Source organism: Schistocerca cancellata, chromosome 3, assembly GCF_023864275.1.
Source record: "Schistocerca cancellata isolate TAMUIC-IGC-003103 chromosome 3, iqSchCanc2.1, whole genome shotgun sequence".
In the NCBI taxonomy this organism is placed as follows: domain Eukaryota; kingdom Metazoa; phylum Arthropoda; class Insecta; order Orthoptera; family Acrididae; genus Schistocerca; species Schistocerca cancellata.
The window spans coordinates 27,058,873-27,130,961 of NC_064628.1; positions in this window are offsets into that span (position 1 = coordinate 27,058,873).

Sequence of the window (72,089 nt, forward strand, 5' to 3'; positions counted from 1 at the left end):
TAACAGCTCGTACTGTTGGCGGATCATTAACAGAAGTTACTTCCTCGTCAATGCTTAGTATTTCATCCTCCAATTCCTTCCTATCTTTAATCATTGTCCTATCGGCAGCACGCGTACTCAGCGCGGCGCTGTTTACTCTCTCCTCTTCAACTTTGGGCCACGTCACCTTATCGACGTCCCTATTATCGCCATTTTCACTAATTAACCTCCTTGCCTGATACTCCTTCTTAAAATCTTCCCACTCACATTGCTTGAGGCCCTTGTACAGATCGTCGATCTGCATACACCAATTATTTACTTCTGCTAGTTCTTTCTCGCCGTTTACTTTATCGCTAATACTGCTAACCGCACCTCTCAGTGTATCCACTGTTTCATCTACTATTTCCTTTGCCACGGAATTACCACTCATAATGTATTCATCAGTTCTTACTGCAGTATTCGTATCTAATGCTGCCACATTGCTAGCGGCTTCTCTCTGAACAGCTGTTCTGCTAGGCTGGGCCATTGCCCTCTGATGCTCCACTCGCCTGTTAACATGTGTCGCTCTGCTCGGCAAAGATGACTCATCCTCGCTTGCACCTGACGCTTGTTTCGCTACAACACGTTGCGTCGTTCCACGCCTGTCTCTAACCTGTCTCATTACTTTACTGTCAGTCCAGTAATATTTCTTAAATCGGGGCCGGTGTGTACTGTCCGCTTCTGTTTGGCCCGCAACGTTCGCGGAAATCAGTTTCCCGCATCGTTATTATTTTGCGCGGTGTACCCTCTACCGTGACCTGGATAACTTCCTCTTCCTCTGCCTCTACCTCTTCCTCTTTGTATCATATTGACGCGAAATTCATCGCCGTCATTTCTTTCGTCATTATTACGACTATTTCTGTTACTAAAATTTTGATAATTGGCACGACTTTCGCGCCAGTGGTCTTCGTCTTCGACCCTCTCGAGAAATGCTTGGAAGCTACGATGATTGCTTCCCACATATCTCTTTGAATCTTCTGGAAGCTTTTTATATAGCTCCCATATAATTTCTGAATCGGATCTTCTCCCTCTTAAATGCGTCAATTTTCGGTACCAATATTCGCAGAAATCCTTCAAAGAATTCCTGCCCCTGTTATCATGGAGTTTGGCCATGATAAATTCGCGCCACAAATGATCCTGTTTTTGTTCGGACCAATATTCTTCCGTAAACTTTTGCTTAAATTCTTCGAACGTCATTCGTTCGGTATTCAAATTAATTCCCCAGCGCTTAGCGTCACCTGCTAAGGCGCTAATTACTACGTTTATCTTTTCCTGATCAGACAAGTGTTCAGGAAATATTCTCTCGCAATTTTTGATGAAATCTAACGGATGCCATCCATTATGTTTCTTGGCGGGATCGAATCGTTCCTCACCTTCCAATAGCTTCGTAAGTGGTGTGCCATTATAGACAACACCAGGCCTATCTTTGATTTTATTCTCAAGATGGAAAATTTTGCCTTGAATTTTCGATGTATTTTGTTCACACTTTTGTACATGTCCGGTAAATTTTTCGCCTAAATTTCTTTCAGTGTCTGAAACTGCCTTTTTCAACCGTGATATTCCGTGTTGACATTCGTTTACGATCTCAGTTTTAAGACCGAAAACTTTTTCGTCTACTTTCGTTTCAACCAGAGGCTCTACTTTCTCTTGGATGCTGAGAATTTCAACATCAAAGCTACTGTTAATGTTGTCAATTTTCCCCTGCATATTATCCATATTTTTGTTAATTGTGTCAATTTCAAATTTCATAGTATTTACCATAGAACTTAAATTACCCACTTTTTGTTCTACCTGTTCTAATTGTTTACTAATTTTAATTCCTTGTTCTTCGACGTGTACTTTAATCTGATTACTTTGTGTTTTAAGCTGCTCATCAACGTGTGTTTTAAGCTGATAATTCTGTGTTTTGAGCTGCTCTGCAACGTGTGTTTTAAGTTGATCATTCTGTGTTTTGAGCTGATTACTTTGTCCTGCGATTTGTTTGGTTAATTGTTCAAATAAGTCGTTCAAGCTTAAAATTTTCACACTGTCCTGTTCTACGGAATCTGTGCGTTCCGATCCTACCTCAAAATTTTCTATCGGTTCTTTCTTCATCCGTGGAGAATCAAACATGTCAGGGGATTCGTTCACGTACCCACTATCATCTACAAAGTCATCCCCTACTTCTTGTTTTATCTCTTGCTGTGTTCGAGGCAATCTCGACATTTCAATCTGTTCGTTAACATGTTCATGATATTGTATGTATGCCAATTGCCTTTCACTAACGCCATCTGTTATCTGGCCGCGTAAACTCCTGCTATTGACATGTGCCTCTTCCATTACGCTCGGCACATCTACTCTCTCTACTCTCCTGTCCATACTGAATGCAAATTGCACCACACTACCGTATTTCACGTTCACTGTTATTTATTTTACTAATTAATATTGCAATTCGTACCACTGAACATCCACTGTCTGGTATTCTCGTTAATTTGTGACCGACAACAACTGGATGTCCTGTCACCGGGAAGCCACTTGTAACGTCTACGCTCTCGCGTACGTTAACTCTTTAAAGCCTGTACTATGGTAAGTTGATGGGCTTCACCTTATAAGGAAGGATTTTAGTAAATATGTTGACCGTGTGTACCTGAATGGAGGCAAATCGGACGTACACCCATTCAGTAAAGACAATGATACGTCAAGCAAGTATGAAGTGCAACTACACGTCAGTATGGGCAAGAAACATACACAGCAGATGCTACCAGTTGTTAATAATACGGTCGCCAGCCTAATTAGGCATTAACTGAGTTTTTTCCTTGTACAAGTGGATGTACGTACAAGCATAACAACCCGTAGTAATACTGCATTATATGGTAAATTTTAGAACCAGAAAAATCCACTGAACTAATATTTTCACTTTCTGTACTAAATTAGGCAAGCTATAAATACACAACATTCCACTATAATGATTACTGCAAACTGCGTGTTGTCTATTGATCCGACTGAAATCGGGCATAGGTTACCCTAGAAACAGCACTTTTGAAACGCACATACAATGTCAATTTTAAGAAGGGTAAAACACTGATAAATTTAGGTTTTATATTGACTTTAACTTTGCTGGTCAAAGCAGTTCAGCACACTTCAGGATTCAAATGAATAGAAAAGAAAGAAAGAAGAAGAGGGGGCGGGACCTTGAAACTGTTATGATCACTGTAGTGAAAGTTTGATCATTGAGAGCCTTAAGCATTCTAGATTTCCAATATATGATTTACCACTCTTTTTGTCTTATTTCCTGCTCATTTAACTACCGTTATTTTTGTTTCAATTTAAATAAACTTCATTACTAAACCAATTTCAATATTATCTTCCAACTTGGTCAGACCTATATTATTCATCCAGTATTTCATTAACAACAAAGTTCTTTAAACATCATTCTAACATAGATAGGTCTGCAGGTAATTATTATTAACATAAACTTTAAATCTTCATCTTGGGATACTCGGATTGCACAACATGTATAAAGGACCCTGTCTAGGTTAGTTGTGAGGATAATTAATTGATAGAACAGTTGTGGTAAAATTTAAGTTATTATTGAACAGTATGTAGCAAAAGTGACACTGGTCCACACGAATACAGTACTGAAAGTTTCAACCTGTTCATATCAATGAGGCGGTCGGCAGGGGGCGAGATGGCGAGGCACGAAGCACACGTGCAATTACAGAAATGGCTCATGAAATATCGGCACTTTACTTCTTCATGGCGTCGCAATGCTTTTCATTTAGTGCCTATGGAATATTGCCATGCTGTATAGGGGTCGGAAACAGCGCATCCGAGGCTCAACGAAACCACTTTTTCCAGGAGAGCCTTCTCGATCCAGCACGTGTTTCTCAGATCGATGCCCAACTCCGACTAACTCTGCTGAGCCCGTTATGCTGTGCAGCGCCCGTGTGCATTTTCCTGCGCTCGCCTGCCTCCACCTTTTCCTACTCCCCTACAGACAGGGTATTCACCAAAGGTTTTACATTCCACATATTCTAATACATTGCCTACGTATGGACCAGGTGTACAATTACAACTTTCACATCTTACAATATTTCCAACGTTAGTTACACTTCACATTGATTACAACATTGCTTGAAATTTGACATAAATATTAAAATTTACATCGAAAATTGTTTATAGCTTCTTCAACATAATGGCATGAAACAAAAAAAGAAATGAAATCTGAACATCGATTATACTAATTTATTGAAATTCAGAAGAAAAAAATTTATTACATATATAGTAGGATAATGTTTGTGTTGTTACACACTGACTTTCAATTCTGAGTTGTCCACTGCTACCCCATGGGTAATTTACAGGACGACCATCATTCATTTTTGCAAACTGCTCTGTATTACAGCGTAATTGTATCAAATTGACCAAAATTATACCAAAAATTATAACAAATTGCACCACACTAAAGACTGTAACAAACTTCCCAATGGTACTGCAAAACTGGCAACAAATTGCCCAATCTTACAGTAAAAATTGTTGCCCCATTTTACAGCAAAAATTGTGTAAAACTGCCACACGTTACAGCTAAAATTGTTAAGAATTGCTCCGTGCTGCAGAAAAGTTGCCCCATACACTGCCATTTGTGTCATGTGTGTGTGTGACATGTATGTATAGCTGCAATTTTGATGTAGCGCGAGGCAGTTTGTTACTCTTTTGCTGCGACATGCTGCAATTTGTCACACTTTTGATGTAATTTGGGGCAGTTTATTACAATTAATGTTGGTCAACATGTAAATTGGGTACCATTGCCACAGAAGTATTCTTGAATATCTTGTAAACTGTCATTGCCCAAAGGAGCATTGACAGTCATCTTGTAAACTGACCATCATTGTCCTCCCCCAAATAATGGTGGTCACGATGTAAATTGACCGTCATTGCCTTCCTGGGGGTGAAATGGTGGCCACCCTAAAAACTGACCATCATTACCCCCCTCAGTAATGGTGGTCACCCTGTAAGTGACCATCATTACCCTTCTCACAGTGGTAATAGTGGTAGCCCTGTAAACTGAGCATCATTGCGCCCAGGGGTGATGGTGGTTACCCTGTAAACTGGCAATCATAGGCCTCTCCAGGCATATTGTTGCTCACCTTGTAAAATAACCATTGTTGTCTCTAGGGGTGATGGTGGCCTAGGTAATGGTGGTTGGCTTGTAAAGTGGCTATCATAATTCCACTCTGTAAACCATTCAATATCGATCGTCCTATTCTATACACTGACCATCACTGTCCCACCTTGTAAACTGCCATCATTCCCCAACAGTACTGACTAACTTGTTATAATCTTGCTGTAACATTTTTATACATTCGGCACACTGTTAGGTTTCTGCTGTCACATAAGGCAATTTGTTACTTTCGGCTTTAACATTGCGAAATTCATTACATTTTTGTAATAATGGGCTATTTGTCAGTCTTTTTTGTAGCATGGTGATGTATGGAGGCTATCGATGCATTTTTGTTTAAATTAAGGAAATTTATTTCATTTCTTCAGTAACATGGTGATGTATGAAGCAATTTGTTGCAGTTTCGGTTCAACATGGCAGTATGTGGAGGACAAAGTGCCATGTAATCTCCGCTGAATAACAAAAGAAGGTGACAAACATTAGAACTGCAAGTTGAAGGTAGTTCCGTGGAATGAGTTTGCTATAATGTTTGACTGACTTTGAAAGTGGGTAACTGAAAGCATAGTGAGCCATGTTTCTTATCACTATATCTAATACTAATGTTCAGTATGGTGTTTTATCAAAGTGTACCAGTTTCCACTGTGTGGCAGCAAGATACAGCAATACTAGCAGAACTTGGCAAATGTCTTGCACTGCAACGAGTACCCTTGCATTGGGGTTCGCTTTGCTGTCTGGCTACCTTTGATATTGTTTTTAGCTGGCCTAAAATGTGTTTAGAAAGATTTATAAATGGGAATAATATCGTTTTTAGGTACAAGATCAAATTATTCTATCGATACTGCACTTCAAAATCTAAATTAGATCAAGCAGTAGTGCTTGAGTATATTTTGTAATATTATAGAATCAATTTTTATTTTATTTTCATTTTTTTAATGTGCGGCACAAAGATCGAATTCAGGTCATTGGCTAACTTATAATTTAAGCCAGTAATAACAACAATAATTGACCCACATGTTTCTGATAAGCAACAAAGATGATTTAGATGTGGAAATATTTAATTTGAAGGACCACTGTGCTTGCAAAGTGCAGTATGCACATCAAAAATTGGTGATAAACAGGTGCTGCTTAACCTGTAAGTCTTATCAGTAGTGTATGTGCGTCGTAGCAGAAGTGTATGTACGTTTTTAAATCTTATAGAACATTTAGGTTACAAAGTAGTTCTTGAAGTCTTACATATTTTGAGAAGTAATATGATTTTATTTTGGTGAAAGTTCTAATTTTAATTCATGGTCAGAGATATTTACTTACAGTACACTTATATATTACGAAAGGTAGCCTTAGTATGTGTTTTGGTTCAAAACTGTCACACATTTTGATAAATAATTTCATTTTGGTACAAAAATTTTTCAACGTATTGACCTTCTATCTCTGTCTTCTTCCACCATTGTCTTTGGCATGTTTACATTCTTTGAAGATACTGCTAATTATGAGAGATAATGTTTTCTTCTTTCTTTTCTTCTGCTTCACTTGCTATGTACATATGTCTTTGACGGTCTAGAAATTTATTTTTTTTCTTGTAATATGAAATTTTACTATGTTTTTCTTCATTGGTAATGCTACAAGAGTCTCTTTTTACTGAGTATGTGAAAGTTTCAGAAAGCGTTTCATTTTCTTTGTAATGCCTATGTATAACACGTTCTCTAAAATCAAATGTAATATGCAGCTGTATTGTGTGAACCTGTGATGCGACAGCGATATCTGTATTAGCAGTCAGATAGTGAAGTCAGTCAGGAGGTGTGCGGTATCTTGGTATACGTGTGGTTTATGTTGTGTAATCATGGTAGACAGAATAACAGGAAAATTGATGGCCGTGTCCTTATGTTTTTCGGTTACAGCTTAAAGTAAATCTCAGCATGGACATTGCGGAACAAAATGTTAGACTGCGTGAGTGCTGTGAGTGTTTTGGAGTACTTTAAACAGCAGTGACAATACTTGCGCGAATGGACTGTGATTGTTGTTGTGGAGACTGAACAGTCTGCAGTTAACTGAACTGCGCAGACTAACATTAACTGACGACATGAAGACTTACACACTGATTGTGATGCGGGAGATTGAGTTCATCAGAACTGTAAATTCGCTATCGTGATTGTCAAAAGTGTACGGACTGTAATATATCGATCAGCTGTAGGCATTGAATACTGTACAGTTTTAATACTTTGTACGGAACGTTGGAAACAGAAACGTGTGTGTATGGAACTTGCAATGGCTCACACATGAAATTGGATGTCCAACCACAGATACGCAAAAGAGTTGTAATATTGTTGCATGGCGGAGCCTGCACTAATCAGGAGGATGTATCTATGGCATTTTTATGACCCTTTTGTTTTTGAGTCATTAGTAGTCCTCTGACTCGTTTGATAGTACCTGCCTTCAATTCCTCTCCTGCGCCAACCTCTTCATCTCAGAGTAGCATTTTCAACCTACGTCCTCAATTATTTGCCGCATATATTCCAGTCTCTGTCTTCCTCTACAGTTTTTTCGCTCCACAGCTATCTCGAGTACCATGGACGTCATTCCTTGATGTCTTAACAGATGTCTTATCATCCTGTCCCTTCTCCTTTTTTGAAATGTCCTTTGCTCTTCAACTGTACTGCTTACTGTTGCATCTACAGCCTTAGAGAACTTCAAGCGTGTCTCGTCATTCCTTAGTACTAGTACTACCGTATCCCACTTCTTTGCATATGATTCTTCCTGACTATTCTCTTAAGCTAATGGGGTTACAATAATTAAACAGCAAGTAATAATGAGCTGCCTCTGACGTCACAACGCATCGTCTGGAAACGGACAAGTTTCAACGCCAGCGCTCGCCCTTTAAAAAGACTCAAAGCATTTCACACCGATTCAGTTGCAATTTCTGTTTGTTATATAAGCAATTTTCCTCATTAGTGTGGATTGTGGGAAACAGAAGAGAGTCGAAGCATTTGAATGTGGTGCTACAGATAAATGTTGAAAATTAGGTGGAGTGATAAGCTAAGGAGTGAGGAGGTTCGGCGCAGAATCGGAGAGGAAAGGAATATGTGGAAAACACTGACAAGGAGATGGGGCAGGATAATAGGACATCTGTTAAGACATCAGGGAATGTGTTCCGTAGTACTAGACGTAGCTGTAAGGGCAAAAACAGAAGAGGAAGACAGAGATTGGAATACATTCAGAAAATAATTGAGGACGTAGGTTGCAAGTGCTTCTCTGAGATGAAGAGATTAGCACAGGAAAGGAATTCATTGCGGGCCACATCAGACCAGTCAGAAGACAGAAAAATCATATACACTCTGACATTGTTGCGCCCATGCTCAACAGTAGTTATCACTGTTTGTTTCCTCTGTCTTATTCATTTGTTATGTTGTTGTTGTTACTCCATGCGTTGCACGTATTCTCTTGAAAGGTGTATTTTTTATGTATGTGGAGATGTTTTTCAAACGCTCACTGTTGGTGCAAGGCACGCTACCGGCGGAAAGTTTGATTTTGAAAACTGACAACTACGTCAACTGTGCGTACATTCAATAAGACGTCGTATTACGGCATTTGTATTACCAAATAGGAGTTTATTTAGCTTTTTTAAAATTATAACTGAATAAAATTATAGTCATATACTTTATTATTAACGAGTTTATTCGTGAAAGTTTTCATGTTATATATTCTTTTGATGTTTGTTACGAAATTCTAATGTGGCTACTTTTGTTTGCTTTGGGAAGTAAAACGGGTTTCTTTTGAGTTTAAATAATTGAAATTGATGGTCAAAATTACCCAGAATTTATCTCTGAGATCTGTTTTCTTCACAATTCACATTCAGAAAATTATGAAGTAAATTTGGGTATTACAAAACTGTGAACTTTAAGTGTTACAATGCAATAAAGATCTTATCGAAACGCCTTCTTCCTTCCTTAAAATGGAGTTTAGTCAGTGAGTTTTCCCTTGGTAAAATTTTATATTTTCAATTCTTCGATTTTTGAATATTATGATTAATTTTTGGTGTTATTTCAGTTTGTCTTTGGTCAAATTTTATATTTTTAATTCTTGTATTTTTGAACATTATGATTAATTTTTGGTGGTATTCAGTAGATGATTGTGAAAATACGGTTTGGAGACCCACATTTTTCTACAGATCCTTGGAACTATAGTCTCAATTGGTAAATGTATCTACCTCTCTAGAAAGTTTGTTTTTATACATAAGTTCAAGAAGGCCTAGATCGAATGTGATAAAAAGAAATTAGGGAAGCAGTATCTTCGATTACATTTTTCCACGGTTGAACATGATGCAGTGTCTTTGTCTTCACTAAAATTATGCTTGGTGAAGTGACGCATTACAGAAAAACGCGTATAAATGTCAAGTTGAACCATGACTAAGATAGACTCAGATCGGAATGCCAATAGCTCTTACATGTCTTGGTTCATATTTTAAATGCGGACATTTCATTGCAACACTTGACGTAAACACAGTGTGTGGTGTTGACGTACTTTTTGGGTAAGAAGAGGAAATTACATTGACATAAACGTTGTGTTGCTGATGAAGTTAACGTGTTTTTGCAGGCAGTTTAGATTTTTCATTAATTCTGTGCCGCATGATAAGCAGCATAGAACAATTTAGGTGTGGAAATATGTAATCTGAGTGTCTGTTGTGCTTCACACCAAGTTAAAAATGAAATTACTTGCGTTGTTCCTGTAGCTGAAAGTAACAGACACTGCCTATTTCATTGTGTGCTTGCCTGCTCAGCATGTACTTCAGCTAACATTCGTTTGTGCAGTTGCAGCATTGGTCACATTCATATTGCTACATCATCTCATTTGTGTCTAAAATATAACTGAATGAATAAGATATTATTTATTTAGCCACATATGTATGGTAATAATTTAGATGCGGAAATAGATATGGAGGGCACTTAATTTTAGGCTTTTTATTTGATGGTTATGTGTGTATGTGTGTGTGTATATGGAATTAACGTTGAGACAGTTGATATAAACATTGCTTTCTCAAGATGTTAAAGTTTTTGCAGACATTTTAGATGCAAAAATAACACTGTAATACTTAATAAGTATAATGTGTTGTATAGAACGATGAGGAAATAATTGAGTGTCCATTGTGCCTTACACCATGTGTGGTACAAAGATCGAACTACGAATGTCCACATGTGCTACTTAACCAGTAAGTTCACGGCTTAAATATTGTGTGTGTGTGTGTGTGTGTGTGTGTGTGTGTGTGTGTGTGTTTGTGTGTAAGTTGCTGATGATGAAGTACACATATTTTGAATGTGGAAACACAACAAGCTACAACCTGTGCATAATTTATAGGATAAATGTGACACAGCACAAAAAATGAAGTTCCTTCAGATACTTTTTATCAGGGTCAAGATGGCTACTCTGGGGCTACATTGTGACTGGCCGTTTCATTTTAATACGAACTTGAATCCCAGCTGTGTTGGATAAAATACTGGGGGTCTCATTAGTGGACAGGGGTGGGGAGAGGGAGGAGTAGGAACAGAGAGAAAAAACCAATAGTTAAATCTGTCACAAAACTGAACTTCTAGCTATATTGTGTTACCTTCATGTGACAACTGAGGTGAAACTTGAGAAAAATTTGGATACTTTTGCGCCACTACTCCTAGAAAATTACGTATCTATGAGGGTTATTGTTATATAACCTATCTAACACATCTTTTCAGGCACTCTTGAAACACAACTGCCGAGTACATCCCAAAACAGACTGTGACGATGGACATTGACGCGACATTTAGCACAACTATCGGCTCTGATTGATACACATTTCGTAGAAAAGTAAGCTCTTTTTATTGCATCCTCTTTCGAAGTGCGTTTCAGTAAGGTCAGATGCTTAAATAACCATCCTTACTTCAGTATTTCTGTTGGTAAAAGCATTACTCGTAGAAGTATGGTCTGTACATCAAAACACTTACAGCAAACATTTTTTTAACTGTAGTTTTGTGCATCTACCATACAGCTCGCACCAAACTACAAAGCGGAACCTATGACGATTAAAAATGTGTAACACATCACTGTAACACATAACAAATATAATTCATTTTTAGATTACTAAGCAAAAATAGGTTTGATAACACAAATACTAATTTGTTCTGAGGCCATTTTGCCATGTAACAACACTAATACTAAATAATTACTAGCTATTGTAAATGAGTGTACGTGTTTATGGTAGCGGGTAAATAATGGTTTGAATAACAAACGACCTCCAGAGACGATCCACTTTCAAGGTTCAGAAAAATTTCTATCGAATGTTAGGTGAAACATTGATACTAATTTACTTTCACTATACTAATTTACACCTACGCAAAGCAAGCCACCTCGAGATGCCTGGTGGAGTGTGTGCCATGTAGCACTGTCAGTTCCCCCGTGTCCTATGCCAGTGAGGAGTAGGGAGCGGGGAAATCGACAACTGGTACGTTTAAGACTTCACATGAGCTGTGATTCCTCTGATTTTACTTTCATGGTCTTTTGCGAGGTATTTGGTGGATATATGTTGGTTGACACTTGCTGAAATACACGACCAGGGAATTTTGACAGTAAACATCTCTGTGATGCCCTACGACTCATTTAAAGTGGAGTGGAGCCGGATGAGAATCTCTGCGTCGCTTTCGCGCATGCTAAAAAACCTGTGACGAAACGCACTGCTCTTCTTCAGATATTCTCTATTTCCGTTATCGGTCCTAACTAACAAAGATATCACACTGAGGACCAATACTTAAATGTCGGTCCAACGAGGATTTTGTAAGTGATTTGTTTCGTAGGTGAAACACACTTGCTAAGGATTTTTGCAAAGAATCTGCATGGGACCTGACTTTCCCACTATTAGTTTTTCCTGGACATATCACATTAAACTGTCTATACACACTGTTCTAGTGGTGTGATTGCTTCCACTGATTTTTCGGAACACGTGTATTCAAACTATAACGAATCGTTCCCTCTACATGTATCCAACATGTAATTACTACATTTGTGCCCAAATAACAGATGCATCCAACTATTTCAGGCTAAATTCTGGTGTGTACAGGAATAGAATGTAGACCAATCATTGAAAAAATATATAAATAATGATAGCTAGTATGTAATTTGAAATTTGAATGTAGAACAGCTAATGAAAATTTTGCACATTTCTGCCACATCGGTTAGTCGTTTGAAATGTAGTAACCACCAAAGCTACAGAAAGAGGGGTGGATAAGAGTTGATTGGTGTTTCAAATAATGGATATAAAACGTAGATTAAATAACGCGTAAACCAGACATCCAGTTCCTTATATAAATGACTACACAGTAACCATATATTCAATGAGTGAATGCACTATTTTTCTTAATCGGATAACACATTCAGCATCAATAAAAATATTATGGATTTGAAAGTACAAAACATTCAAATTACTAACAAAGTATTCAACTGACTTGAAAATGGTTTGTTAAAGAAATACGGTAATTGTTACACAAGAAAAATATATTGTTTGCCTGTGGTTTATAACTTGTACTTTGCATCACCTAGCGCTTTAGGTTACAAGCAAATGCTTTAATTATATATTTCTCACATTGTCAGTATTGGGACGATCTGCTGTCTACGGAAACTGGAGGAAACTTCACAAGCCAAGGTCGCTAAGAAGCATTTTACTGGATGACCGAATTCGGCAGAGGAACCGAAACCTCGTGGAATTCCAGTACAGCCAGCCAGATGGAAACCTTAGATTTCGACAGCAGCAACTCTGAGTGAGATTACATTAACTAGAAAATTGGTATATAACAAGAAACTGTTGCCACGAATCGTAAAAAATAACGGAATCTGGCAACAAAGTGAGCTTTCTTGGTTAGTAATTTACTAATAATGTATAAATATTTAATATATGGTGTGCACTGTTGCTAACAGTTAGTTATTTTAGGCTTAATAGTCCAACATCTCCGCGGAAATTGCTCTTTCGTAAACAGACAAAATCTAAGTGCACATTCTTTGAATCTGCATGTTAGAATGGCTTTAAGAATACACTCCTTGATTTATGGTGGAGAACATTTCTTCTTCGTACATCCATATTTAAATTGGATGATGGTGGGACATCAGCTGGTATAATTTTTATTAAAATGAAATTCCATCTGTGCATTTCTGGTAGCCAGTTTGTGTTGGTGGTCAACTCTGTTCGCGGCGTCCTGTCCCCATTCAGAATCTGCCCCCTACTCTCCCCCGTACAACCATCTCTACCCGTCTCAGAGAGTGCTGACTGGTCCTCTGCTGAAGTTGGTAACCCTGCTGCAAGTACGTTGCCGCTCTGCCGCCCACATAAATAACTTCGCACCGCGGGCTGCGTGAAGCTGCCTGCACTGCCGCTAGGTGCGCTGCGCTCTGCCGCCAGAGATTTACTGCCTGACGGTGCACAAAGGTGCGAAACGCACTCGCGCCGCGCCGCTGCCAGCCACTCGCGCAAATTAGCGGCGCGCGGCGCAGCGGGCTGCGAGCTGAGGTGAGCCGAGCAGAGGTGAGATATGAGGCCATGGACCAACCCCAGCAGCCTGCAATGCAGTCGCCCCTTCCAAGCCTCGGGGCAATTGCGGCCGCAGTGCCTGTCGGTAAAATGGGTCAGATACCCTAGAGGCGCGGCATTCACCAGGCGATCCTCTGAGCACAAAGGCGCTCCCTCCAGGCCGTGTAGTGCCAGCCACTTTGCGTGTAGCTTTTCGGCTCATTCAGTAATCGCTCGCAGGCCTTAAAAGCCCGCTGCTGATACAAGGGAACCTCCCCATAAGTTGGCACAGTGGATAGACCTTGAAAAACTGAACACAGATCAATCGAGAAAACAGGAAGAAGTTGTGTGGAACTATGAAAAAAAATAAGCAAAATATACAAACTTAGTAGTCCATGTGCACGATAAGCAACATCAAGGAGAGTGCGAAATTAGGAGCGCACTGGTCCCGTGGTTAGCATGAGCAAACACGGTACGAGAGGTCCTTGGTTCAAGTCTTCCCTTTAGTGAAAAATTTTTCTTTCTTTATTTTCGCAAAGTTATGATCTGCCGTTCGTTCATTGACGTCTCTGTTCACTGTAATAAGTTTAGTGTATGTGTTTTGCGACCGCACCGCAAAACCGTGCGATTAGTAGACGAAAGGACGTGCCTCTCCAATGGGAGCCGGAAACATTTGATCGCAGGGTCATAGGTCAACCGATTCCTCCACAGGACAACACGTCTGATATATTCAATACGACACTGGTGACGGCATGTGCGTCACATGACAGGAATATGTTGTCGACCCACCTAACTTGTACACTTGGCGAATGGGTAAAAAGATTCTTCTACCTTGCCCGATATAGGTTTTCTTGTGGATGTGATTATCACTCCCAAAAAAGAGATGAAAACATAAGAGTTTCTCACATAAATTGCAACAAATGAATGCAACAGTTTCACAGTCGCACCGTTTTCCCTGTGTTCTGTCAAAACATATGTTTTTATCGTTTTCAAATTTTTCCGTGCGTAGACTGTCAAATCCTTCATATGTTCAAGCAAATCTGAACATGTCCTGGAGTTTTGGAGAGCGATGTTGATTATGTGTGAGTGCCTGAACTTTGATAATTGTCTGAAAATTTAAAATTAAACTTTTCGTTCGAGGGTAGAATTGAACCAAGGACCTATCGTTGTGCAGCCGTTCACGCTAACCACCGGACCACGGCGCTCCTGGGTTGCAAGTACCTGTGATGTTGCTTATGTTAATCTACTACTCAGTTTGTATATTTTGCTTATTTTTTTCATAGTTCCACACAACTTCTTCCTGTTTTCTCGATTGATCTGTGTTCAGTTTTTCATAGTCTATCCATAGTGCCAACTTATAACTAAATCTGAGGGGGGTGCGACGGGGAGGTTCCCTTGTCAGTAAGAATGCGAAAATGAGTATACATGGTGTATCAAAACGAATCACTCGATTTGGCACGCCTGTATTTTTAAAACTAATTAACATATACAATGGATTTTGTCTTTTGATGATGGAAACTCAAAAAGTTATTTTCCATACTTTTTTATAGGCGTTCAGTACGTCCCCCTTGAGGTGCATGGCATATGTCTATGCGGTATTCAAATTGTTCCCACGCTGCAGCGAGCATATCTTGAGTTGCAGCATCCACAGCTGTTGTTATGCGATGTCTCAGTTCATTCATTGTCGTTGGCAATGGAGGACATAAACAGAGTATTTTATAAACCCCCACAAGAAATAATCACATACAGTCAGGCCCGATGACCTTCGAGGACAGTAATATAAGGGTGAATCATTTAGTCCAGGGTGACCGATCCATCGTTCAGTGGTCCTTTGATTTAAACATTTTCGCTCTTCCAGATGCCAGTGTGGCGTTGCCCCATCTTGTTGGTAAATGAAGTGTTTGAATCAGTCTCCAACTGCGGGAAAAGTAAGTTCTTAAGCATATCGAGATATGCGCTTCCCGTAACAATGTTCTCGGCAAAGAAAAATGGACCATACACGTTTTTCCGTGCAACTGGTCAAAACACATTAAATTTTTGGAGAGTACGTCTCATGTTTTACAACTTCGTGTCGTTATTCCGTATCCCTTATTCCCACATCATGAAATTAAATGGAATGTTGCCTCATCACTAAGCACTAAGCGTGGAAGAAAACTGTTATCCTCCATCTTGCCAAGAACGAAATTACAGAAGTCGACACGCTGTTGTTTCTCACCTTAATGAAGGACTTGCAGTAGCTGAGTTTTGTGTATGGTTTCGTGTGTAAATGTCGTCGCAACACGTGCCAGATGGACATCGGGAGCATGTGAAGCTGTCGAGCTGCATGTTGAACGGATTTCTGCGGACTCCTTGTGAAACTATGGCGGATTCGTTCGACGTCTATGTCGGACACTCGGGGACGGCCCGGCGGTTTACCTTTACACAACCTGTTTCCAGGAACTGTTCACACCATCGTCTAACGCTCTTAGATGTAGGAGGATCCGCACCTTACCAAGCACGAAAGTTACTTTGAACGGTTATTACTGACACGCACTGCGCAAAACGTGGAACACAAAACGCTTTCTGTTGTCAATTGAAGACATTAGGTCTAGAACTGAAGTGGGAGCAGACTGCTGCTATCTAGCGGGAACCATGTGAAACTCGAGAGCTTTTTCTCTCCAGCAGTACGTTGTTCACGCACGTATATAAAATGACATAATAGTTATGAATTTTTCAAAAATAGGATGATTCTATATAATAATTACAATAGCACATATCCCTTTATCAAACCGCTAAAATTTATCAAACATCGATATTAATGGGTATCTACGCTTGTTTGAGTCATAAAACAGTAGTTAACAGTATAGACCGTTAATTAATTGTCCTATAGAGACTGGTTACAAAGTTAATAAAAAATATGTAGCACAAGGCATAGCCTCTACACGTATCATTGCTGATAATACACTCCTGGAAATTGAAATAAGAACACCGTGAATTCATTGTCCCAGAAAGGGGAAACTTTATTGACACATTCCTGGGGTCAGATAGAACACATGATCACACTGACAGAACCACAGGCACATAGACACAGGCAACAGAGCATGCACAATGTCGGCACTAGTACAGTGTTGAACGCACGGACGTTGTTATAATGAAAAATTTTCATGCTTTAGCCATAAATTTTAATGGCTGTAAATATTATATATACTAGGTTTTTTCACGCTATGCGTCCAGCTGACATTCACCTAATGGTGGTTAATGCTACTTTTACCATTGACAACAGCCTATAATGGGTTAACATTTTCTATTTACAACTGAACAATGGGACTTCTTTAGCTTCCTGATTGGTTCAAGATTAACACGTGATCTTTCTTTTTTCTAAAATTCAGTTAATGCACGTTTAGCAAATATTTTTAAGAACTTTTATAATTCTTATCCTTTTCCTTTCTTAATAACATCTTGTTCTAAAACACTGCATTTTAATTAACAGTAATTAGCTGAGGCTCCACATGTAAGGTGCGAAGCCGGTAGCGCTCCCAATGTAGAACTACAAAACAGCTAAACTAGCTTGTAAACTGGAACTTCCTGGCAGTTTAAAACTGTGTACCGGGCCGAGACTCAAACTCAGAACCTTTACCTTTCACACCTAGGTGTTCTACCGCAGAGCTATCTCAGCACTACTCACGAACTGTCCTCACAGCCTTACTTCAGCCAGTACCTCGTCGTGTTTGAGTAGCTCAGCAGCAGGTCACTTGAACATGAATGGTAAACATCCCGAGTTCAGGTCTCTGTCCATCACACAGTTTTATTCTGCCAGGAAGTTTCATATCAGCACTCACTGCGTGATAGAGTGAAAATTTCATTCCAGCTAGAGTCTTCATTCGCTGTGAATCCTATTAATTCACAAGACCTTTTCTTTTAATGAAAACACCATATTGAGGAGTCTTAAATACACTCCTGGAAACGGAAAAAAGAACACATTGACACCGGTGTGTCAGACCCACCATACTTGCTCCGGACACTGCGAGAGGGCCGTACAAGCAATGATCACACGCACGGCACAGCGGACACACCAGGGACCGCGGTGTTGGCCGTCGAATGGCGCTAGCTGCGCAGCATTTGTGCACCGCCGCCGTCAGTGTCAGCCAGTTTGCCGTGGCATACGGAGCTCCATCGCAGTCTTTAACACTGGTAGCATGCCGCGACAGCGTGGACGTGAACCGTATGTGCAGTTGACGGACTTTGAGCGAGGGCGTATAGTGGGCATGCGGGAGGCCGGGTGGACGTACCGCCGAATTGCTCAACACGTGGGGCGTGAGGTCTCCACAGTACATCGATGTTGTCGCCAGTGGTCGGCGGAAGGTGCACGTGCCCGTCGACCTGGGACCGGACCGCAGCGACGCACGGATGCACGCCAAGACCGTAGGATCCTACGCAGTGCCGTAGGGGCCCGGACCGCCACTTCCCAGCAAATTAGGGACACTGTTGCTCCTGGGGTATCGGCGAGGACCATTCGCAACCGTCTCCATGAAGCTGGGCTACGGTCCCCCACACCGTTAGGCCGTCTTCCGCTCACGCCCCAACATCGTGCAGCCCGCCTCCAGTGGTGTCGCGACAGGCGTGAATGGAGGGACGAATGGAGACGTGTCGTCTTCAGCGATGAGAGTCGCTTCTGCCTTGGTGCCAATGATGGTCGTATGCGAGTGTACTTGCATCTGTACTTTGCAAGCCATGTTATGGTTCCGTTCGTGAACGATATATGTGGACAATGACTGTTGCTATCATTGCATACCAGCTTCGATATCTCGATATCTCTTAATTTCCCATCATTATCATATCACTAGATAAATTTGGGGGATACCGTTTTGCTTCCTTGCGCAGAGCAAATTTTTGTGACGCTTTTGTGGCGCTCAGACAAATATTATGTATGCAAGTGATCGCGTGTGTTACTATGATTTTAGATCAACCTATGTCATCCGTATATTCAAACTTAACTTCCCCTGTTACACCTACTGTTGCAATTCCATTAGTTCATTAGGCGTTTGCGATGATACTCAGGACTGGCAAACAAACAAAACCTATGCTTAATCATTGTTATTACCATTCAGCACATAAGAGAGGCATATTGCCCCCACCTCAGTCGTCAGTGTGGCCAGCATACTTCTTACCAGAAGCGAAGATGCCCAGTGTGAGCCAAAGCTGTTGTTTCCAAGAGTCGCAGTTCACTGGAAAACTATGCGAGACCGTCAAACTTCATTTAAGCAGGTTCTTTTATGTTGTTAGATCGTGACGTCATGCTTATTGCGTCCACGATGTCAGAATTATGAAATATCCTACCGAGCGAGGTGGCGCAGTGGTTAGCACACTGGATTCGCATTCGGGAGGACGACGATTCAAACACGCGTCCGCCCATCCACGTTTATATTTTCCGTGATCTCCCTGAATCGCTTTAGGCAAATGCAGGGAGATTCCTTTGAAAGGCACGGCCGATTTCCTTCGCCATCCTTCCCTAATCCGAGCTTGTGCTCCGTCTCTAATAACCTCTTTGTCGACGGGACGTTTAACATTAATCCATATCAGTGGTGTGTCGAATGAATCAAATTGGCATTTTTACAGTTTAAAATGATGCTGACGGCTAGTTTTCTGTACGATAAAAATAGAATTCTGAGAACATCACAGATAATTGCAAAGCATGTTTGTAACATACTTACTGAACTGCTCTGACATGGTGATATAAGGGCTGAAACGTTTATAAACCAAAATCACTACTAAAGCGTCCAAACAAGAACTAAATAGAGTGTGTTTGCTGCCTCAAAAATAACGTGAAGTACCCAGAAGATATGATTGTGGGGTCAAAGTAACAAGGCTCACGTACACAACATCCGCAGATAAGCAAATAATTAGAGCTGCAAATTCCCAGTAAGTGATAGGACGGTCATCTGACTGCACCACTGTTGTTGTAGTGTTGTCACCAGGACAGTAGGTACACAAGGGTTGTGAAATGGCATCCAAGCAGGGATATCGCCCCAGAAAATTTAGGAAAGAAGTTAAGGAAAATTCGAGCAAACACACTTGGTTCGGTCTCTGTGCAGTTAATACACAAGACGTGCGACGCCACGCTGACCTAAGAGAGAGCATGAGGCAACAGTACATCAGTGACAGTGTAACCATGCCATTCTCACAAGAAGGAGTCGCGACGGCAATCAGCAGTCTTAAAAATCGGAAAGACAAAATACTTTCAGAATCATTAAAACAAACAGTAACACAAGTCACATCATCTCTTACTAACATGTTGAAAGAGGCACTACTGACACGCAGGATTCCAAACCTCTGGAAAACTGCTAATGTAGTAATAATCGGGAAATCACAAGACAAAGAACCAAGCACTGACAGCTACATATAGCTCAGTGACAAATACGTCGCCGCCATAATAATTGACATGTTGTTGTTGTTGTTGTGGTCTTCAGTCCTGAGACTGGTTTGATGCAGCTCTCCATGCTACTCTATCCTGTGCAAGCTTCTTCATCTCCCAGTACCTACTGCAACCTACATCCTTCTGAATCTGCTTAGTGTATTCATCTCTTGGTCTCCCCCTACGATTTTTACCCTCCACGCTGCCCTCCAATACTAAATTGGTGATCCCTTGATGCCTCAGAACATGTCCTACCAACCGATCCCTTCTTCTGGTCAAGTTGTGCCACAAACTTCTCTTCTCCCCAATCCTATCCAATACTTCGTCATTAGTTATGTGATCTACCCATCGAATCTTCAGCATTCTTCTGTAGCACCACATTTCGAAAGCTTCTATTCTCTTCTTGTCCAAACTATTTACCGTCCATGCTTCACTTCCATACATGGCTACACTCCATACAAATACTTTCAGAAATGACTTCCTGACACTTAAATCTATACTCGATGTTAACAAATTTCTCTCCTTCAGAAACGCTTTCCTTGCCATTGCCAGTCTACATTTTATATCCTCTCTACTTCGACCATCATCAGTTATTTTGCTCCCCAAATAGCAAAACTCCTTTACTACTTTAAGTGTCTCATTTCCTAATTTAATTCCCTCAGCATCACCCGACTTAATTCGACTACATTCCATTATCCTCGTTTTGCTTTTGTTGATGTTCATCTTATATCCTCCTTTCAAGTCACTGTCCATTCCGTTCAACTGCTCTTCCAGGTCCTTTGCTGTCTCTGACAGAATTACAATGTCATCGGCAAACCACAAGGTTTTTATTTCTTCTCCATGGATGTTAATACCTACATAGCCGGGGTTTTTGACACTCTGTGGTGGCCGTCCCTCTTCGCCAGGTTAAGGGAAATGAGGCTATCAGCTTCCCTCTACAATAGCCTCCTAGACTACTGCAGAGACAGAGTGGCGGAGTAGATTGCTGGTACACGCAAGATTGTCAAGAGAACAGCGAAGGGATGTCCACAGGGCTCGATCTGCGGACAAATAATCAGGGATATCGCAATCGATGATGATGATGATGATGTGGGACGCTCAACTGCGCCGTTATCAGCGCCCGTACAATTTCCCAAACTTTGCTCAGTGCAATTTCGCCACTTTCATGAATGATGATGAAATGATGAGGACAACACGAACATCGAGTCATCTCGAGGCAGGTGAAAAATCCCTGACCCCGCCGGGAAACGAAACCGGGACCCCGCACTCGGGAAACGAGGACGCGACTGCGAGACCACGAGCTGTATCGTAATCGAGCTCTTGCTGAACACTCGGACAGTGGCGATAGGGTGAGAGGTGTGGTGGCGCACGCAGATGACCTGCTGGTAGTGGTGCCAGCCAACTCCAGAGCAGCACTTAGAGACAAAAGGCGCGCAACTGCTTCAGAAAATTAACAATTTGTGCAAAGAAAATAAATTAAAAATCACTCCCAACAAAACTGTACGAGGTACGGCTAGAAAAAAACCGGACTGATGCTGGAAAAAACATTTATTTACAATTATTTACAATTTCATGTTATCTCCTTCAATGTACTCTCCTCCTCGGTCTCCACACCGCTCCATACGAATTTTCCAGTGTTCATAGCAATGCTGCAGATCATTTTCGGTAAGTCCATACGTTACTTCCGTCGCTTTTTCTTTTACTGCTTCAACAGTCTCAAATCTAGTTCTTTTCAAAGGTGACTTGACTTTAGGGAAAAGAAAAAAGTCACAGCGGGCCAAATCAGGTGAGTAGGGTGGATGATCTAAGATGGGAATGTTGTGTTTTGCCAAAAACGTCTTAACTGACAACGCACTGTGAGCTGGGGCATTGTCTCGGTGAAGGATCCGTGACTTTTTTCTCCACAAATCGTTCCGTTTTCTCCGTACTCGCTCACGTAGGGTAGCCAGGACGCTAATGTAGTAATGCTGATTCACTGTTTGTCCCTCTGGTACCCAATCAATGTGCACAATCCCTTTGATGTCAAAAAAAAAATCATCATTGCCTTGAATTTCGACTTTGACATTCGTGCTTTTTTTTGTCGTGGAGAACCAGGAGTTTTCCAATGCATCGATTGGCGTTTAGTTTCGGGATCGTAAGTAAAAAACCACGATTCATCGCAAGTAATAACATTTTGTAAGAAGGTGGGATCACAAAATTTGATGTTAACACGCTGTTCTTTCTGTACACTCAACATTTTCCGACGCACAGACAAAACGTCAACTACTTAAAACAGACGCCACGGGCAGACTGAGTGCAGGAGGCAGATGAAACTCGAGCAGTAGGCGGAGCGAGAGTCACTTGACAGGCCACGCGACTTTCGGCCTTATTGCATTCGTTTTATTGTTTCACCAGTACTAGTCCGGTTTTTTTCTAGCCACACCTCCTATATTTACTGCTCAGAGGGACTCTAAAGAGGAATCCAGTTCTAAAATTAGACAATACAAGCGTACAGAGGAAGCAAGCCACACGTTATCTAGGACTGCATCTTGACGAAAAACAGTCTTTTAACTACCATATCAAACTGCTAATTGACAAAGCCTCCAAAATTATGCACAAACAAGCAAGACTCAACACAACTCATTACAAATTGTCTATTAAGACGACAAGGACCTACTACATTGCGATATTTGAATCCATCGCATGCTTCGCTGCAAGTACGTGGGCTCACAGACTGAACATTCAGACTAACAAGACAATTGCAAGACGAGGTCAACGTAGTGTGCTCTTAAGAATGAACGGAGCTTTCAACATCACATCGCTAGAGGCACTTTGCGTCTTGATGGGGACCTGTCCTATAGACATAACAATACGGCATAGAGAGGCACTTTACTGGCTTAAGGGGCTCCGGAAAGGCTCAAAATCATGAAAAGTTCAATTTTTACTTTTTTGCGTTTTCTGAATCTGCAGACTATTACCTTTTAATAGATATATAATTTATTCAATTCCGAAGACTACAACTATTTTTAAATTTTGTTTGAAATGTGTTCTACATGGGCGTGACCCACTGTGGCGCTGTTAAACTGCTGTCAAATGGAGTTATTATTAACGTCCGTGTTCATCAGGTACATTTTAGTGATGTGAGATAAAGTATGTGTTGTGGCTAATCTGTGATGGTTCAATATATATCGCTGGTGTGATTGTCGATTGTTTCATGTTTATTTACTCTGTCGTTATCTCGAAAATATTCGTAATTAATTCTGTTTCTTGAGTCTCTGTTTTGTTGAAGTATAATAATGAGTAAAAGTAAAGTTATTAGAAATCCTGTGAAGGCTTTTAAGAAAAGGAGAAAAGTTAAAAAGCCAAAGGTATGTGTTATTACTGTAAATAAAAACATTCTAACATGGTACGAGCGATGCTTGCTTTAGACAAGGAACGCCTTCGGGCTGCAGACAGGGCTGTAAAGAGTCTAGAAATACAAGCAAGAGTAAACAGGAGGAGGAACACGAGGAAGCTGGAGGAGGAGTTTGCAGAAGATGAAGATAATCCATCCTATGGACCTGGAATGCACTAAAAAGTTAATCCAATCTTTGTCGCTCGATTCCCAAAACTTTTATTTTCTCATACTAATTACATGTTTTCTAAGGATCTTCCAAACATATTTGTTTCAAACTTTCAGTAAATGTTACACAGTACCTTCTGCATAATTTAACACAGCCTTTTTCCAAAAAACTGTATATTTTTCAATATATAAATAAAAAATTGCAAAAAAATGTGAATTTTCATTACAATTGAAAAAAAATCATCTATAATAACTGAACTAAAATTTTGTAAAATCCCTGTGTTAAGTTGTAGCCCATATTCCAATAAATAATCTGTAAAAAGTTCAACTTCCTACCTCAAATACTTTGTGAGGAAAGATGTAATTTATAAGCGTTATTTTAACATTGCAAGTATAGGGCGTTCCGAAGCCCCTTAAGAGGGACAGGCTTGATAAGGTCACCGTAATTACAGGAACCAATATTATGAACAAGACACAAATGAAACAATGGCAGTTCCAAACATGGCAGAGAGGGTGAGATGCATCCGACAAGGGTAGCCGAGTACACTCTTTCTTTCCTGACGTACGCGAAAGAGTACAACTGAAACATGTCGACCCTAGCCGGGGGATGGTCCATTTCCTAACAGGCCACGGGCCATATCCGGTACATTTAAACCACATGGAACTAACTAACAAGGACATATGCGTTTGCGGAGAAACTGCGACACCAGAACACGTTAGACTGCTATGCAACACGCTTGCACAAGTGAGACCTACTGTATATAGAACAACAACGACATCACCAGAATAATACGTAATCCCGATGATTGGAACACAATAAACAGCGTAGACGATATTGTCTCCAACACACTGCATGAAGGATAAAAGCTCCAAAACCAATATGGAAGGAGGCATAGACAAGCACAAACAACACAACAAAACACATGGGAAGACACAAGCACGACCACAGATTCCGAAAGCGAGGGAGGAACCAACACACTAAGTGAACATGACTCAGAAGGGATCAACACCTAAGGGACCCAAACCAACAACGCATGACACTGCAAGCAACAACACAGATACGAACAGGCAGTAACAGTCATAAAACAAACAAACACTGACACCACATTCTATAGTAATAACGTGACGTCGCTTGGGAGGAGAAGGTTCTAAGAACTTTTATTCCGAGGCTCCTACTTCCTAACGACATACTCCATAGTGTTTAAAGTATGCTGGACACAAGCAGTAATGTATTTTTCATCTTATTATGTGTGGATAGAAGTATATTCTCATCTCTATTTAAAGCTACATTGAATTTATTTTCTACATCAAATGTATTTTCTGTATAAAGTATGTGTAAAACTAAAAATGAAATGTATTAAGTTATTTAAGGAATAATGCACTCCAATAGCAATGAACCACATTCTTTTTCTTCTAACAAATTAACAAACGTACGTGTATTTCTCATATAAAGCTAAAATTCATGTATTCGATGTATCAAATGCTCAGTCAGTATTTAATCTGTATAATACTAGGTGTATATATGGAAGGTATCACGTAGAATATGCCGCAACTACCTACAATGGGACAAAAAAAAAGCTGTTGAATATCATGTAGTGTAAGTAATATACCAAAACACACACACACAAACACACACACACACACACACACAAACACAGTAAACATACATAGGCACAAATCATTTCAGATGAGAATGGACTGAGGTTCTACAGAGACCTTCTCACCTAAAATACATAGATATAGGCCGTTACCAACCAACATGCTACATAGGCTATATTACACATCCAGATACAACATTTAATCACTTCCCTCTACATATTGCAAATTGTTTCCATCATACTCGTTGTATTACATTTTTCTTTTATTTTTTTTTATCTTTGCATGTATAAATTATATTCTCATTAGTTGCGCAGAAACAAATTGTATAGAACCATTTTAACAGCTTTTAAGCACTCAATTCGCTGTAACCTTAGAGAAAATTTTACATTATGTTCTTTGTATTATTAAAAAAAAGCATTAACAACTGTGTAGCAATAACATTGTAATACTGAGAAAATTTAGGCGTAGGATTCAGATGCATCCGATCAACCTTACATTTCAAGGCGGTGGGTTACTCTGTACTGTTAATCAAATAAATAAATGGCAATGAAATGAAATGAAGTTAACACACTGCTGTTCTGGAGCCGACGTAGTACTTGTTGTGTCTAGACAAGACAGTCTAGACACAAGGCGAGGAAGCCGAAAGGGCATGCGCTTAATTCACGCAGGCTTGTTTAGGTCTGAAACAGGATACGTAATGAATGCTATAAAGAAAAGTACGTAGCTGCTGGAATACTTAACTTTAATCCATCATTTGTATACAGCATTCTTTATGATACAAGTGAGACTCTCTCTAGAAATGGTTAATGGCGCCTTGCTATGTCGTAGCCATGGACTTAGCTGAAGGCTATTCTAACTGTCTCTCGGCAAATGAGAGAAAGGCTTCGTCAGTGTAGTCGCTAGCAAAGTCGTCCGTACAACTGGAGCGAGTGCTAGTACGTCTCTCTAGACCTGCCGTGTGGTGGCGCTCGGTCTGCAATTACTGACAGTGGCGACACGCGGGTCCGACATGTACTAATGGACCGCGGCCGATTTAAAGCTACCACCTAGCAAGTGTGGTGTCTGGCGGTGACACCACAGTACTTGCGCTGGGTTCGGAGTTGTGCGACTTGGCCAGATTTCGCTGACGAGTTGTGGAGGCATGATGTACGTCAGCCATGCTCCCACGAACGTGACGCGGATGCGTAACAAAACCTCCGACATTCTTCTTACACTCCGTAGTTTCTCAGGTGGCCATTCACGTTGTCAAGTAATCTAAATGTAGCTCGTGATCGCATAATCATGTCAGTTGATTTGGGTTCGTCTCTCATATTCTCCCTGTTTTCTTTACTTGCATTTACAGTGTTTTTCATTTTGTTTTATGCAGTTCCATTTGCCCACTTCTGTAAGTACAATTGGAATTTTATGTTACGCCAATCACCCTTAGTGAAATGACGGAATTCTCCAGCGATATCTCGCTGGTGGCGACCCGGGCGTTATTCTTCTTATCCTTTTTATTCTCTAGTCCTTTTGTCATTTAAGTTTAAAGTCAATCTAGTATCAATAGAGCTTTCAATAATCCTTTTTTTTATTAGGGTTGGTAAATTACAGTTTTGCCAGTTCAGTCTACAACATTTAATAACTAGAACTTTCACCGTCGCAAATGTTAGGAACATACAGGGTGTTTCAAAAATGATCGGTATATTTGAAACGGCAATAAAAACTAAACGAGCAGCGATAGAAATACACCGTTTATTGCAATATGCTTGGTACAACAGTACAATTTCAGGCAGACAAACTTTCGAAATTACAGTAGTTACAATTTTCAACAACAGATGGCGCTGCAAGTGATGTGAAAGAGATAGAAGACAACGCAGTCTGTGGGTGCGCCATTCTGTACATCGTTTTTCTGCTGTAAGCGTGTGCTGTTCACAACGTGCAAGTATGCTGTAGACAACATGGTTTATTCCTTAGAACAGAGGATTTTTCTGGTGTTGGAATTCCACCGCCTAGAACACAGTGTTGTTGCAACAAGACGAAGTTTTCAACGGAGGTTTAATGTAACCAAAGGACCGAAAAGCGATACAATAAAGGATCTGTTTGAAAAATTTCAACGGACTGGGAACGTGACGGATGAACGTGCTGGAAAGGTAGGGCGACCGCGTACGGCAATCACAGAGGGCAACGCGCAGCTAGTGCAGCAGGTGATCCGACAGCGGCCTCGGGTTTCCGTTCGCCGTGTTGCAGCTGCGGTCCAAATGACGCCAACGTCCACGTATCGACTCATGCGCCAGAGTTTACACCTCTATCCGTACAAAATTCAAACGCGGCAACCCCTCAGCGCCGCTACCATTGCTGCACGAGAGACATTCGCTAACGATATAGTGCACAGGATTGATGACGGCGATATGCATGTGGGCAGCATTTGGTTTACTGACGAAGCTTATTTTTACCTGGACGGCATCGTCAATAAACAGAACTGGCGCATATGGGGAACCGAAAAGCCCCATGTTGCAGTCCCATCGTCCCTGCATCCTCAAAAAGTACTGGTCTGGGCCGCCATTTCCTCCAAAGGAATCATTGGGCCATTTTTCAGATCCGAAACGATTACTGCATCACGCTATCTGGACATTCTTCGTGAATTTGTGGCGGTACAAACTGCCTTAGACGACACTGCGAACACCTCGTGGTTTTTGCAAGATAGTGCCCGGCCACATCGCACGGCCGACGTCTTTAATTTCCTGAATGAATATTTCGATGATCGTGTGATTGCTTTGGGCTATCCGAAACATACAGGAGGCGGCGTGGATTGGCCTCCCTATTCGCCAGACATGAACCCCTGTGACTTCTTTCTGTGGGGACACTTGAAAGACCAGGTGTACCGCCAGAATCCAGAAACAATTGAACAGCTGAAGCAGTACATCTCATCTGCATGTGAAGCCATTCCGCCATACACGTTGTCAAAGGTTTCGAGTAATTTCATTCAGAGACTACGCCATATTATTGCTACGCATGGTGGATATGTGGAAAATATCGTACTATAGAGTTTCCCAGACCGCAGCGCCATCTGTTGTTGAAAATTGTAATTACTGTAATTTCGAAAGTTTGTCTGCCTGAAAATGTACTGTTGTCCCAAGCATATTGCAACAAACGGTGTATTGCTATCGCTGCTCGTTTAGTTTTTATTGCCGTTTCAAATATACCGGTCATTATTGTAACACCCTGTATTATCTCAGCCACAAGCTGATGTGTAGTGGCCACAGTCTTGTAGTAGGGGTGTTATCCACTGCGAAAACGGTGTGAAGTCGCATAGCAATGAGCACCTTGGTGGGAACGCCCTATTTTACTAGATCTCGGGTGGTAGGGATTAGCACAAGTTATTTTGTCCGTCCGTGAGGTACCTTGTAGGCAAGTGACGTGTGAGAGGGCGCAGCCAACACTAGCCACAGTTCCGCAATTCTTTTACACACACACGTCCCTGTTCCTCGCAAAATAAAGATTGCTAGCAGTTGACTAGCAGTCGCAGCTTGAGTTCACGCAGAACATAAAACGACATTTCGTGTTTGTATTTTAACAATACGTAACTAGAAAGAAATGATAGTTACTGCTGTTCAAAGATATGTATTGTACATATTTTGAATACTTGAAAACCTGTACGGAACTATTTTTGGAATGGCTGTCGGTCGCAAGGCTCGAGCCAGTCCATCCTTTCACTTCTTTTATTACTATTATTCACTCTTTGATAAAGCAGCAGTTACATTATTTTTTTTCTTTTCTCACAGGATTCAGTTTTAGGTCCTCACCAATTTCTTATATACAGGGTGTTACAAAAAGGTACGGCTAAACTTTGAAACGCTTACTTTCCAAGTTAGAGCTCATTTTATTACTTCTCTTCAAATCACATTAATCATGGAATGGAAACACACAGCAACAGAACGTACCAGCGTGACTTCAAACACTTTGTTACAGGAAATGTTCAAAATGTCTTCCGTTAGCGAGGATACATGCATCCACCCTCCGTCGCATGGAATCCCTGATGCGCTGATGCAGCCCTGGAGAATGGCGTATTGTATCAAAGCCGTCCATAATACGAGCACGATGAGTCTCTACATTTGGTACCGGGGTTGCGTAGACAAGAGCTTTCAAGTGCCCCCATAAATGAAAGTCAAGATGGTTGAGGTCAGCAAAACTGGTTCTTTTTGCAGACGATACTACTTTTATAATAAATTTCATTAGAGAGTAAGCAACAGAAGAGACAGTGAGTGATATTTTCCAATGAATTATTAAGTGGTTCACTAAAAATGGTCTCTCTCTAAACTTTGCAAAAAAAAAAAATTAGTTCTGTAGAACAAATAGTCATACCAGCATTTGATGTAGGACATGAGCAGAAGTCAGTAAGTAGAGTAGAGTGCTCCAAAATTTTGGGTGTACGAATTAATTAAAATTTGAACTGTAAGAAACATATTATTCAGTTTGTCAGACGATTAAGTTCAGCTACTTTCGCTCTTAGTATAATTGCTAACCTTGGTAACAGATTATTGAGTTTGCCAGAAGATTAAGTTCAGCTACTTTCGCTCTTAGTATAATTGTTAATCTTGGAAACAGACGTATCAACCTCCTGACGTATTTTGCATATTTCCGCTGAATAATGTAGTAAGGAATAGCTGGGATAGCTTGAGCCGTGTGTTGGCTCTCAACATATATCGGGCCGTAAAGAGTGTTCTGAATATCTCCACTCCATCGTTAATTGATTCTTTCATATATTTATCGTTTTGCTGCGTACGATTCTGTTGAGATTCCCCTCTGGCGACGTGTCTGGTCTTATCGATCTTCCACCGAGCGAGGTGGCGCAGTGGTTAGACACTGGACTCGCATTCGGGAGGACGACGGTTCAATCCCGCGTCCGGCCATCCTGATTTAGGTTTTCCGTGATTTCCCTAAATCGCTCCAGGCAGATACCGGGATGGTTCCTTTCAAAGGGCACGGCCGACTTCCTTCCCCGTCATTCCCTACTCCGATGAGATCGATGACCTCGCTGCCTGGTCTCCTTCCCCAAAACGAACCAACCAACCTTATCGATCTTCGAGTCATTGCTTCCTGTTAGCCTTGTGTAAGGGAATAAGATCTTTGGGGGGATGGCTGGTTGGTTGAATAGCGGTGACGAGTCGGTCGGTCGGTTTTTAAAATCGGTAATGAGAGAATGTCGTACGACAGGGCCGGCCAAACGCTGCACAGTGTGCAGAAGTGGCGCACTTGTGCGAAGCGAGCGACAGCGACATCTGTTATTACGGCGGCGGCTCCACTTCACTGTTTATGTGGTACAAGCAAGAGCGCAACATACCCAGTCTCGTTTACCCCTGGTAACCGTAACCTTAACAGAGAAGTACCGAGAAATGGAAGGTACTGTGAAAAAGCATAGGACGGGAGGTCTATGTTCTCAGTCGTTTAAAAATGACTGGAAACTGCAATTCTTTTTTGTAGCCGTTGGTGAAAACTCACAGTGTTTGCTGTGCCGCCGAATAATAGGCGGCCAGCGTAAGTTTTCAATTGAACGACCCTACAATACATATCACAAAGACGAGTGTAGTGTACTCGACAGTGAAGAACGGCAAGCAAAATTAAATGTCTTAAGAAAATGGATGAGACACATCAACTCGATAATCATTTCTCATGACCAGTGATAAACGTGTTTGGATTTATTCCTTTCATAATTAAAAATTATTGTTTACTAACTGTGCATTATTGCCTCATTCTGCTCCAGTTACATTATTATCAGGAAAGTTGGTCATTAAACATTAAACCGATTGTTCCAATGTATACTTACATTTAGTGTTTTTTTTTTAATTTTTTTTTTAAATGTGTGAAGGGCTACGCTCAGCTAAAGTCGTTAAAACATAACATTCATCTAATTGTCGGTTATTATGCAGATTTCAGACGGAACTGATGAAAGATACAGCAATAATGGTATTGTAATGACAGGTGATCATCGAGAGGTCTGCGATTATCATTCTGTTCAGAGGTCAGTGAGACAGAAGTGATGTGGGTGTAACTGAGGGCATCGAGAATTAGTTATAGGAAACCTTGCATTAGTTTAATGTTATTTGAAGTCAAGAATAAGGTTCGTTGGAAATCGCTGAGTGCTCTTTTTCCTAAATACTAGATCAAAAACATTACGCGTATTTACGTGCCGTCAGTCAAGCTGCCTTAATTAAAACCCACGGTGGTTAACTGTATTACTTGTCTTATTGGGTTAAACTGTTAACATAAAAGTAGACGTCTCAGTGAGTAGACTGTGACAGTATTTTAAATTTTTAATACGCGAAATACCTTCCCATGGTTGGTTTGCAAGCTGTGGAAAGAGCACTAGAATGCGCCGGTACAGAGTTTTCCCAGGAAGTGGATAAAGCGACATCTGTGCGTAGAAACACGCACTACGTGAACGTTGACGGCTGCGGCGTGCACACTGTGACCTAAGAGATGGGTCGAACTCGTTCATTCCCGTGAACTACTTCATTCATTTCACTCTTTGCCGTGAAGCGTTCAAACGAAGTAGTTCGTTCATTCATGAAGTACGGAGGCCTGGCGAAGTTGCCCAGTTCGCCGCGGCTACGCTCGCTTCGCCTCGCTCATACAATAAAGCTTCGTAATACTTCATAATTTTACCAACAGATGGCCGAACTATGCAGTAACATGCACGCAACGTTTTACGCTCTTACAGCGTCTGAGTTAACTTAAATAGAGCATGGTCGAAGGGGACAAAGGAAAGATAAACAGAGAAGCCTGTCACATATAAAGAAGGTATTACATTTAATCTTGCTCGACATTTTCTCACGAAGCGCCCAAAATAGTCTTTATCTGCCAAATGAAACATTATTTGTTGTATTCATGGACTGAAAACTAGGGCTACCAACGAAATGCAGTACAATTTTATGTTCGTTTTAAAATTTAATCCAAAATAGAATGAGTATGTTCACCACTGTCACAAAATCTATATACCTAAGATAAGTAATTATTCAGAAGTATTCCTGTAGATTTTATTTTTGTTGAGAATAATAATCCTCCAGATTCAAAACGTAAACTGTTACCTGTAGTCGTTGGTACGATTTCAGGTAAAATCCCTCTTTTAGTGTTATTAGTAAACCTTTTATTTTCATATTGGCTGTGCGTGCTCACACAGCCACCCTCTTCGTTTGTATCTTTAATTTTCATTTGTCTGAAAGCGCAGCCAACTGTAGGCTACCCGTAGACGCGAAGTTTAACTGCACAAATAGTCACGGGTAATGATGTCTGCACTACAGGAAGCAGCTGACGCTGCCTTCCCCTCGCCCCTCACCTCCCCAACCCCTCGTAAACCTATCGTTCCCCGCAAACACCGCGCGATTCGTCGACAGGCAGTAGAGGGAGGACTTAAGGTTGACTGAAGGGAGGGTGAGTGACGTAGAGACGATGTAGTGGGGGAGGGAGAGGGGAAGAGAGTGAGTGAACTAGAAAAAAGTGTGGAGTGTGCTATCTGTGAAGAGTTTGAAGTACCAGTTCATTGAAATTGAGTGGTTAGTTCACACTTCACTGGAGCGAAGCGTTCATTTTAACGACTCATTCACGAGCTCCCCATCACTACTGTGACCGGGAAGTTGCACATGTGCAGGAGCACTGCACGCGTGCAGGATTTCTGCCCAGTCCTGTCGTACGACGAGACCGCGGCGTGGCGTGGCGGTGGAGAGTTGGCTGTTGTTCCGGGAAGCCGTGTGGTCGATCCTGGCGGTGCGAGACGAGTGGGACGAGTTGACCGGACAAGGCTGTGTAACCTCTTGCTGGGAGCACCCGGGGCCCACGGCTGTGGTTCCCAGTCACTACTTGGTGGGAGCGCCGACGGATCTCTTTAAATTTTCAGTCTGGAGGCGGGAATGATGGACTAGTAACCTGAGGAGTGGTTTTTCGCCGCCGTGGGTGTAGCTAGACTAGGGCTCCGGTGACAAGCGCGTGGTTGCGTGGCTGTGCCAAGTTGGGTACGCTGGCCACGTGGTCACGGTCGGGTGTGAGGAACCATTGCATCGGAGTTCACTTGCTGTTTCTCTGATAAACTGCAAGTTAAGTTGGTTCAAGGTTTAGATGTTAATTTAAGAATTTTGGTTTGTGCAACCAGCGTCTTTTCTGCCTTGTGGCCTCCTGAGTTCGGGTTTCCTGTCCCTGTCGCCGGTGTATTTTATAGACAGTGATCTTTTGGCTTCTTGTTAGTACTGCCTGGTAGGAAGTGTGTTTTTGGGCAGGGATTATGGTTCCTGATTTGATTCCTCCTCCTGCCCTGGCCTCGCGTGAGGTCGATGTGATTGCTGAATGCGAGGCGTTGTGGGTCTGTTAGTCCGCTTCTAGCCTGAGCATCCTTCGGGAGACAATTGTGGCCGCCCTTATACCCGGCCGGTTAACTATTTCTATCCCAGGACATTTTGGTGGCAGGACATGGTATTAAAGTTGTTAGTTATTGTAAAATGTTAAATGGTTGTATTTTACTCTGATTGTTTTTGGCCGCTGTTTAAATAGGTTAAGTTTGCCTTTCATTGGTGGGTTTTAAAAATTTCGTGGCTTTATAATTGTTTGTTATAGTAAAAGGTGAATGACTGTATCTTTACTTTGATTGTTTTAATCTACTTGGCATCCTTTGAAAATGCTAATTCTGCCTCTGTTAGCGAGCCCTTGTAATTTAATATCTTGTTGTGCCAAAGATTGAAAGAAGTTCGCTCCCTACATGTTCGTTAGCGAAATTGTATGCAAATTGGTTGTTTTTGTGTTTCATTACTTTGAAAGTTTTAATTTTGTTATTAAATGCTTTATCAAAGTCTGTTTTAAGTAAAATGGCTTGGCTATTAACGGTAAGGTAAAGTTTTTAATTTCATTACTTGGAAAATTTTGGTTTGTTATGAAATGTTCTATCAAAGTCGATTTTAAGTAAAATGGCTTGGCCGTTAATTGTAAAGTAAATTGTTTTAGAAAGGCACTCATGTCTACTAGCTTTTTCTGGATCTGTTCCTGGTCAAGTGATAAAGAAATGACTTTCAATGGTTGAAGCAATCAATAAAGAAATTGTAAATTGCAACTCGACAGTAACCAACTAATTTTGGCCCCGTTTCCCAACTGGGGGTTTTCCTTGATTAATCGTAACACCCGCCTCATTACTTAGAAAGGAAATATTGATTTCATAACAGCGAGCAGTAAGAATAATATGTGATGTTCACCCACGGGTGTCATGTAGGTACCTTCTCGAGGAGCTAGGCATTTTAGCAGAACCATCACAACACATATTTTCGCTCATGAAATTCCTCAAACTACAGGAAAAAATTAGGTTTATTACCCATTGTTAAAGCTGTCAGTGGCCTAGAGAGGAATTCAATGTGCAGCAAAAAATTTTTTTGATCATTTCCCCAATAAAGGCTGACAAGTAACGAAGAAACTTTTAAATCTAATTTAAAATCATTTCTCCTGGTCAGCTCTTTCCATTCCTTTGACGAATTTTTCTTAAAAACTGATAGCCATTAAAAGAAAAAAATGTTTTTACGTATAGTTGCATGAGTAGGAATAAAACGATAATTTGCTCAATAATGTCAACACTTATCATGTATACTTAACCTACAAACTGACACGTTCCACATCATTTGGATGAAAGAATCGTTCAACTGGTCTATGGAACATGTAACTAACTGACTAACTGCGAAACTAACTAACTTGCTCAAGTAATAAGAGATTTTGTATTCAAATGGGATACCGACGGCTGAGGAGGTCATAACTTCCCTCTAATAACGTACATCCGATTAACTGAGCATCTGATGTGCATGTCATACTAGGCTGGTAAATTTCCTGAGTCTCGGTGAGCTATTGCAGCAATGGGCATCCTGTTAGCCATATGGTGGGGGGGACCCTACGGGTACCCACTCTCTCGTGACGAAGAACTATGGTAATGCTGCCAAGGGGAATATGAGACGAGAGTGATAAGACAGTGGTAGGTGCATTTCTTTCTAAAGTTACGGGGATCTTGTTGGAAATTAAGATATGTATTAGATGGCTCACTCATGATTTAGGCTCTCGGGGTTCCTGCACGTAATGTCGTTTACCCCGCAGTAGACTGATGCTGTAATCATGTTTGATACGGAATCGCGTGTTTAATTTACTTCAGAGAGTCGGTTGAGTAGCAGATTCTTTCCGTTACAGCTTCCCCGGGGGCCTTGCGGTTCGGTGGTAGGTTTTAATGGAACTTATTGTAAGGTTTTTATACTCCAATGTTCCTTCATCTCCGTTGGTTTGGAAAATATGATGTATCTTTTCTTAATCATGTTCGTGTTCCCCTCTCGCATTTTCAACAATGAATTAGTAGAGTAGACCCGTATTTGATTTCAACAGAAAGAGGAACCGCACAACTCTATTACTATTTTGTCAAAGACCACTACCTTGACTCATTTATAAGGGCCGCTAAGTGCTAAATCTTTTCCGTTGGGTACAGTTTGCCACTGTACACATGTGTCGATGCGAGGCCATGTTTATATCGACAGAGACACTGTTTACAGTTTGCCATAACCCGGTAATACCGAGCAATAAATTGTGTGAGATTGTTGGTAATTTGAGGCAACCGGGGGCGAAAGGGGGGGGGGGGGAGTAGACAGAGCATGTATCAAGCCCTTTCCGTCTCAGGTTTTGATAGGGTAAGGTGGTAATAGCTTGAGCGGCATATGAGCGGTGTTTGTGTTCAAGTGTTAGCGTGGAGTGCAGCTACACTGCACACTATCATTTCAGTCCAACAGTGTCTGACTTGATAATGTGTATCCCTCTCTAGTTAAAGTAGACTTCTGCTACCGTACTAGGTTTTTGGTGACCTGGTGTTTAGAGAGACCTGACTGAACTATTAAAAGTTGGGAATCTATTCAGGTTAACCCTGGTGGGTTGCACAATGCCATTGGCACAAGTTAAATCTTACCTGTGTACGCACTGCTTGATTCGACTGCACTATTTCCTACAGCACTTGTTTCAACTGTGTAAATATTAGCCTTTGTAAGGCCACCATTCAGTATAACACGTCTTCTTGAGATAAATAAAACTGGGTCTGAATATCGCACCGTTGTCGGCGTTCATTGCCGGGGTTCATCCTTGTCCTAACTGGTGGTAAATATATTATGGTATTTAATATTACACATTTGTTTATGTTTTGCAACTTATTTATTGACTGTTTCTTAGGATGGGCTTTCATGATTAAAAGGATTTCATCAGGGTACAATAGTACAGTGTACGACCAGACACCAAAACACTTAAAGCCAACAAATTAATAAATAGTTGTGTGATCGCCTACCAATGTTTGGGAATTAACAAATTAGTTTCAAAGAGTGATTAACTTTGCTTCAGAATTTTGCAAGCATAAATAATCTGGTACGTACTGTGACGGTACGTCACATAAATACTGACATTTTTATCGGTTGTAAGCCGCAGTTAAAGTATTTTATAAATATAATTAGTGTAAAAGATATAGTTAATGTTCTTGAAACAACTGATATGCAGCGATAATTTAAGAGTAGCATCTTTATTTAATGTCTATGAAAATAAAAAAGGATCAAAAGAGACGCGATTGTACGGCCGAGGAGGAAGGACGTATTTTATGGGACACACACTGTTTTGTTTCGCTATACGGAGGGCAGCCATTGAGCGGCTACACATATTTTATGTAAATTATTCGTATTTCTGCCAAAATAAAATTGTTATTATTATCACAAAACTAATTTCTTTGTAATAGTTGTCACCTCAAATCCTCGCAGTTGCTAATTATTTTTAATAAGCATTTTTTCAGTAATTTGCGCTGCGGGAAGCTCATCTTCCGATGCAGCCTCTGGTCGACCATTACGCGCCGAAGTATTAATTTATTGTTCAAAGTGTTAAAAGTAAATGCGAGAGATTTCGTTGTGAGAACCTCATTAAATTGCAACAGATAATTAATTTACGTTAAAGCTTATTTTTTTAAATTATACAGATTCCATGAGTTCAGTAAGTTTTACCTTGGCCGCTCCACAGCAACAATCGAAATTCTCTCGAGCCTTGCTTTGCAATCAATAAATAGAAATTAACAAAATCACATTCAATTCAGTTAACGGCAACTATATTTTAGTTATCACGTTAAAAATCTAAAGTTGGTACATGAATAACTGAGGCCCTTCAAGAACCCGTTTCATATTTACTTATGCACGTAAGTAAAAGTGATAAGAAAAGACAATATCCCTGAGAGAAAGAATCATGCTCATAAATTAAAAATAAAAATATATAAAACATATATGTAATTTCTTTTGTATATGACGTAACGAATGCCACCAACGTCACAGTACCAACATGCTAAATCTACAGGAGTGAGGGAAAAACGACTGCCTATTTGCTTCCATACGAGCTCTAATTTCTCTCATCTCTTTTGCGTGCTTCATTCTCGAAATGTTCATTGGCGGCTGTAGAATCGTTCTGTAGTCAGCCGCAAAACCCGGTTTTCAAAATGTTCTCAACAGTGTATTGCGTAAAGTATGTCATCCTTCCGTCTGAGTTCGCAAAATTACTCTGTGTTGATCGAACCTCCCGGTAAAGAACATAGCAGCATGTCTTCATTAAATTCAACATGGTGGGGTTACAAGCACTCGAGCAATACTCAAAAACGGGTACCAGTGTTCTACAAGCCGTCTCCTTTATAGATGGGGTATGTAGTCTTAAAATTCTCTCAATGAACGGAATTCAGCCATTCGCCTTTCTTGCTACCGACATAACGTTCTCGTTGCACTTCGTGCTACTTTGCAACGATACGCCTAGGTATTCAATCGACGTGACTGTGTAAAGCACCACACCACTATTCGAACATTACGGGATTGGTTTGCCAACTAAGAGGGTAACTTAAATTTTTCTATATTTAAAGAAAGCTGCCTTTCATCACACCAAATAGAAAATCTGTGTAAGTCATCCATCAATAACACCTCCACGTTCAATACAGCGTCATCAGCAAGTTATTGCAGATTACTGCTCACTTTATAAGTGAAATCGTCTATGTATATACAGGGTGAGTCACGTAAGACGTAACACACCTTTTATTTCGTGAAAGGTTGCACATAGCCAAACGCGGTTTTCGGCAGATTTTAGAGCTCGAGGAGCACGTACGTTTCTGATTAATCTTTTTAACGCTGGTATCAACGCAGATATTGAAGGGAAATTAAAATGGGTCCGTATTCTTTTTATAATTGCTTTCGATGTCTTTTGAGAACACCATTGCAGTGATATAGCGTTTGTTAATGTCAAGTAGAAATCTGTCGTAAAAAATCGAGAAATATCGTAGATTTTGAGGGCACGGTGGCAGGAATCGGCATTAGCAGTGCAAACACCGAGAAGCGCAGCTCTCGTGCTACTCTGTCTCAGAATATCGACACATTTGCCTATTTATTTGGCCGTACTGCAGCCCGTTCATTTCTGCTTCAACATTCGTTGCGTGCAGACATGTACACCAATAAGGAGAAGTTGGATATTCTGCTTTTATATGGTGAATTTAATAGAAATGCCATGAAAACAGTATAGTGATATACGGCTATCTATCCGGATAGTCAATGTCCGACGCGCTTGGCAACTGCACAACGTATTAAGATCCTAATGCGGATAGGCTGCATGGACTCAAAAAGACGACTTGAGAAAAGACTAAAGTTCACAGAGAACACGAAAAAGCTGTACTGCCAACGACGCTAATGAATTCTCATAGTGGTACGAGACATACTGCCAAGGAATTTTGGAACAGCCAGACGAATGTCTTTCACATCCTACATCGACAGAATTTCTCTCTCTATGATATTTTTTGATAAATTTATATCCCTCTTTGAATATTGTTTCCGAAAGAAAACTACTAAGTGTAACACCACACACTTTTCAAAGAAACCTGGGATTTCTACTGGTATTAAAGTGTATTCAGAAAGAAAAAGAATACTGTATGAGACAGCATGAACTAGTAAAGAGCCAGAAGTAGTTTTACACTTTAAAAATTATTGTAACATACTGAGAAAAGCCGTAAAGAAATAAAAAAAGATGTATGTTAGAGAAGAAATTAACAACTCCGGCAATAAAATCAAATCAATATGGAATGTTGTTAGAAGGGAGACTGGAAAAGTAACCACTGGGGTAGGTAGTATTAGAGAGTATAAGAGAACGAGCCCATTCTAATCAACAGTACACAAGTAGCTAACGTATTTAACAATCATTTCTTAAGTGTGGGAGAAAAAGTTGGTGAGAACAGTTTAAAAGAAAAAGCTAGGCAGTACATGGAAGAGCCTGTTTTGAAAAAAAAAAAAGTCAGATGAAGTTTCACCTGCGAAATAAGTAAAATTATTAAATCTCTGAAAAATAAATATTCTGTTGGAGTAGATGACCTCTCTAATAAGATATTAAAACAATGTGGAGCAATTACAGCTGATGTTCTGAGTCACATATGTAATGCATCACTGACTCAGGGTATTTTCCCAGACATGTTAAAATATGGTACTGTCAGGCCTCTCTACAAAAAGGGGGACACCACAGATATCAATAATCATCGGCCAGTATCCTTTCTTACAGCATTCTCAAAAATCTTCGAAATAGTAATGTACTCAAGAGTGGTTAGCCAACTCAACAGTAATGGGCTACTTAGTAAATCACAGTTCGGATTTCAAAAATGCTGTTCCACTGAGACAGCAATATACAATTTCACTGTTCACATAATAGAGTCTTTAAATAGTAAAATGTCACCAACAGAAATTTTCTGTGACTTGTCCAAAGCATTTCTTTGTGTGAACCATGACATTATGTTACAGAAATTACAATTCTATGGTATAAATGGAATATGGAATATGAGTGCTGTAAGTCATACCTACAGAGCAGGTAGCAAAAAGTTTCCTTATATGGGTCAAGTGATTTAAATGAGTTTGCCACTTCATCTAACTGGGGTGAAATTACATTATGTGTTCCACATGGTTCAGTCATGGGTCTCCTTCTGTTCTTGATATATGTGAACGATCTCCATTCCTATCTGAAACAGGAAGCTGAATTGACACTGTTTGCTGATGATAAAAGTATCATTATTAATCCAGTAAAAGAAAGTCCAATTGAAAATTATACAAATAAAGTCTTTGGAAAAGTCATTAATTGGTTTTCTGCAAATGGGCTTGCTCTAAACTTTGAAAAAAAAAAACACAGTACGTTCAATTTCCTGCTGCAGAAACTACAGTTGCTTCAATAAATATAATACATCAACAGAAGTCAGAAGACGGGGTAGAGCATACTAAGTTTTTGGGTGTACATATAGATGAGAATCTTAATTGGAAAATTCATATTTTGGATCTCTTAAAGCGACTAGTTTCAGCAACATTTGCGATGAGAATAACTGCCAATTTTGAGAATATAGAAATTAGTAAGCTAACATAGTTTGCATACTTTCACTCTCTGATGTCATATGGAATAATATTTTGGGGTAACTCAACATTTAGACAAAAAGTATTCACTGCTCAAAAGAAAGTGGTTAGAATAACGTGTGGGGTTCATAGTCGCACATCTTGTAGGCATCTTTTCAACAGATTGGGAATTCTTACAACAGTTTCACAATACATCTACTCACTAATGAAATTCGTTCCCAACAACATGGACCAGTTTAAAAACAATAGTGATATTCATGATTATAAAACCAGAAAGGGCACAGAAAGGTGTAAAATGTGCTGCTATAAAAATTTTCGACAAATTACCACATGAAATAAGGTGTCTGACAGACAGCAGTTATAGCTTCAAAAATAAATTGAAATCATATCTTCTTGACAACTCCTTCTATTGTAACGCCGGAAATGCATGTCCTCCCATTTCCATCTATTGTACTATAATTTTTTTCCTTATTTTTGTTACCTGAGTATATGACATTTCTGTGTCTTTACATAATGTAATTGTTTTACTATTTGTATATATATATATATATATATATATATATATATATATATATATATATATATATGCATTTATGTCGATGTATAATTGGTTTGTTTCGTAAATATTATTTGAATTTTACGCTGGGTCTTGCCTAGGGAAAACTGCTATCGAACGAGTACATCGATAGGTCGTGTGAAGAATTAGTGTGTAGGATCTTTGGTAGTGTTAACTCGGTCGCGTGGAGCGCGGGCTGAGCAGAGGGGGTCTGGCCGGGAGTAGCGAGTGGAGCAGGTGTGTTGTGTGAAGCTCCCGCGAGTTGCCGCGCTTTCAGGGTTTGGCAGCATGTAATTGCGCTCGACTCGCGATGATAGTTTCTGACATGGTGTCGCGGACGGGAAGCATTAGCTGGCGCACATCAAGAGCCTGTTTCGCCTGGTGACCGTGTCGAGAAGAAGGCGCGCCAACATCCAGCTTCTGCAACAGCGACGGCCGAAAATGAGTGACTGTCGCCACCTCCTCGATCGACGGCTTCAAACCTTCAATCAACCAACAAGGAAGACTGGAAGCACGTAAAGTTTTAGAACTGTATGGCAGACCTCAGCTTTTCAAACTGTACCATTTTCGTAACTATAATTACAGCAACTTAGCATGAACCTTTGTTGCTCATTGTCCCAATTGCATTGCCTAGCAGGGTCCCTTCCTTTTCCGAAATGAACCCGAGTGTCGTTGAAATTCAAACGCCAGCATTAAAGTAATAATAGAGCATTTCAATGCTTTAATTTCAAAGTTCAGTTAAAGTATTCATAGCTGACCACAATATTTAGATTACACAAGCACAAATTAAGAGTGCGAGTTTTGTTACCGTATTTTAGCTTACCTGTGACTGCAGCTCAGCTTGGTACGTACTAAATTTTACTATTGTTCAGAATCATTTAATTCAAGTTCAAAGTTAAATCTCTTATTTCTAAATTGCGTAGATTAAAGTAGCTTTTGAAATGATTGTTGAGGTAGTCCAAGACTAACCGCGTTTTACTGAATTTCGATGTGCTTCAGAAAGAAAGCTCACTATTAACTTCAGTCACTAAATTAACTTCGATTTTCCGGTTTTATTAATTCTTTTGTTAAATTAAGCCAGGGTGTAGCGAAATTTATTACTTCTAACAAACTTTCAGTTTTCACGCTACACCTGTCAACCTTCAGTTGCCACGCTTCTAGTGCTAATTATATGTGTAATAATCTTTCTTTTTCAGTTACTATAGTAATTGTCCTTAGGACTGGCGACCGTAATTTCCCCCAAATCTCAAATATCTAATTACCGCTAGTTATTTGTTAACGTAACGGCTGCACATTACTTTCTTTATTAACTTTACCCCTTTTCAAAATTAATTTCCACCAGTTTCATTAGCACTGTTCCTTTCATTTAGATGTAACCCTTTCCTCCCTCTTTAGCAACAGATTAACTTCGGTGACGATTGCTTTTCCCAAATTTCCATTAGGTACACGCGGTTTAATTTTTCACTGTCATTAAGGTCGATAAGTGAGGGGGAGGTTACACGTGGCGACCGTGACAGGACAATCTTCGGATTTGAGGTTGTTCTGGACACGAATTTTGCATTGTGCAAATCTCGTAACAAAGTACTGGTTACGAAATGGTCGATACGTCAGGGAGAATATTAGTGTGAGGAATCCTAATTATATTTGAGGTTTGGCATTTATATTGAAAATTATTAAAATGAGTGAAGGCAACAATTACCAAAATTTGGTAGACTTTGATACGGAACAATCGGTCGAACAGTGGGAAACGCGCACCGTGGTAAACATTGTTCAGGGGCAGGCGGCTAGCATGAAAGACGCGACCCCCGAAACGCAACAAAGAGCAGAAATGCAATTCCACACTTTAGAAAATATTTTGGAATCGGAAGTGAAAATCAAATCTGAATCCCTTGATGACGAATACGGGGGGACAATTAAAGAGGAAGCCGCTACGGAAGTAAAACCGGTAGTTTCCGGGAATTTAACTGATTTATTGAATGTTTTGATTAACGAAATCAAGAGTCAGTCGGCCAAGCCAGAAGATCAGGCTGCCAAGCAAGAAGCTCAGGCTGCCAAGCAAGAAGCTCAGGCTGCCAAGCAAGAAGCTCAGGCTGCCAAGCAAGAAGCTCAGTCTGAAAAAATTGAACGGATGCTAGACAATCAGAACAGAGCTATTAACGTTGTTAACAACAATGTTGGAGTTGTTAACACAAAAGTTGATAAAATCAAAGAAGATATTCTTGTAATTAATACCGAAATCGGTAATCTTAAACAGGAAATGATAGGCGTTCAGGCGGAAATTGCCAGCATAAATACTCGTTTTTATTCCGAAATTAGCAGAATCGAGAAAAGTGTAGGAGAGTCAGTTGCTCCGATCATCGAGTATAAGGTGACGGAACAAATTCAATTAGTGAAAAAAGAGAATCAACAGAAGGTGGAAACTTTAAAGGCTTTAGTATCCGAAGTAGATACCAAAGTGGCGCAGCAGGCTAATACCTGCGAAGAGAAAAAGAGGGAAGTAGGAACGCTTGCGACAACTACTTTCCAAGTAATTACGAGAGTGTCGGAATTAGAAATGAAACTTGACGAAAAACAGAGCTATGTGCCAATCTATGCACATAGTTCGGAATTGTTGACGAAAGAGGAGCGGTTCGACCCCTTGAAAAAAGGCGGTATACACGCGACGGATTTCATTAAAAATTGTGAAAGAGTTTTACCCACATCATGGACTAATGAGAGAAAAATTAATGCGGTTATTGATGTGTTGGCTGGTGATGCCAAGCGTTGGGGCTTAAACCTCAACATTACGAACCTGACTTTTGACGAGTTTAAAAATTTGTTTCTGGCTGAATACTGGTCAGAGCAAAAACAACAAAGTGTCTGGCGCGAATTTGTCGTATCGAGGCCTTTCGATGCGAATTCGCGCTGTTCGATGAAGGAGTATTGTGAGGGCTGGATCCACAAGTTGGAATATTTGCGTGATCGCCGCACGGAATCCGAAATAGTCTGGGAACTCTACAAAAAGCTTCCAGATGATACAAAACGCTACGTAGGAAGCAATTACAGGACAATAAATGATTTCCTGGAAAGAGTGGAGGACGAGGACAATTGGCGCAATAATCGCGACAGTGGTAGAGGCCGTAGTAACAACAACGGGTACCACAGCAACCACAACAACGATAACCATGGGAATAATGAATACCGCAACCATGGCAGCAATAACAATAATGGTTCGGACCGTAATAACAATCGGTACAATGTAAATAATAACAGGAATGACGGAAACCAGTATCATACTAGCGTGATACGGGCTTCGCAGAATAGAAATAACGCCAGAGGGTGTGATCAGCCGCCTCAGCAACATCCGGGGAGCGTATCTGCTGGGACGAGACAGGGAAACCATTAGCCGCGCCGGTGAGGGGCCGACCAGTCGTGGAGAAATTTTGGAGGCCCAATAACAGGAGATAACCCAGGTGTCGTCGTTATGAAAATTCCGTATGGAATAATCAACGGCGGGAGAGTGTGCCAGTGTTAAGAGAAAAGAGTGCGCCCACGAGTAGTAGATCAGATGTAGACACGGCAGTAGAAAATACATTCACTGTCAGTGAGAACAATTTAAGTACTCTTCCGGAAATCGATTATAAAGTGGCAGCTGTAATACCCACAGCGGAACTGGAGATTGAGTTTAAGAATAACTCGCAAGTGTTGAGAGAGGATCAGATGTCGGATAAAACGTCCGTCATCGAGCGAGGGGATGCAGAGAGGGATGAGGTCTGGCTAAGGCAGTTCGGTCGCTTATACGACGAACTAAGAGATTATAGGGGCCTGTACGGGAGAAGTGTTTATGGGGAGCGCGGGCAGGATTTGCCGCGTCTCGTCCCGCAGGAAGATAGTGTTTGTGAAGTGATAGAAAGTTCTGGCGCTAACCGGCAGACTTTACTAGAAATACTTGATGTTAATGGGGAACACGAGCAAGATTCGTCGTGTTTCGTCCCGCAGGAGTTAGATGTTGAAGTAGTAACGGAAAGTTCTGGCCCTAACCGGCAGACCTTACCGAAAGTCGTAGTGGTAGAAGTAGCCGACCCATCCGACGCAAACCTCCAGTTTAAACATTGCGAGAGTATTAAGGAGAAAGATTGCGAAAATTTTACTTATAGCCGGACACAATTGGTAGAAAAGCACATAGATTACAGCGTGTATGAGGTTAGAGCTGACATTATACGGTCAGACGATAACAGTGTGGGTTGCGCAGATCTAGCGGAAGTAATTGCAGAAACTACTGGGCACATTCCTCCAGGTAGATTGGCAGATGAGACCAATCTGACCAAAGTGGAATCAACGAAGATGACAATTAGTGAATTGATAGCAAAGCAACACTCACTAGTTGACGAGTTACAGGAAAAGGTTTCGTTATTGGAGGCGAAGCTACAGACTAAGCCTCAGGACAAACGTGTTGAAATTAAAACTGTATTTGAACAGAGGCTGAAAAAGCCGCCAGATAAGCAGTATTTAGGATCAAAGCCGCATGGTTTTTTTCTGGAATGACCTGGTTATAGACGAGGACTTACTGTGGGAAAATAAAGAAACAGTCGAGGACAAGTGTAGACAGATAGTAGTGTCTGTTAATATGCACGACCTACAACTAAGCGTGTTGATTGACACCGGTGCAGAATTGAGTGCTGTATCTGGGAAAATATTTGAGTTACTGAAAGACAGACCTGGCATCGTAGTTATGCCAGTAACAGGAGTGAAAATTATCGGTGCTACTGGGAAGACCAGTAAACTGGTCACAAAACAGATTTTTGTCCACTTCGAGATATGTGGGGCACGATTTGAACAAGAGTTTGTCGTCGTGCCAGACTTAACTACGGAAGTAATTATCGGGTTAGATTGGCTATTAAAGTACCGTGCAGTGATTAACTGCAAAATCAAAACTTTGACATGTATGTCACTAGATAAAACAATGGTAGTTGATTTTGGTGAGGCAGGAGACGGTGTGCATAGGCAATACCAGCCTATACACATTGTTAACTGGCTGGATGACATTGACGTAGGAATGAATTTGAACTGCCGTAACGTGAGGAATTTCGGCATTGACAAAAGTGTAGAAAGTGAATTGGAAGAGATAATCAAATTCCCTCCACGGATTGACATTAGTATTGGTGTGAAAAAAGATCGTTTGCGAGAAGTAATGAAGCTAAAAGCCGATGCTCGCATACGTCGTCATGACGCTAAAGCGCGTTTTGCTAAGTTTGCAATCGGAGACTTAATACTTGTAAAAGCTCATGAGAAATCGAGCGAGATAGACAATGAAATCTCTAAATTTAAGTTTGTTTATAATGGACCATATAAAGTCATTGGTATACCTGACACAAATGCTTATTGCTTAGAGTATCCAACCTCTGGAAAACTATTAGGTATACGGAACATTGTAGACTTGAAATTGTATCAACCTAGGATCGATTAATACCACACAATGTTTAATTTGTACAGTATGTAAAATAGAGTGTAAGATTTAACGATTTGCTAGATTGCCATGCTTTTGACTGACCTAGAGGTCATTAAAGAAGTTGTAATTAATAAGTAATTAATTTTGATTAATCAATTTAATTTTAATCAATTTAATCATCCAAGCTGCTAGTTTAAGTTTTCAGCTGAGTCACAGTAGATTAAGGAATGTAAATATGATTTTGTAAATAGCTGTAAGATTCCATAAATATGTGATTTACTAGTCATTGCCGATGTACTTAGACGCTGTTTTAAGGTTCAGGCGTGTGATGATGGACAGTGTTGAGTTATCCACTGTGATAATGTTTATGGACTCCTTGAGATTACTCGGGAGTGAGTTTTACCGAAAGAATTCAGTGAAACGGACGTTCTGGAAATGCTGTTACAAGGGCGAGAGAGATCAAGCGTGACGTACAGGCGGGCGCAACAATACTGGCGGGGCGGAACCGCTGTCGGCTCTTGTGCCGCTGTCGGCTCTTGTGCCGCTGTCGGCATTCTTTGTACTTGCGAGTACGGAAGGCGGAGTTGTTTTTCTTCCCGGACAGCTGATGTGAAAGAATTCTGTTGTCAATATTTATGTTTTTGTCGATCTGCTGTGTATTATTTTCTTGTTTAGCGTTAAGTGCACACTCATGACGAGAATATGAATTATGAAAAGTTTATATAAAATACGTATTCTATGTAATTAATTATTAATTTGCGTATTTTGATATACCTGTTTTCTATGACCATGTAATCTGATTAATTTTGTAAATAGTATTCCATTTCTTGATACTGCTAGGAATTTAGATTCTTAGAATAGCTAAACCATTTTCTATGTTTTCTATGAATTTTAATATGTTGTCAACCTGTTTTATTTTGTGCAAGTTGACAGAGTGGAATAAGATTAGGAGTGTCTCCACTCAATTATTATCGTCTAAAAATTGATTTATGCTTAATTAGCCGAATGCTAAATTTTGTTGATGTTTTGAGCATATGCATTTCCGCTGTTTCTTTTTTGGGACATTTTCTGAGTCTGTTTAGGTTACACGAACATCCTCAGACAATGTGGGGCACGTGTAACGCCGGAAATGCATATCTTCCCATTTCCATCTATTGTACTATAATTTTTTTTCCTTATTTTTGTTACCTGAATATATGACATTTCTGTGTCTTTACATATTGTAATTGTTTTACTATTTGTATATATATATTTATGCATTTATGTCGATGTATAATCGGTTTGTTTCGTAAATATTATTTGTATTTTTACGCTGGGTCTTGCCTAGGGAAAACTGCTATCGAACGATTACATCGATAGGTCGTGTGAAGAATCAAAGTGTGTAGGATCTTTGGTAGTGTTAACTCTGTCGCGTGGAGTGCGGGCAGGAGAGTCTGGCTGGAGTAGTGAGTAGAGGAGGTGTGTTGTGTGACGCTCCCGGGAGTTGCTGCGCTTTCGGGGTTTGGCAGCATGTAATTGCGCTCGACTTGCGATGATAGTTTCTGACATGGTGTCGCGGACGGGAAGCATTAGCTGGCGCACATCAAGAGCCCGTTTCGCCTGGTGACCGTGTCGAGAAGTAGGCGTGCCAACATCCAGCTTCTGCAACTGCGACGGCCGACAATGAGTGACTGTCGCCACCTCCTCGATCAACGGCTTCAAACCTTCAATCAACCAACAAGGAAGACTGGAAGCACGTAAAGTTTTAGAACTGTATGGCATACCTCAGCTTTTCAAACTTTTAAAATTGTTGCATCACAAAATTACAGCAACTTAGCATGAACGTTTGTTGTTCATTGTCCCAATTGCATTAACAAGCAGGGTTCCTTCCTTTTCCGGAATGAACCCGAGTGTCGTTCAAATTCAAACGCCAGCATCATTCCATTTCACTACTTTAATTTCAAAGTTCAGTTAAGGTATTCATAGCTGGCTACAACATTTAGATTACACAAGCACAAATTAAGAGTGCGAGTTTTGTTACCGTATTTTAGCTTACCTTTGACTGCAGCTCAGCTTGGTACGTACTAAATTTTACTATTGTTAATTGTTCAGAATCATTTAATTCAAATTCAAAGTTTCTTATTTCTAAATTGCGTAGATTCAAGTAGCTTTTGAAATGTTTGTTGAGGTAGTCCAAGACTAACCGTATTTTACTGAATTTCGATGTGCTTCAGAAAGAAAGCTCACTATTAACTTCAGTCACTAAATTAACTTTCGATTTTCCTGTTTTATTAATTCTTTTGCTAAATTAAGTCAGAGTGTAGCGAAATTTATTACTTCTGACAAACTTTCAGTTTTCACACTACACGTGTCAACCTTCAGTTGCCACGCTTGTAGTGCTAATTGTATGTGTAATAACCTTTATTTTTCAGTTACTATAGTAATTGTCCTTAGGACTGGCAACCATAATTTCCCCCAAATCACAAATATCTGCAGATTTACTTTCTTTATTAACTTTACCCCTTTTCAAAATTAATTTCCACCAGTTTCATTAGCACTTTTCCTTACATTTAGATGTAACCCTTTCCTCCCTCTTTACCAACAGATTAACTTCGGTGACGATTGCTTTTCCCAAATTTCCATTAGCTACACGCGGTTTAATTTTTCACTGTCATTAAGGTCGATAAGTGAGGGGGAGGTTACACTATACCACAGATGAATTCTTGACTAGAAATAAATAAACCTATAAATATAGGACATCCATTTAATGCCATTTAAGGGGATGGGGTAAACAATACAACTATTAATCTGTAACTCTGTGTTGTAATATATATATATTACTGGTCAGCAAGCCAGCATCACTTGATGTACTGAGTTAGTTAGTTAGTTGCGTGTTCCATTGATCAGTCGCACTGTACGGTAGCATATATAATTTTGTTTCATATGTGCAGTTCTTGTGCACTTGACACGTTCCACATCATAACGGCTACCGTACAGTGCGACTGATCAATGGAACACGCAACTAACTAACTAACTCAGTACATCAAGTAATGCTGGCTTGCTGAGCAGTAACTGCGGGAGGAGCGAACGTTTTTCCAACGTGTGCTCTTTACCGATGAAGCAACATTTACTAGCCACGCTATTGTAAATTTGCTTAACAACGCACTGCTGGGCTTCCGAAAATCCACACTGGGTTCGTCAGAGGTAACACAACGGCCGTGGAGCGAAAACGTATGGTGCGGCATCATATAAAATTACATTGTGGAACCGTACTTCACCTCAGGCGTTCTAAATGGACATTCGTACGCACACTTTCCTACGAACAGCCAGCCGGAGTGGCCGAGAGGTTCTAGGCGCTACAGTTTGGGACCGCGCGACCGCTACGGTCGCAGGTTAGAATCCTGCCTCGGGCATGGATGTATGTGATGTCCTTAGGTTAGTTAGTTCTAAGTTCTAGGGGACTGATGACCTCAGAAGTGCTCAGAGCCATTTGAACAGATGAGCATTCTGCCCGTTCTTTATAAGAGGTGCCACTGTATATTCGACACTGTATGTGGCTGCAACACGACGGTTGTCCAGCTCACTCGTCCCGTGTTGCAACACAAATACTCAATCAGAACTTTCTCGGACGTTGGATAAGACGAAATTCTGTTGTCAAATGGCCTGCGAGGTCCCCCAATTTCACTACTCTCGATTTCTATGGGTAGTACTTTAAGACGTTTTCTATGACGAAGCTCCAGCTACGCCAGACGATATGTGTCGTCGATTCGCCGATGCATGCTCTACCATATTATCCACTGTGATTATATGTGTTCATCCTTATTTTGAACAACGACTGCAAAAGTTCCTTTCAGTTCATGGTCAACTGTTTGAACACATACCGGGTGATCAAAAAGTCAGTATAAATTTGAAAACTAAATAAACCACGGTATAATGTAGATAGAGGGGTAAAAATTGACACACATGCTTGGAATGGAAAGGAAGTAGGTTACAGTACGCTTGTTCGCCCACTGCTTGAATACTGCTCAGCAGTGTGGGATCCATACCAGATAGGGTTGATAGAAGAGATAGAGAAGATCCAACGGAGAGCAGCGCGCTTCGTTACAGGATCATTTAGTAATCGCGAAAGCGTTACGGTGATGATAGATAAACTCCAGTGGAAGACTCTGCAGGAGAGACGCTCAGTAGCTCAGTATGGGCTTTTGTCAAAGTTTCGAGAACATACCTTCACCGAAGAGTCAAGCAGTATATTGCTCCCTCCTACGTATATCTCGCGAAGAGACCAAGAGGATAAAATCAGAGAGATTAGAGCCCACACAGAGGCATACCGACAATCCTTCTTTCCACGAACAATACGAGACTGGAATAGAAGGGAGAACCGATAGAGGTACTCAAGGTACCCTCCGCCACACACCGTCAAGTGGCTTGCGGAGTATGGATGTAGGTAGATGTAGATGTAGAATGACATGGGGTTTTATTAGAACTACAAAAAAACACCCCATATTGCTAGACGCGTGAAAGATCTCTTGCGCGCGTCGTTTGGTGATGATCGTGTGCTCAGCCGCCACTTTCGTCATGCTTGGCCTCCCAGGTCCCCAGACCTCAGTCCGTGCGATTATTGGTTTTGGGGTTACCTGAATTCGCAAGTGTATCGTGATCGACCGACATCTCTAGGGATGCTGAAAGACAACATCCGACGCAAATGCCTCACCATAACTATGGACATGCTTTACAGTGCTATTCACAACATTATTCCTCGACTACAACTATTTTTGATGTATGATGGTGGAAATAATGAGCATTTCCTGTAAAGAACATCATCTTTGCTTTGTCTTACTTTGTTATGCTAATTATTGCTATTCTGAACGTCTTTTTTTTGTTCTAATAAAACCCCATGTCATTCCAAGCATGTGTGTCAATTTGTACCTCTCTATCTACATTATTCCGTGATTTATTCAGTTTTCTAATTTATACTGACTTTTTGATCACCCGGTACTTACATAAAGGATACAGTTATGTTTCTAGAAGATAAAATTTAAGTTACATGATTCGGATAGTTACCAAATCATAGTTAGTAGATTGTTTATTTTATTTGCGTGTGCACGAAATTGCACTGCAATGTCAAATGAGACGACACGACGTAGCTGGTAAGACTCATTACGCGTTACGTTCACCATTATTCTCGTATAGAAGGCTACCTTATGGTATACAAGAAGGCAGCCTGTTCCGAGACACCTGCCTGGTAGTGTTTCCACCTCTAACGACGATTCTGGCCATTCTACTCTCAAATTCTAGAACATTTCTCGAATTTTTTTAACGACAGGTTTCATCGTCAACGCTAGAAAAGGCTATATCACTGCAATTGTTTTCTCAAGAGCTATCGAATGCAGTCCTATAAAGTGTATGGTTCAATTTAAAAGAAAGTAAATATCTCAGCTGATACCAGCGCTAAAAACATTAAGCAGGGTAAAACATACGTTCCCCTCGACGCTTTAACACTTCAAGAAAACCGCTTTTCGATGTGTGCAACCGTTTACGAAATAAAAGGAGCCTTACATCTTACATGACTCACCCTCTATAGAGAACAAGAGTGGTCCTATCATTCTTTTTGGGGCCTCTTGACGATGCCCTTGTCTCTGATGAACATTCGCCACCCAGGACGACCATAGAGTCCCCTACGCAAGAAGCCTTCGAGTCACTCATCTATGACCGTACAGGGTGATTAAGATTAAACTTTCGCTATTTGAGAAGGCACCAACAAAAAACGTGTGATCGTAGGCCAATTTGTAAGTACTTTCGGAAGAGAAACAAGGAATATGTTTAAATTTCCACATGAAAGGGTAACATTTTTTAACTGCGCACAGTTTACGTTGCATGTTACAAATGTTGCTCAGCGTGACGACCATATGTACCCACAACAGCCTGCAATTGCACCAGAGATACAATTTGACAAATGTTCGCTGCACTTTTCGAACTCTTGACCATGTTATGTCGTGACATAGCACTTGCATTGCTCAGAGGTTGCACATTGTGTTCAGCATGAGCTATGGCGACAGCAACTTCTTCAACAATTTTTGGTGGAGTTGGCCGTCGGTCTCCCCCACAAGGAGCTCTCAAATCACAAATTAATTCATATTGCCGAACCGTGTCCTACAATCCCAGTGCCGAAAGAGGACTTCTTCGTGTTTCTTTAATGCATCGATACTCGCGCAGGGTTGCGGTACTATTGTTGTTCTGATAAAAGAACTTTATGAGTAAAGCAATGTTCACCTTCTCCAGACCCATTTAACTGTCCGTACCTTCAATGCGCAGTTATGCTTGTGTTTCAGCATCATGTTGCGTACTACCACAGGCACCTAACGGCGAGTAGTTATAAAATAAACAAAATAAAATAAAATAAAACATTAATTATTAATTATGTATGATAGTGATTGGATGTAATTAATATTTGCTTATCTGGAACGTGGTCGTTTAATTATTCGGTATCAGACGCTTGACAATGGCTTTTTCGTAAATGTAATGTTATTCGTAGTTGACCGTGAAATAAGACTCAAATAATCGGGCTTCGTATTTAAATCGTTTCCAAAGACTGCTCCGGTAGGTGCGGACTCAAATCTAAACCTCAATATTACACTCCTGGAAATGGAAAAAAGAACACATTGACACCGGTGTGTCAGACCCACCATACTTGCTCCGGACACTGCGAGAGGGCTGTACAAGCAATGATCACACGCACGGCACAGCGGACACACCCGGAACCGCGGTGTTGGCCGTCGAATGGCGCTAGCTGCGCAGCATTTGTGCACCGCCGCCGTCAGTGTCAGCCAGTTTGCCGTGGCATACGGAGCTCCATCGCAGTCTTTAACAGTGGTAGCATGCCGCGACAGCGTGGACGTGAACCGTATGTGCAGTTGACGGACTTCGAGCGAGGGCGTATAGAGGGCATGCGGGAGGCCGGGTGGACGTACCGCCGAATTGCTCAACACGTGGGGCGTGAGGTCTCCACAGTACATCGATGTTGTCGCCAGTGGTCGGCGGAAGGTGCACGTGCCCGTCGACCTGGGACCGGACCGCAGCGACGCACGGATGCACGCCAAGACCGTAGGATCCTACGCAGTGCCGTAGGGGACCGCACCGCCACTTCCCAGCAAATTAGGGACACTGTTGCTCCTGGTGTATCGGCGAGGACCATTCGCAACCGTCTCCATGAAGCTGGGCTACGGTCCCGCACACCGTTGGGCCGTCTTCCGCTCACGCCCCAACATCGTGCAGCCCGCCTCCAGTGGTGTCGCGACAGGCGTGAATGGAGGGATGAATGGAGACGTGTCGTCTTCAGCGATGAGAGTCGCTTCTGCCTTGGTGCCAATGATGGTCGTATGCGTGTTTGGCGCTGTGCAGGTGAGCGCCACAATCAGGACTGCATACGACCGAGGCACACAGGGCCAACACCCGGCATCATGGTGTGGGGAGCGATCTCCTACACTGGCCGTACACCGCTGGTGATCGTCGAGGGGACACTGAATAGTGCACGGTACATCCAAATCGTCATCGAACCCATCGTTCTACCATTCCTAGACCGGCAAGGGAACTTGCTGTTCCAACAGGACAATGCACGTCCGCATGTATCCCGTGCCACCCAACGTGCTCTAGAAGGTGTAAGTCAACTACCCTGGCCAGCAAGATCTCCGGATCTGTCCCCCATTGAGCATGTTTGGGACTGAATGAAGCGTCGTCTCACGCGGTCTGCAGGTCCAGCACGAACGCTGGTCCAACTGAGGCGCCAGGTGGAAATGGCATGGCAAGCCGTTCCACAGGACTACATCCAGCATCTCTACGACCGTCTCCATGGGAGAATAGCAGCCTGCATTGCTACGAAAGGTGGATATACACTGTACTAGTGCCGACATTGTGCATGCTCTGTTGCCTGTGTCTATGTGCCTGTGGTTCTGTCAGTGTGATCATGTGATGTATCTGACCCCAGGAATGTGTCAATAAAGTTTCCCCTTCCTGGGACAATGAATTCACGGTGTTCTTATTTCAATTTCCAGGAGTGTAGAATAATTTGCCAGCCATGTCAGTACGTCGTACAGAGGTGACTGTCTACTAAAAATAAAAAGTTTACACAGTTTGTTAAATCAGATATAATCAATGAATAAGCCTACAGTTAAATAATTCTACTTACTTTCATAAATATAAATTCTTTACAGAATCGAGTGCCTAGTAAGATTGCAACTCGGAGTGTTCTTATATAACATCAAATATGGCGGTGTGCCAGTCAATGAAATATACGTGTTTCCCGCTCCAGTTGTACCAGACCTCCCCTTCTTAAAGAAATATAAGAGTATCGTAATTGTGTTTTTGTTTTATCAGCGACACAGCGCTGCAGTTCTGTGCCATAGACTTTATTTATTTGCCACAGATTAATTATTTAATTAAGATTTCGCGTTTCCGAGGAAACTCACGCACGGCATGCAAATATGCCTTTATATAGTGACACTAACACTACCAACATCCCTAATCATGCAACACAAAGTCTGAACATCGCTCCTATAAAGTTGGTACCCATACGGTAAATAGTTTTCCGCCTGCTTTGGTTCAAGTACCAAAAGTTTAATTATAACCCACCTGTACGTCGTACGCTCGGATCCTCGTTAACAGTCTCCATTGGGGTACTGTGTCTAGCGTTTTCAGGAAATCTAGTAATATGGAAGCTACCTGTTGCTCTTCATCCTTGGTTCGAAGGGTATCACGCGATAAGAGGGCAAGAAGAGTTCGCAAAAAAAATGGTTCAAATGGCTTTGAACACGATGGGACTTAACATCTGAGGTCATCAGTCCCCTAGAACTTAGAACTACTTAAACCTAACTAACCTAAGGACATCACACACATCCACGTCCGAAGCAGGATTCGAACCTGTAACCGTGGCGGTCTCGCGGTTTCAGACTGAAGTGCCTAGAACCGCTCGGCCACATCGGCCGGCAAGAGTACGCACGAGCGACGCTTTCCAAATACGTGCTGATTTGCAGACAAAAGCTTTTCATTTAAATTTGAACTTAGAATATACTCAATATTTCTGCAGCAAACCCATGGTAAGGATGGTGAACGGGGTGGCATAGACATTTCAACTTCTATTGCATGGTTAAAACACGAACATATTGACTTATAGAATTTACAAGATTGATAGTTTTACACATTACTTTAATATTATTGGATGTAGCTGTTCCACACTCCGATAGTTCGATGGTATTGTGTATCATTGGTTATTTGTTCAACGTTCAGTCACTTGCTGATTATTGTCAGATTAGTTGCGCCGTGATAGGTCCTTCTGCTTTCATTGCCAGTCTCCCAAGATCTGCGCCGGAGCTTCGAGTGCGGCAACTTACAAAGACGTGCGGAAGTGGCGCCACCCCTTAGCAGACGGTGAGCTCTGCAGAAAGCAATTCCTGGCGTCGGTGGGCTGAGGGGCATGTGAAATATCGTGTTCTGAGTCGATGTGCGCAGTAGAGCTGTAACGCCGGAAATGCATATCCTCCTATTTCCATCTATTGTACCACAAATTTGTTTTCCTTATTTTTGTTACCTGAATATATGACATTTCTGTGTCTTTACATATTGTAATTGTTTTACTCTTTGAATATATATATATATTTATGCATTTGTGTCGATGTATAATTGGTTTGTTTCGTAGATATTATTTGTATTTTTACGCTGAGTCTTGCCTAGGGAAAACTGCTATCGAACGATTACATCGATAGGTCGTGTGAAGAATCAAAGTGTGTAGGATCTTTGGTAGTGTTAACTCTGCCGCGTGGAACGCGGGCAGGGGGAGTCTGGCTGGAGTAGCGAGTGCAGCAGGTGTGTTGTGTGACGCTCCCGCGAGTTGCCGCGCTTTCGGGGTTTGGCAGCATGTAACTGCGCTCGACTTGCGATGATAGTTTCTTACATGGTGTCGCGGACGGGAAGCATTAGCTGGCGCACATCAAGAGCCCGTTTCGTCTGGTGACCGTGTCGAGAAGAAGGCGCGCCAACATCCAGCTTCTGCAACAGCGACGGCCGACAATGAGTGACTGTCGCCACCTCCTCGATCGACGGCTTCAAACATTCAATCAACCAACAAGAGAGACTGGAAGCACGTAAAGTTTTAGAACTGTATGCCAGACCTCAGCTTTTCAAACTATACCATTTTCGTAACTATAATTACAGTAACTTAGCATGAACATTTGTTGCTCATTGTCCCAATTGCATTACCAAGCAGGGTTCCTTCCTTTTCCGGAATGAACCCGAGTGTCGTTGAAATTCAAACGCCAGCATTAAAGTAATATTATAGCATTTCACTGCTTTAATTTCAAAGTTCAGTTAAGGTATTCATAGCTGGCTACAATATTCAGATTACACAAGCACAAATTAAGAGTGTGAGTTTTGTTACCGTATTTTAGCTTACCTGTGACTGCAGCTCAGCTTGGTACGTACTAAGTTTTACTATTGTTAATTGTTCAGAATCATTTAATTCAAGTTCAAAGTTAAATCTCTTATTTCTAAATTGCGTAGATTCAAGTAGCTTTTGAAATAATTGTTGAGGTAGTCCAAGACTAACCGTATTTTACTGAATTTCGATGTGCTGCTGCTTTCCATTTTCGGTTTTTTACTGCTTCCTAAGTCACGGACCGGACGCTAATGACCATAGCAGTTTTGCGCCCTAAAACCAAAACAAAAAAAAAGCAGGGTCCATGGATTCACGAGGCTGTCACAATACCCGTACATGTCAATACGCTCGATACAATTTGAAACGAGACACTCCCGAGCAGGAAACACGTTTCTAGTCGTCAGCAGACCAATGACGGTGTCGACGGGACAAGGCGAGGCGTAAAGCTTTGTGTCGTGCAGTCATCAAAGGTACACGAGTGGGCCTTCAGCTCCGAAAGCCCATATCGATGATGTTTAGCTGCATGGTTATGATTCGCACGCTGACACATGATGGCACAGCACTGATATCTGCAGGAATTTGCGGAAGGATTGCACTTCTGTCACGCTGAAAGATTCTCTTCAGTCGTCGTTGGTCCCGTTCTTGCAAAATATTTTTCCGGCAGCAGCGATGTCGGAGATTCGATGTCTTACCGGATTTCTGATATTCACAGTACACTCGTGAAATGGTCGTACGGGAAAATGACCATTTCATCGGTATCTCAGAGATGCTGTGTCCCGTCACTCGTGCTCCGACTGTAACACTACGTTCAAACTCAGTAAGTCTTGATAACCTGTAACCTCCCCCTCACTTATCGGCCTTAATGACAGTGAAAAATTAAACCGCGTGTACCTAATGGAAATTTAGGGAAAGCAATCGTCACCGAAGTCAATTTGTCGGTAAAGAGGGAGGAAAGGGTTACATCTAAATGAAAGGAAAACTGCAAATGAAACTGGTGGAAATTAAATTTGAAAAGGGTTGAAGTTAATAAAGAAAGTAAATGTGCGGCCGTTACGTTAACAATTAACTAGCGGTAATTAGATATTTGAGATTTGGGGGAAATTACGGTCGCCAGTCCTAAGGACAATTACTATAGTAACTGAAAAAGAAAGGTTATTACACATATAATTAGCACTAGAAGCGTGGCAACTGGAGGTTGACACGTGTAGTGTGACAACTGAAAGTTTGTCAGAAGTAATAAATTTCGCTACACTCTGACTTAATTTAGCAAAAGAATTAATAAAACCGGAAAATTGAAATTTAATTTAGTGACTGAAGTTAATAGTGAGCTTTCTTTCTGAAGCACGTCGAAATTCAGTAAAATACGGTTAGTCTTGCACTACCTCAACAATCATTTCAAAAGCTACTTGAATCTACGCAATTTAGAGATAAGGGATTTAACTTTGAACTTGTATTAAATGATTCTGAACAATTAACAGTAGTAAAATTTAATACGTACCAAGCTGAGCTGCAGTCACAGGTAAGCTAAAATACGGTAACAAAACTCGCACTCTTAATTTGTGCTTGTGTAATCTAAATGTTGTAGCCAGCTATGAATACCTTAACTGAACTTTGAAATTAAAGCAGTGAAATGCTATAATATTACTTTAATGCTGGCGTTTGAATTTCAACAACATTCGCGTTCATTCCGGAAAAGGAAGGAACCCTGCTTGGTAATGCAATTGGGATAATGAGCAACAAATGTTCATGCTAAGTTGCTGTAATTATAGTTACGAAAATGGTACAGTTTGTAAAGCTGAGGTCTGTCATACAGTTCTAAAACTTTACGTGCTTCCAGTCTTCCTTGTTGGTTGATTGAAGGTTTGAAGCCGTCGATCGAGGAGGTGGCGACAGTCACTCATTGTCGGCCGTCGCTGTTGCAGAAGCTGGATGTTGGCGCGCCTTCTCCTCGACACGGTCACCAGGCGAAACGGGCTCTTGATGTGCGCCAGCTAATGCTTCCCGTCCGCGACACCATGTCAGTAACTATCATCGCAAGTCGAGCGCAGTTACATGCTGCAAAACCCCGAAAGCGCGGCAACTCGCGGGAGCGTCACACAACACGCCTACTCCACTCGCTACTCCAGCCAGACTCTCTCTCTGCGCTGCCCGCGCTCCACGAGGCAGAGTTAACACTACCAAAGATCCTACACACTTTGATTCTTCACACGACCTATCGATGTAATCGTTCGATAGCAGTTTTCCCTAGGCAAGACCCAGCGTAGAAATACAAATAATATTTACGAAACAAACCAATTATACATCGACATAAATGCATAAATATAAATACAAATATATATATATGAAATATATATGAAATATATATATATATATATAATAAAACAATTACAATATATAAAGAGACAGAAATGTCATTTCTTCAGGTGACAAAATAAGGAAAAAAATTATAGTACAATAGATGGAAATAGGAGGATATGCATTTCCGGCGTTACAAACCTGCCGTTGTAGCAGCAGTAACGTGCCTAACAACGGCGACCGCCGACTGCAACGCCGTATTGTGCCTGTTTACATACCTCTGTATTTGAATACGCATGCCTATACCAGTTGCTTTGGCACTTCAGTGTAATAAGCACGAAATTCGTAGGACTGTGCGACAAAAGTATACTAGTTTCACAGATACGATGCGATCATTGACGTCATCGTCTTATGTAGCTATTACGTATTGTGTTATAGGCAAAATATTATAATATTTTATTAATGTTAAATACATTTACGTACTTCGGGTACACCTTCATGCAGTTCTGTAATACTTCTGAGATAGAGCCATGCAGTACAGTGTCATCGTCACACACACATATACACACACACACACACACACAGAAAGAGAGGGAGAAAGAGAGAGAGAGAGAGAGAGAGAGAGAGAGAGAGAAAGAAAGAGAGAGAGAGATTCTTTCGCAACTGGGACAATTACATATCCCTCCCGCCCCGAATCCTCCCACGGGCATGGATGTGGGTGTTGTTCTTAGCATAAGTTAGTTTAAGCAGCGTGTAAGTCTAGGAACCGATGACCTAAGCAGTTTGGTCCCTTAGGAATTAACACACACGCAATTACAAGTTCTCCGCTGCAGATGAAGTAGATCTCTATATTTTGATACACGGTGGAGACAGCGATTACTTGTTAAAGTGGCGTAACAGCATAGAAATGAAATGATAATTAAATCAAGACCCTAAGCTGTCGACAGGCGTTAATATACATCAACGGGAACAGTTGAAAATGTGTGCCTCGATCGGGACTCAAACCTGGGATCTCCTGCTTACATGGCAGACGCTCTATCCATCTTTTTTTCTAATAAAAAACAAATAATGTAGCTCTAATGTTTTGTGTTTTGACACTACTAGACACACAATCTGACTGTCACATAAGTTCTGTATATTAGATTATAAAATTTCAAAAACTAATCTCTGAAGTAGAAAAAGCACACACCAAAAATATACAGTAAAATTTTAAATAATATCCTTAATGTAACTGCAATAAATCACTGTCAACACAGTCTTCTTTTTTGTATTAACCAATGCACATTCTTTCAAATATAATTTTTAACATATTACCGAACTTTTTCTTGTGATTCGAATACCTTCTAATTTTGTGGAATTCACACAGCTTGTGTACCTTGAACTCTATGGTGCTGTTGGATCCTAATTTGTTAAGAACGTAATTAACAAAGTTTCTCAGCAACCAGTACACAACGTTATTTTTTAGCGTCTGGTAAATAGGGTGCTTAACGATCTGGACCACCGAGAGCACAGAGGACAATGCGACTGCAGGGTCTTATCCCTTGCACGCTCCCCGTGAGACCCACATTCCAACTTAATGTCCACACACTACATTCGTAGTGCCCCTGTCCATTACACTCATTACTCGCGGCAGACAATCTTACCGAGTCCCGTAAGAGTTCGGGCAATGTGTGTGCATCCAGTACAGAAGAAGGAGGTCAATGGGCGGTTAGCCTTAACTATATGAAGATGGTATCTGTTCTTTCGGAAATGTCCCAGAGAACAGATACCATCTTCATATAGACATAAAAATAGTATACGAGGGTTGGCTGCAATTACAAGACGTATTTTAATTATTGCAGCGACAACATCACCTTCTGTACGGTGCTTTAGTAAATTTGGCATGTTATTAACAAATCGGCGCAGCCAAGCAACAAAAAGAATCAGCGATCTACTGCCGATCGACAGTAACTATAAATTTTACTTGAAGTGAAAAGTGTGAATAGCAACAGCCGCGAATGTGTAATGTTCTCCATGTACAGGGCTATTACAAATGATTGAAGCGATTTCATAAATTCACTGTAGCTCCATTCATTGACATATGGTCACGACACACTACAGATACGTAGAAAAACTCATAAAGTTTTGCTCGGCTGAAGCCGCACTTCAGGTTTCTGCCGCCAGAGCGCTCGAGAGCGCAGTGACACAAAATAGTGATAGGAGCCGAGAAAGCGTATGTCGTGCTTGAAATGCACTCACATCAGTCAGTCATAACAGTGCAACGACACTTCAGGACGAAGATCAACAAAGATCCACCAACTGCTAACTCCATTCGGCGATGGCATGCGCAGTTTAAAGCTTCTGGATGCTTCTGTAAGGGGAAATCAACGGGTCGGTCTGCAGTGAGCGAAGAAACGGTTGAACGCGTGCGGGCAAGTTTCACGCGTAGCCCGCGGAAGTCGACGAATAAAGCAAGCAGGGAGCTAAACGTACCACAGCCGACGGTTTGTAAAATCTTACGGAAAAGTCTAAAGCAGAAGCCTTACCGTTTACAATTGCTACAAGCCCTGACACCCGATGACAAAGTCAAACGCTTTGAATTTTCGGCGCGGTTGCAACAGCTCATGGAAGAGGATGCGTTCAGTGCGAAACTTGTTTCCAGTGATGAAGCAACATTTTTTGTTAATGGCGAAGTGAACAGACACAATGTGCGAATCTGGGCGGTAGAGAATCCTCACGCATTCGTGCAGGAAATTCGCAATTCACCAAAAGTTAATGTGTTTTGTGCAATCTCACAGTTTAAAGTTTACAGCCCCTTTTTCTTCTGCGAAAAAAACGTTACAGGACACGTGTACCTGGACATGTTGGAAAATTGGCTCATGCCACAACTGGAGACCGACAGAGCCGACTTCATCTTTCAACAGGATGGTGGTCCACCGCACTTCCATCACGATGTTCGGCATTTCTTAAACAGGAGATTGGAAAACCGATGGATCGGTCGTGGTGGAGATCACGATCAGCAATTCATGTCATGGCCTCCACGCTCTCCCGACTTAACCCCATGCGATTTCTTTCTGTGGGGTTATGTGAAAGATTCAGTGTTTAAACCTCCTCTACCAAGAAACGTGCCAGAACTGCGAGCTCGCATCAGCGATGCTTTCGAACTCATTGATGGGGACATGCTGCGCCGAGTGTGGGAGGAACTTGATTATCGGCTTGATGTCTGCCGAATCACTAAAGGGCCACATATCGAACATTTGTGAATGCCTAAAAAAACTTTTCGAGTTTTTGTATGTGTGTGCAAAGCATTGTGAAAATATCTCAAATAATAAAGTTATTGTAGAGCTGTGAAATCGCTTCAATCATTTGTAATAACCCTGTATTTTCTTTATGAATATTTGAGGCATAGTATTTACATGTTGTTGTTGTTGTGGTCTTCAGTCCTGAGACTGGTTTGATGCAGCTCTCCATGCTACTCTATCCTGTGCAAGCTTCTTCATCTCCCAGTACCTACTGCAACCTACATCCTTCTGAAATCTGCTTAGTGTATTCATCTCTGGGTCTCCCCCTACGATTTTTACCCTCCACGCTGCCCTCCAATACTAAATTGGTGATCCCTTGATGCCTCAGAACATGTCCTACCAACCGATCCCTTCTTCCAGTCAAGTTGTGCCACAAACATCTCTTCTCCCCAATCCTATTCAATACTTCCTCATTAGTAATGTGATCTACCCATCTAATCTTCAGCATTCTTCTGTAGCACCACATTTCGAAAGCTATTCTCTTCTTGTCCAAACTATTTACCGTCCATGTTTCACTTCCATACATGGCTACACTCCATACAAATACTATCAGAAATGACTTCCTGACACTTAAATCTATACTCGATGTTAACAAATTTCTCATCTTCAGAAACGCTTTCCTTGCCATTGCCAGTCTACATTTTATATCCTCTCTACTTCGACCATCATCAGTTATTTTGCTCCCCAAATAGCAAAACTCCTTTACTACTTTAAGTGTCTTATTTCCTAATCTAATACCCTCAACATCACCCGACTTAATTCGACTACATTCCATTATTCTCGTTTTGTTTTTGTTGATGTTCATCTTATATCCTCCCTTCAAGACACCATCCATTCCGTTCAACTGCTCTTCCAAGTCCTTTGCTGTCTCTGACAGAATTACAATATCATCGGCGAACCTCAAAGTTTTTATTTCTTCTCCATGGATTTTCATACCTACCCCGATTTTTTCTTTTGTTTCCTTTACTGCTTGCTCAATATACAGATTGAATAACATCGGGGAGAGGCTACAACCCTGTCTCACTCCCTTCCCAACCACTGCTTCCCTTTCATGCCCCTCGACTCTTATAACTGCCATCTGCTTTCTGTACAAATTGTAAATAGCCTTTCGCTCCCTGTATTTTACTCCTGCCACCTTTAGAATTTGAAAGAGATTATTCCAGTCATCATTGTCAAAAGGTTTCTCTAAGTCTACAAATGCTAGAAATGTAGATTTGCCTTTCCTTAATCTTTCTTCTAAGATAAGTCGTAAGGTCAGTATTGCCTCACGTGTTCCAGTATTTCTACGGAATCCAAACTGATCTTCCCCGAGGTCGGCTTCTACTAGTTTTTCCATTCGTCTGTAAAGGATTCGTGTTAGTATTTTGCATCTGTGGCTTATTAAACTGATTGTTCGGTTATTTTCACATCTGTCAACACCTGCTTTCTTTGGGATTGGAATTATTATATTCTTCTTGAAGTCTGAGGGTATTTCGCCTGTTTCATACATCTTGCTCACCAGATGGTAGAGTTTTGTCAGGACTGGCTCTCCCAAGGCCGTCGGTAGTTCCAATGGAATGTTGTCTACTCCGGGGGCCTTGTTTCGACTATGTATTTACATAACGCGCACGTAATGTCCTATTATTGAAAAGCACAATAAATCTTGTGTTTGGAAATAAGTCGTTTTGGTGAGCTTATTTTCCACATGCTGCACGAAGTTTACTTTTTTGTTTAAAAAGATGGAGTGTGTGTGTGAGAGAGGGAGAGAGAGAATGGAATAAAAAAGGGAGAGAGAGGAAGGGAGAGAGAGGAAGGGAGAGAGAGGAAGAGAGAGAGAGGAAGGGAGAGAGAGGAAGGGAGAGAGAGGAAGGGAGAGAGAGGAAGGGAGAGAGAGGAAGGGGGAGAGAGGAAGGGGCGTTTGACGTGTGCAGTGCGCGGAGGCGTGGTGAGGTCAGGCGGCAGCGATGACCGGTCACGCTCGGCTGTTCGAATGTCCCGAGTCGGACATCATACATGGAGCGAGTCGTGTGGGGGCGGACATCAGCCAGCGAGCCGTAACCGGTCAAACCGGTCAAACGTAGAGCACTGCGGCCCTCTAGTGTGCCCTGTGCGGCGCGCCATGTGCGGTCGGCCAAGACAACGTCGACACCACAAAGGATACTGGTCTGTAATTCTGCAGGTCTCTTATTTTAGCCTTCTCATATACAGGACTCACCCACGCTTTTTTTTCCCCGTCGCTTGGGACTACGCACTGGGCGAGAGATCAGCTACAAATGTTCCCTGTAAAACCGAATTGATTTTCATCGGAACCTGGAGGCTCTTTTATTTCCAGCTCTTTCAGTTGCTTCTCTACGGCAGGGATGGCTATTTATACGTCGTCCGTGCGGAAATGTCTGCGACGGTCACACGATGGCATGTCTGTACGATCCTCCCGCTTTCAATAATTTTGTAAATCTGAAATTTACAATTTCTGCTTTCCTTTTTGTCACACCGGACAAGTCGATGAGGGACTGGATAGGAGGCTTCGATCCACTTTTTCATTTTACATAGAACCGGAATTTTCTCGGGTTGTCGGTAAGATCTTTCGCTAAAGTAAGACGGTAGAAGTAGTTGATGTTTTGCGCATCGATCATTTTATAGACACGTGAATTTCTGTTAACTTTTGCCTCTCGATATTTCAGCCTTCTTCTTCGACCTGGGAGCGCAACAATTTATGTATCTTCAGCGTTTTACGAGTCTGTTATTAATCTACGTTGGGCGTTTTCCCTCCTTAATCCACTTATTTGGCACATGCTTACCCAAAGCTTGATTTGTAGTGAGTTTAAACATTGCCCATAATTCCTCTACGTCCGTCATATCGGAGCCAAGTGTGTCCGTTCAGTGTATAAGTAGGAGGCTAACAACTGCAAATCTGCTCTTTCTAACGTAAAACTTTTCTATCCTTCTGACTGATTTATTAACTTTGGTAAACGCCGTCACTATGGGAACATCATGACTCTATAATGACAACGTCGATAAGGTGAGGCCTGTTTGTAGCTAGAAGATGAAAAACATTTCCATTGCATATGAGTAGTGGAACTGACTGCTCATAAAAATTTACGACTTTAACCTATCGAGTATAGACTGGATTTCCAGAATGAGATTTTCACTCTGCAGCGAAGTGTGCGCTGATATGAAACTTCCTGGCAAATTAAAACTGTGTGCCCGACAGAGACTCGAACTCGGGACCTTTGCCTATCGCGGGCAAGTGCTCTACCATCTGAGCTACCGAAGCACGACTCACGCCCGGTACTCACAGCTTTACTTCTGCCAGTATCTTGTCTCCTACCTTCCAGACTTTACAGAAGCTCTTCTGCGAACCCGAGTTCGAGTCTCGGTCGGGCACACAGTTTTAATCTGTCAGGAAGTTTCATATCAGCGCACACTCCACTGCAGAGTGAAAATCTCATTCTGGAAACATCCCCCAGGCTGTGGCTAAGCCATGTCTCCGCAGTATCCTTTCTTTCAGGAGTGCTAGTTCTGCAGGTTCGCAGGAGAGCTTCTGTAAAGTTTGGAAGGTAGGAGACGAGGTACTGGCAGAAGTAAAGCTGTGAGTACCGGGCGTGAGACGTGCTTCGGTAGCTCAGATGGTAGAGCACTTGCCCGCGATAGGCAAAGGTCCCGAGTTCGAGTCTCGGTCGGGCACACAGTTTTAATCTGCCAGGAAGTTTCATAGACTGGATTGTACATGGTTCCATTGCAGGCGAGACGAACAGCCAGCCTTGTGAAGTAGAGGGTGGTTATAATTATAGTGGAGTCACTCACGAAGGTCCAGTCTTGGCTGTAATTAACGTATGGCAGCGAAACGTGGTAGATACGGTAATGCGTTAATGCGGCACTGATTTACGCTGGAAAAAAATTAGTTTCAGCAGGTGCAAATGTGACGCTGTACAGCATATCGTCGACGTCTCCGGTGCTCATGTTGAACAAATGGTGTAACGGGCGGATAATGTTAATAATAAAATCAGCAATATGCGCTGGACGGTGTGGCCGAGCGGCTCTAGGCGCTTCAGCCTGGAACCGCGCGACCGCTACGGTCGCAGGTTCGAATCCCGCCTCGGGCATGGGTGTGTGTGATGTCCTTAGGTTAGTTAGGTTTAATTAGTTCTAAGTTGTAGCCGACTGATGACCTCAGAAGTTAATTCCCATAGTGCTCAGAGCCATTTGATACGATTCGCTGATGACATTGCTACCCTGAGTGAAAGTGAAGAAGAATTACATGATCTGCTGAACGGAATGAACAGTCTAATGAGTGCAGAGTATGGATTGAGAGTAAATCGAAGAATGATGAAGGCAATGAGAAGTAGTAGAAATGACAACAGTGAGAAACTTAACATCAGGATTGATGATCACGATGTAGAGGAAGTTAAGGAATACTGATACCTAGGCAGCAAGATAACCAATGACAGACGGAGCAAGAAGGAGATCAAAAGCAGCCTATCAATGGCAAAAATAGCATTCCTGGCCATAAGAAGTCTGTTGATATCAAATTTTAGGAAGAAATTGCTTAGAATGAATATCTGGAGAACAGCATTGTATGGTAGTGAAATATGCACTGTGGGAAAACCGTAACAGAAGAGAATCGAAGCATATGAGATGTCATACTACAGAAGAATGTTGAAAATTAGGTGGACTGATAAGGTAAGGAATGAGGAGGTTCTGTGCACAATCGTAGAGGAAAGGAATATGTGGAATACAGTGATAAGGTGAAGGGATAGGATGATAGGAAATCTGTTAAGACGTGGAGAATGACTTCCATGGCACTAGAGGGAGCTGTAGAGGGCAAAAGCTCTAGAGGAAGACAGAGATTTCAATACATCCAGCAAATAATTGAGGACGTAGGTTGCATGTGCTACTCTGAGATGAAGAGATTAGCAGAGGAATTCGTGGCGGGCTGCATCAAACATAAATTTAAAAAAAAGGTATGTACTGGCCTGCACAGAGTCCTGACCTGAATCCTATAGAGCACCTTTGGGATGTCCTGGAATGCCGACTTCGTGCCAGGCCTCACCGACCGACATCGATACCTCTCCTCAGTGCAGCACTCCGTGAAGAATGGGCTGCCATTCCCCAAGGAACCTTCCAGCACCTGACTGGACGTACGCCTGCGAGAGTGGGAGGTGTCTCCAAGGCCAAGGATGGGCCAGCACCATATCGAAATCCAGCATTACCGATGGAGTGTGCCACGAACTTGTAAGTCATTTTCAGCCCTGTGTCCAGATACTATTGATCATATAGTGTGTGTCCTGTAACAAACGCTGTCGCTGATCATGATGCATAGTTATAATAAACGGGATAGTACTTCAAAGTATAGACTCCTCTCAGTGAAGATATGTCCCAGCACAAAAGTTTTTATGAATGCTTTACTACAGACGGCGTGGAGTAATAGTGAATCAAATGATGACAAGAATTTAATCTATTCCATGACATCATTTTTTTTAAAACAGCTTCCCTCAGTAAGTAATCAGAAAGAACATTAAACAACCACGTAAAAACCTATGGATCACCAGAGAGATTAAAGTATTTGTGAAAGAAAAAGGGTGGCAAGGGCTAGTAAAGATCCCACAGTAGTCGCTCACTACAAAAATTACTAAGAATAGTTTTTAAAAAATCAAGGTACATGCACGTTTTACCAGAAATTTCGACAACACACGTAAGTGTATATACGAGGGCTGTTCAGAAAGTAAGCTCCGATTGATCGCGAAATGGGAACCACAGTGGAAATTAGAAATGTTTTATTTTTAACAGTTAGCTACACCATCCAGCTACTTCTCTACGTAGTTGCCGTTCTGACTAAGACATTTGTCGTAGCGTTGTACCAACTTTCCAATACCCTCATCATAAAAGACAGCCGCCAGTGCTTTCCGCCAATTCTCTACGCTGGCCTACAGCTCGTTTTCTGTGCCAAAACGTTGTATTCATAGCCAGCGGTTCATGTGAGTAGAAATGAAACGCAGGGGGAGTCAATTACGGGCTGTATTGTGGGTAGTCAAACATTTCCAATTGAAAACGATGCAGGAGCATCTTCATTGCCCCTTCAGAATGCGGCTGAGAATATTGCCTTGTAGAAGAAACTGCACGACAGTTATGTAATGTTGGCTGTATAGCTTCAGGCGAAATTTCTCACCAGGTCCTCGTACTTGGCGGGAGACACTATTCTCTAGACAACTTTACGCGATCACTGTGAGCTCAGAAATGAGAGGAGTGGCGTGATGCTATCTAGGGTCATACTAGAGACACTGCCCAACACATCTGTGCAAAGCTTTATCGGATTATCATAGTCGTTTCCATTTCGCGATCAATCGGAGCTTACTTTCTGAACAGCCCTCGTAGAATGTAGAGAATATAGAATAACAAGCTACAGAATATTTCTGATTTAAATTGGAGGTCCATAACTGATCAGTACAGATAACAGGTATGTTTAATAGACATTTCTTAAATATGGTGGAAAAAATAGCGAGAGGCTGTTCAAGAGAAGAGAGTACCTTTAGCTTTCTGGTCATGACGTAATTTGAATTTCCGCGCTACCCGGCATGGTTGTTCATCACCTTTATTTCTGCGTTATCTCTTTGATTTCATGTTTACATTCACGAAGTGGCTTACAGGAATGTGGGATGTGGCTTACAGGAAGAAAGCTGGGCTGCGCGCACATGTGTCCGTTATCGTGACGCTGTTAATACCTATGGATAACATGTACCATTCCATTTTCATCCAGTTCATGAACCACCTTCAACTTCAGAACTTCCATAGTTTCCTATTTCATCTTCTTCCTTCAAAGCCCCCTTGAATTCATCACATTTTGGACATCTTGCATCCATCTTCTAGGCGACCTTCCACGATTTATTCGCTCGGTTGGAGTCTATTGCAATTGCAACCTATGTTCTCAATTATTTGCTGGATGTATTCCAGTCTCTCTCTTCCTCTACAGTTCGTACCCTCTACAGCACCCTCTAGTACAATGGAAATTATTCCCTGATGCCTCCACAGATGTCCTATCATGCTGTCCCTTGTCCTTGTCAGTGTTTTCCACATATCCCTTTGCACGTCGATTATGCAGAGAACCTCATCACTCCTTACCTTATCAGTCCACCTAATTTTCAACATTCTTCTGTAGTACCACATCACATATGCTTCGATTTTCTTTTGTTATGGTTATCCCACAGTTCATATTTCACTACCATACGCACATTCTCAGACATTTCTTCCCCAAATTGAGGCCTGTTGTGATACTACGAGATTAGCCAGAAATTAAACAGGGCACCGGAAAAAATGAAATGAGAACTTTCCAACGTTTGGTGCCACTTCTCTGAGGTCAACTGATTAGCTCAGACTAAATTTCATATGGCACGCAGTTATGAAGACTTTGATTACTAATTTTTCTTAATTAACAAGGTTTCACTGAAAATTAATAATGATGTTTCGCTCAAAAGACATAATATTATAAAATACATAATATATGACATGTGACTTAACCTTTCTATGTTTAAAGTTGTTCTGTCCATATGTCATTCATAAGCTCTGACATTGCATTTCTGATATGATAGTACAGAACTGAAACATTACACAGGTAAGCAGTAAAAAAATCAGTGTTAAAGTGCTTCAGTAACATCCATTAGATTATTATGCATTAGATTCTTCGGAAATTCGATACACCTGTCAGTACGAAATTTAGTTTTTTAGGTAACGATTAGTTAAATTATAGCATGTTGGTTCAAATGTTCGTGAATTTCTAAGGGGCTAAAGTGCTGAGGTCATCGGTCCGTAGACTTACACACTTCTTAAACCGACTTACGCTAAGAACAATACACACACGCCCATGCCCGAGGGAGGACTCGAAACTCCGGCGGGAGTGGCCGCGCCGGCCGGAGTGGCCGAGCGGTTCTAGGCGCTTAAGTCTGGAACCGCGCGACCGCTACGGTCGCAGGTTCGAATCCTGCCTCGGGCATGGATGTGTGTGATGGTTCAATGGCTCTGAGCACTATGGGACTTAACGTCAGTGGTCATCAGTCCCCTAGAACTTAGAACTACTTAAACCTAACTAACCTAAGGACATCACACACATCCATGCCCGAGGCAGGATTCGAACCTGCGACCGTAGCAGTCGCGCGGTTCCGGAGTGAGGGCCTGAACCGCTAGACCACTGTGGCCGGCTGTGTGTGATGTCCTTAGGTTAGTTAGGTTTAAGTAGTTCTAAGTTCTAGGGGTCTGATGACCTCAGATGATGTTAAGTCCCATAGTGCTCAGAGCCATTTGAACCAGTTTTGGAGGGGCCGCGCAATCCGTGGCATGGCGCCTTAAACAACGCGGCCATGTCGGTAAAAGACAGCATTATTAGAAAGGTTGTAACGCCGGAAATGCATCTCCTCCTATTTCCATCTATTGTACTATAAATTTGTTTTCCTTATTTTTGTTACCTAAATATATAACATTTCTGTGTCTTCGTATATTGTAATTGTTTTACTATTTGTGTATATATATATATATATATATATATATCGATAGGTCGTGTGAAGAATCAAAGTGTGTAGGATCTTTGGTAGTGTTAACTCTGCCGCGTGGATAGCGGGCAGAGAGAGTCTGGCTGGAGTAGCGAGTGGAACAGGTGTGTTGTGTGAAGCTCCCGCGAGTTGCCGCACTTTCGGGGTTTGGCAGAATGTAATTGCGCTCGACTTGTAACCTCCCCCTCACTTTCCGACCTTAATGACAGTGAATGATGAAACCGCGTGTACCTAATGGGAGTTTTGGAAAAGCAATCGTCACCGAAGTTAACCTGTCGGTAAAGAGGGAGGAAAGGGTTACATCTAGATGAACGGAAATGTGCTAATGAAACTGGTGGAAATTAATTTTGAAAAGGGGTAAAGTTAATAAAGAAAGTAAATGTGCAGCCATTACGTTAACAATTAACTAGCGGTAATTAGGTATTTGAGATTTGGGGGAAATCACGGTCGCCAGTCCTAAGGACAATTACTATAGTAACTGTAAAAGAAAGGTTATTACACATATAATTAGCACTAGAAGCGTGGCAACTGAAGGTTGACACGTGTAGTGTGAAAACTGAAAGTTTGTCAGAAGTAATAAATTTCGCTACACTCTGACTTAATTTAGCAAAAGAATTAATAAAACCGAAAAATCGAAAGTTAATTTAGTGACTGAAGTTAATAGTGAGCTTTCTTTCTGAAGCACATCGAAATTAAGTAAAACACGGTTAGTCTTGGACTACCTCAACAATCATTTCTAAAGCTACTTGAATCTACGCAATTTAGAAATAAGAGATTTAACTTTGAACTTGAATTAAATGATTCTGAACAATTAGCAATAGTAAAATTTAGTACGTACCAAGCTGAGCTGCAGTCACAGGTACGCTAAAATATGCTAACAAAACTCGTACTCTTAATTTGTGCTTATGTAATCTGAATATTGTAGCCAGCTATGAATACTTTGAAATTAAAGCAGTGAAATCGAATGGTATAATTTTAATGCTGGCGT